This window comes from Coregonus clupeaformis, unplaced genomic scaffold (genome assembly GCF_020615455.1).
Source record: "Coregonus clupeaformis isolate EN_2021a unplaced genomic scaffold, ASM2061545v1 scaf0180, whole genome shotgun sequence".
Taxonomy (NCBI): domain Eukaryota; kingdom Metazoa; phylum Chordata; class Actinopteri; order Salmoniformes; family Salmonidae; genus Coregonus; species Coregonus clupeaformis.
In genome coordinates, this window is record NW_025533635.1 from 532,437 (window position 1) to 592,636 (window position 60,200).

The 60,200-nt window shown below is 42.2% G+C and overlaps 1 protein-coding gene across 1 annotated transcript; it reads right to left on the minus strand.

The window, feature by feature from the left end:
• Nucleotides 1–9,347: 9,347 nt before the first annotated feature.
• On the minus strand, nucleotides 9,348–51,421 carry LOC121559957 (diacylglycerol kinase zeta). The gene is made up of 36 exons (XM_045213966.1): nucleotides 50,240–51,421; nucleotides 49,441–49,549; nucleotides 49,147–49,242; nucleotides 47,181–47,258; nucleotides 46,646–46,708; nucleotides 45,983–46,039; nucleotides 45,710–45,793; nucleotides 45,048–45,116; nucleotides 44,845–44,916; nucleotides 43,868–43,984; nucleotides 43,299–43,370; nucleotides 42,384–42,479; nucleotides 42,029–42,111; nucleotides 41,565–41,625; nucleotides 41,095–41,208; nucleotides 40,261–40,401; nucleotides 39,606–39,684; nucleotides 39,367–39,422; nucleotides 39,127–39,189; nucleotides 38,681–38,754; nucleotides 38,424–38,535; nucleotides 38,078–38,277; nucleotides 35,054–35,154; nucleotides 30,831–30,910; nucleotides 29,707–29,751; nucleotides 27,578–27,647; nucleotides 24,882–24,922; nucleotides 23,955–24,151; nucleotides 19,540–19,653; nucleotides 17,885–17,941; nucleotides 13,328–13,362; nucleotides 12,122–12,171; nucleotides 11,790–11,910; nucleotides 11,312–11,348; nucleotides 11,065–11,164; nucleotides 9,348–9,509 (listed from the first exon to the last, which is right to left on the minus strand). Exons 1-36 carry the CDS (start codon nucleotides 51,379–51,381, stop codon nucleotides 9,348–9,350), a joined length of 4,248 nt encoding a protein of 1,415 aa, XP_045069901.1. The 5' UTR covers nucleotides 51,382–51,421.
• Nucleotides 51,422–60,200: the final 8,779 nt, after the last annotated feature.

Sequence of the window (60,200 nt, forward strand, 5' to 3'; positions counted from 1 at the left end):
CACCAGACATTACCACAGAGAAAGGAAAGCAGAATGACATGCTCAGACTACTCTATGGTGCCTACAGAATGCCTAGGGATGTATGCATCATAAATGTATTAACAACAACAACACAGTAAATGGTTTACAGGAGGACAGGAGGGATTGACCAGTCATTAGCCCTATAATTCCTGGCCATTCCTGTCCACCTCTGATTATGTACCCAGAGAGCTTGTTGTCACACAACAGCTTCCATTAGACAGGGACCCTGGGTAAGAGCCATTTATAAACACCGCTGTAAGCCAGAGGAGGCTGGTGGGAGGAGCTATAGGAGGACGGCTCATTGTAAAGACTGTAATGGAGTTTATGGAATGGTGTCAAACACATCAAACATATGGAAACAACGTTTTGACCATTTATTCAATTTCAGCCATATGCAATGAGTCCGTCCTCCTATAGCTCCTCCCACCAGTCTCCTCTGGTGTAAACATATGCTCGACCACAGGGCAGAGTAACAGTGTGGTGCCTAGATAGGCTGACAGTGTTTTACAGTAGAATCACGACATTTTCAAGAACTAGATGACTGTACTGATAAAATACAACTTATACAGTATGTGTCTACATGTTATCTAGTATCAATGTACAGTATATCCAATATGACTCTGTGACCTCGGCCATGTGATTGGGTAATCCCAGGAGGGCAGGGGAGGTGAGTCAAGGCCACAATAGCGATCAGACCAGAATCTGAACCATAGACAAGGACATTTCCAATTGCCAGTTGGATTGCATGCCAACAATGAGTCAGAGCTAGGAGAAGAAAACAGCTGTTCAGTTTCACAAATGGACCAGACTGATAAACACACACCCAATACAACATCCAGCAATAACTAGACAGTATCCAATTACAGTATTTAATCATTCCAGATGATTGAATCAGCTCTGACTAACATGACTCATCTTTTTCAAACACATAGCATGTTGCAACACAGAGGCATTAACCATCATTATTACTTTCCTTCAGACATTCTACATACACAAAATTACAGTTTGTCTTACTGGGTTGGACCATCAAGCTTTCTTTTTGTACCACTCTGTATATGCTGCTCTATGCTCTGTCTGAGCACTAGGTTTAGGCCTCAGGGGATCTTTTAGGTCTTTATCTCAGTTGTTTATTTCTGTTGAGCTGGTCTTGCAGCCAGGGATTAGGGAGCCGCGAATGGCCTACGAGGACATCTTGTTTTTACCAGATCCTTGTAAATTCAACATGTTTTTTTTGTTTTTTTTTTAACAGGAGTGGGTATCTTTATGGTTTGCAACAAACGAGGGGAAAATGTGTAGTCTCAAAAGGCTTTCAATGTTTGCACTGCATTGGCTTTATGTGGTTGGGCATTCAGGATTGGTCGACTTGTAACCAGTGTCTCATATGAGCCAATGCTGTCTTCCAGACAAAGTATGTAACATTGCAAGGCCAAATAAAGGCTCAAGAATAAAATGAAGATGCAACATAGTCTATTTTATTACTGTTATGAGGAATAAACAATTGTATTACTTCACAAGTCCTTGGATTTCATCGGCACAGTAATTCTTGAGGCTGTCTTCCTCAAATACAAAAGGGTACAGTCCCACTGTGACACCATGCACGTTTTGGACTTCTAACCACTTTTAACCATTGTGTGTTTCAGTTACAGACTACTAACCCTTATGTCAACACTTATACCACCTCCAAAATCCCAACTTAACCACTCATTGTGTACAAAGAAACTTTGAAAAGAACCAGGCTAACAGGCTGTTGAGGTGAACTCCATTATTTTCTGGTTGGTGCAGGACAAGACATTACAGCCAGCAGAACACCTCTTATCAGTAACAATCATCACCTGCATTCACCTGAGGTATATTCATATTAATATGACCTTATATAAATGCAGAGTTATTAAGGAGTGCACTTTAATGAAATAATTAATAAAATCAACACTCACAAGAAAGTCATTACAATAAATACAGTCGTTTAAGTACTATCCTTTATTGTTATTTTCCCAAGCAGACAATAACAAAAAATCAGCCAATAGAAAGAAATATACAGATTGATATCGTCAACATTGCACACCAGTCTGTCCATCACATTTTGGTCACTATTTATATAAAGTAAAAAAAATAGTACAGATTTTTGAATAAAGAAAAATGCATATTGCACAGTATTTTTTAATGATCCATTTTTTTTTTTTTTAAATGAATTGTGATAGATACTCTTGCCCTGAATTGCACAGCAACTCAAAATAAAGCACAGATAATATACATAAACTACCATTCCTTGTTATACTGTAGCTCCTTTAAACATTTCATAAAAGAGGCAGTTAAGTTGTCTGACCCCATTCAGTCACTGTAAGCCCCATGCCTGCCTGCATTGCACTCATGCAACTGAACACGGCAACAAATGTAGTAAAGTTTTGATTAATGCAGTTATAGCATTGGTAGTTCCACGCTCCTGCCATTCCAAAGAGCACTTTCCACTTGTATGTAATTGAAAGACTGTGGATTTCTACTGAATATAGTACTTTTTAAAATCAGTGGACATACGGAAATGATGATGGGAGAGGGTGCTCTTTGCAGTAATCGACAACATGGAAAGTGGGGCCATACCGCATTTTAAGATTAGCATTTGAAATATCATGTTGGGGAATTTGTGTCATTTCAAACAGAAAATCAATTTCTGTTGAAGGCTAAGTTATTTGGCAATAACACCTATGAGAAGTGTTTTCTTGCACACACCATAACAGGACAGTGCTTATGGCACATGAAATAGTGTCTGATAATAATAGCTTGTATTTTCTATTCAACGTGAGCTATGGGTAAAGGCACTACACAAAGCTGAGGTGACAATGTGAGATGTTGATATGGTTGCGTTATTGTACAGAAAACTACATGACAACAGCAAAACTCATTATGTAGTGAAGGATGTACCAAAAAAATTGCTTTGCAAGTGCCAGCAAGTCTCTGGGCCAGATTCAAATATGTACACTGCACAAGCGCACAAAACCTACTACTGTAAGGCTGAGGCCATTTAACTCAATTTTAAGAGGTCACTTTGTGCTACATTCTCCGTTTTGCCTTTCCTCTGCTGTTGTTAAAATATTTTCTGATGAAACTTGGACAACACCAATAAATACTGGTACAAGATGGTAAGATGGTAAATCATAGACGATAGATAAGATGCTGTGGAGAGATGCAGTCTTTAGTTTCCAAGGCAATTTTCACCAGGATATCAAATGAGGCATGATTATTAATAAATGCGTCACCCCTTAGCAATGTCAAGATTAATCATGAGCAATCTTACTTATTCAAGTGTTTCTGACTGTTAGACTATAAAATGTTTGAGCAATGTTTTCCTCAGTACATTTTGGCATGTTTAATTCCAGTGGTAGGTTTGGACATACACAGTTGAAGTCGGAAGTTTACATACACTTCGGTTGGAGTCATTAAATCTTGTTTTTCAACCACTGAACAAATGTCTTGTTAACAAACTATAGTTTTGGCAAGTCGATTAGGACATCTACTTTGTGCATGACACAAGTAATTTTTCCAACAATTGTTTACAGACAGATTATTTCACTTATAATTCACTGTATCACAATTCCAGTGGGTCAGAAGTTTACATACACTAAGTTGACTGTGCCTTTAAACAGCTTGGAAAATTCCAGAAAATGATGTCATGGCTTTAGAAGCTTCTGATAGGCTAATTGACATCATTTGAGTCAATTGGAGGTGTACCTGTGGATGTATTTCAAGGCCTACCTTCAAACTCAGTGCCTCTTTGCTTGACATCATGGGAAAATCAAAAGAAATCAGCAAAGGCCTCAGAAAAAATTGTAGACCTCCACAAGTCTGGTTAATCCTTGGGAGCAAAATCCAAACGCCTGAAGGTACCATGTTCATCTGTACAAACAATATTACGCAAGTATAAACACCATGGGACCACGCAGCCATCATACCGCTCAGGAAGGAGACGCGTTCTGTTTCCTAGAGATGAACGTACTTTGGTGTGAAAAGTGCAAATCAATCCCAGAACAACAGCAAAGGACCTTGTGAAGATGCTGGAGGAAACAGGTACAAAAGTATCTATATCCACAGTAAAACAAGTTCTATATCGACATAATCTGAAAGGCCGCTCAGCAAGGAAGAAGCCACTGCTCCAAAACCGCCATAAAAAAGACAGACTATGTTTTGCAACTGCACATGGGGACAAAGATCTTACTTTTTGGAGAAATGTCCTCTGGTCTGATGAAACAAAAATAGAAATGTTTTGCCATAATGACCATTGTTATGTTTGGAGGAAAAAGGGGGCAGCTTGCAAGTCGAAGAACACCATCCCAACCGTGATGCACGGGGTGGCAGCATCATGCTGTGGGGGTGCTTTGCTGCAGGAGGGACTGGTGCACTTCACAAAATAGATGGGAAGCAACATAATAATATAATATGCCATTAGCAGACGTATCCAAAGCGACTTACGCAGAACATGTGTAGGGTGGTCGGGATCGAACATACCTTGAAGCACGAGCACAGAGAAAGGTCTCAAGACATCAGTCAGGAAGTTAAAGCTTGGTCACAAATAGGTCTTCCAAATTTGACATTGACCCCAAGCATACTTCCAAAGTTGTGGCAAAATGGCTTAAGGACAACAAAGTCAAGGTATTGGAGTGGCTTTCACAAAGCACTGACCTCAATCCTATAGAACATTTGTGGGAAGAACTGAAAAAGCGTGTGCAAGCAAGGAGGCCTACAAACCTGACTAAGGTACACCAGCTCTGTCAGGAGGAATAGGCCAAAATTCACCCAACTTATTGTGGGAAGCTTGTGGAAGGCTACCGGAAACGTTTGACCCAAGTTACACAATTTAAAGGCAATGCTACCAAATACTAATTGAGTGTAATTACGTCTGACCAACTAGGAATGTGATGAAAGAAATAAAAGCTGAAAGAAATAATTCTCTCTACTATTATTCTGACATTTCACATTCTTAAAATAAAGTGGTGATCCTAACTGACCTTAGACAGGGAATTTTTACTAGGATTAAATGTCAGGAATTGTGAAAAACTGAGTTTAAATGTATTTGGCTTAGGTGTATGTACATTTCCGACTTCAACTGTATGTTCATTAGAAATCTGACGTGACCATTTCATAATTGATTCAATAGTGTTGACAAGTCGTCATTGTAAATACGATTTTTTCTTAATTGACTTACCTGTATAAGTAAAAAAAAAGAATAGACAAATAAAATAAAAAGACGACAATTACAATAATGTGTTTTTTTTAGTGTTTTGTGGTACAATTCATTTCTTCAAGGAAAGATCTTGCAAGGCCTCCATAAATGTCACTCAATCAACAATAACATGCAAAAGGGTTTGACTGTGCATACTACATAATCAGTTTCCCCAATGGTATGAAAAAAAAACAGATTTAGAAAACCCAATTTTCAGAGGTTTTCATCTACATTTCCATTGGAAATGGACAACGATATACTGTAAGTTGGAAAAACACTGTTGTAATGATTCCACAGTGCACTTTCCAAGATCACAGTGAACTACAGTAGTTATACTTGGACCAGATCCTCAAATACATAAAACATACAAAATAGAGCAGGTAGATAGGCTTCAATAAAATCCTGATGTTAATATACAGTACAAGTCAAAAGTTTGGACACACCTACTCATTCATGGGTTTTTCTTTATTTGTACTATTTTCTACATTGTAGAATAATAGTGAAGACATCACAACTATGAAATAACACATATGGAATCATGTAGTAACCATAAAAGTGTTAAACAAATCAAAATATATTTTACATTTGAGATTCTTCAAAGTAGCCACCCTTTGCCTTGATGACAGCTTTGCACACTCTGGAATTCTCTCAACCAGCTTCACCTGGAATGCTTTTCCAACAGTCTCGAAGGAGTTCCCACATATGCTGAGCACTTGTTGGCTGCTTTTCCTTCACTCTGAGGTCCAACTCATCCTAAACCATCTCAATTGGTTAGAGGTTGGGTGATTGTGGAGGCCAGGTCATCTGATGCAGCACTCCATCACCTCTCCTTCTTGGTAAAATAGCCCGTACACAGCCTGGAGGTGTGTTGGGTCATTGTCCTGTTGAAAAACAAATGATAGTCCCACTAAGCCCAAACCAGATGGGATGGTGTATTGCTGCAGAATGGTTGGAACCAAGAATACCCAATTAGGACTCCAGACCAAAGGACAGATTTCCACCGGTCTAATGTCCATTGTTTGTGTTTCTTGGCCCAAGCAGGTCTCTTCTTCTTATTGGTGTCCTTTAGTAGTGGTTTATTTGCAGCAATTTGACCATGAAGGCCTGATTCAGCCAGTCTCCTTTGAACAGTTGATGTTGAGATGTGTCTGTTACTTGAACTCTGTGAAGCATTTATTTGGGCTGCAATTTCTGAGGATGGTAACTCTAATGAACTTATCCTCTGCAGCAGAGATAACTCTGGGTCTTCCTTTCCTGTGCCGGTCCTCATGAAAGCCAGTTTCATCATTGCACTTGATGGTTTTTGCGATTGCACTTGAAGAAACTTTCAAAGTTCTTGAAATTGTCCGGATTGACTGACCTTCATGTCTTAAAGTAATGATGGACTGTCGTTTCTCTTTGCTTATTTGAGCTGTTCTTGCCATAATATGGACTTGGTCTTTTACCAAATAGGGCTATCTTCTGTATACCACCACTACCTTGTCACAACACAACTGATTGGCTCAAACGCATTAAGAAGGAAATAAATTCTACAAATGAACTTTTAACAAGGCACAACTGTTAATTGAAATGCATTCCATGTGACTACCTCATGAAGCTGGTTGAGAGAATGCCAAGAGTGTGCAAAGCTGTCATCAAGGCAAAGGGTGGCTACTTTGAAGAATCTAAAATATATTTTGATTTGTAACACTTTTTTGGTTACTACATGATTCCATATGTGTTATTTCATAGTGTTTATGTCTTTACTACTATTCTACAATGTAGAAAATAGTAAAAATAAAGAAAAACTCTTGAATGAGTAGGTGTGTCCAAACCTTTGATTGGTACTGTACATCCAAATTATATAAATTCAAAGGCATTTCCTACATCTCCATGTCAGTCTCTGAACAGCAGGATATATGTTACATAATCTGATCAAATATGCACCTCTTTCAGTATGCAGTATAATCATGAATGCCTCAAATGATGATATTCAATCTTCTCAGCCACAAGGCTAACATATTTCAATTATAGTGAAGTCAACTAAAAGGGGGCCTACTGTCTTCATTATTGAAGAAGAGTCAAATGAAAATGCTGACAATCAGTGTGACAATGAAACAAAATGGTGCAGTTTGAGGCTGTGGCGGAGAGTGATGTGGGCGCTGGAGATGGGGGTGTGAGCAGGGGGGATGTTGTGGATGTTTGTGTGTGCCTGTACGTTGTCGTTTGTATGTGGATGTTTTCTATTGTTAAAAATTAAATTAAAAAAATGAATACCCCCTCAAAATTATGTGAGAACATATGATTATGTATGAAGCATAATAACTGATGTAGAACTACACAATTAATTTACTTTTCATAATCAAATAAAACATATATGAACATTTAAGAGAAATGTTGATATTTTCAGTCTGGCATTAGAAACACTAGAGGCCTTTCATTGACAACATATTTCCTATCACAGAAACTGATTCAGTGCTACATTTCTTCATATATCTGGCCATAATAGAGAGCAGCAATGATTTACAATGAAATGCATCTTAGTTGGCATTATGGGTTGTTTAACGGTAAAAACTATAAACTTTTGACAACAAACAGAATTCAGCAACAATGTGTATATGAAATAGTGTACCTTGTTAATGTGTTTACAAGTACGTTTTACAAGTATGTTTAGCGATTAAATAATTATAAGAAATCCAGAGAAACAACTAATATCAGTCTAACAAAATACAGTAGATCCACAGTTACTGTGGTGCTACATTAAACTAGTTAGCTAGTTATACTGTAGGATAGCTTTTGGAATGAGACCAATTCCTTCCCCTCACTCTCAACACAATATAACATGAACACCGTTTAAATGAATCACATGTCTTTTTAACTTAAGTTTAATTATATTTCTGGTTTAAATGGCCAGTCATATTTTAACAGAGATTATAACTATGGAAAATAAATAGCAACCACAAATTGTTGGTTTGTATGAAGACAAATTATTATTATTTTTATGTAAAAAACAACAACAACAACTCTGTAAATTTACAACCCAAACCGTCACAACATTTTTGAGTTTGCTGAACATAATTTAACCACTTTATGTGCATGTTAAGGATCGGTAAAAAATGTTGATGTGAATAAATACGCCTTTGACTTCTGTGACAATATGAGAGAAGAAACGCTCTGTAGTTCTGAAACAAATACATATCAAATGCACATTTTTATAGTAAATAATGACCAAACACAAAAATGTAAATTTATAGTATGTACAAATTATATAAACATCAATCTGCTTAAAAATGCTATAAAAATACGCCATGACTTAAGTACATTAAGTACAAACTAATCAGCCAACAAAATAAGAAAATCAAGGCAATTGGAGCTGCAGTGCATAAACTGCTTTAACACAGAGCTACTACGATAAGTGTACAGTACCAAATATCCTTATTAACACTAAGAAATAAAAGAAAAATTAGCCAAGTGGTCATAAAGTAGAACAATATTGATTTACTCAATTCAAATTGTTTGGTGAAAATGTGTAAAATTCCCCACTTTCGTGGATAGTTTGATACCATCACACTGCATTATGGGTGGCCAAATCAGTCAAAAAAAACAAAAAAACATTAACAGTACTATAAACAAATAAAACCGTAATCAAAATAATGTCATTTTTGGTAGCATTAAAGACAGCTGGCCTACATATCAGAGTGTTAATACCCTTTTGAAATCCACTGAGTCATTGTGATCCATACTGTTGAAACTCTCATGCTGCTTTTATTGACATAATACAATTACATTGACATTCAATTACCCAAGTTCCTGTCCTAAAACCTTGTAGCAAAATTCTCTATGTAATCATTCAACATTCAGTCTAGGTGGATTGCAAGCGCAACACAACCTGGGGAAAAAAATGAAACAGAAGAGCCATCTCTTCCAAGCGCCCGACACAAAACATAGCTTTTTTTTTTGGCAGTGCAATAATCAAGTCCACTGGTCACAAGCATCTCACATGGTGGACCTTAAGAGTCTCTCAACTGGTAGCACTCCAACCAACTCCCTAGCAGGAGGATACAACACCGGCTACCTTTTTAACCATCTTCTCTGGTGAGTTTCCTCTTTTAGCTAAAGTAGGTTTGGCACGGGGTTAGGTGACAGGGAAGTGGTGCTGGAGGTCAGGGGAGCAGAGGGCAGTCACACGGCTGTCTCCTGGTCCTCTCTGGATCATCTGGTAGTGCTGCCGGTTCTCCAAGTAGGCTGCCAGCTCTGCATCCTTGGCCTTCTCTGCACGATGCTTTGGTGTGTCACCCTGCAGCACAAGAGAGGCAACTTGCTCAACATAAAAGACCGCAATGAAGAACCTAACTTCAATTAAGGCAGCATCTATTTCTCCTGATGTCTAAACATTAAGCTGCAGAGTCAAAGATCAGTCTGCAAAGAACAGTCTGCAAGTATTTTTGAGATGTAGGAATAATTTGCATTCAGATTTCATCATGGTTTAGATTTAATATTTCCAGTTATCAACAGTGAATATGCACCAAATGTTTGTTTGTCTGTGTGCAAAAGCAAATCTATAATGTTTTTAGACTCATCCAAGAGCTACTGTCCCATTTAAGAAATAGCTTCACAAAACCCAATTATTTCTAATTGTTTGTTTTTTAAAGTGCAGAGACCAAAAAAACTCAAAAGAGATAAAGAAAAGAGAAGAGAACATGGCGAGAGGGTGAGACAAAAAGACAGGAAAAGTCATTGCTAAGATATGCTGATGCCTCAAGGCCAAGAGTGAATGTATTGTGAGTGAGAAAGACAGACAGGCAGAAAGGGTGGGAGGATGAAGAGATGGCTGAGAGGAAAGAAAGCCAGGCTGAACTGCACCCCAAGGCCACAGGGTATGAATCAGACTGCTAGCTCACTGAGGCAGAGGGAGAGGGGGGGGTAGAGGGAGGTTGCTGAGTGTCATGGAATGTTTCATTTAGAGTAAAGGAAAGCTACAGTACCAGAGTACTGCAGGTATGAAAGCATGATAGAACAACTGACTGGCGAGGACTACACTCCTCCCTAGTGACACCTCAAGCATTAGGTCAGTAGCTTATGAGAGAGACTACATTGCAGACACACGATGTGGCAGTGAGATTTTGTATAGGAAAATTCTTCAAGCCTTGACATGAAAATCAAGACATCTTAAATGTGGTAAAGTCTGAGCTTTCCAGGACAGAAAGCTAAGATAAAAACCAGCTGTGGGGTCTTCAGAAGGAGGATCTTGTGAAGTACTGTAGTAAAAATTTTTAACCTTATGTTCCAACTGCCTTCTACCCACTGTGTCAGTGGAAGCTTAAACAAATGAATCCAATTGGCTATCTCTGCAGGAGAGGGTAAGCACATAAGACATTTTATGGTGGAGCCACTTGGAGGTAAGTACTTTAATTGACTCTGCAGGCATCTGGCTAGTTTGGTTCAGAGGGGACGTGTAGGGCACCGCTGTAGTGCTCCCCCACCCGATGTATAATTAGCTTGTCATAAGAAAGACAAGCTAATTTTCCTTCTGGATGATGATTAGGCCATACTATACCCACCACTTATCCATTTTACATTTTAGTCATTTAGCAGACGCTCTTATCCAGAGCGACTTACAATAGCAATTAGGGTTAAGTGCCTTGTTCAAGGGCACAACGGCAAATGTTTCACCTGATTGGGTTGGGGATTCGAACCAGCAACCTTTCGGACCCAACGCTCTTAACCGCTAGGCTACCTGCCGCCCTATCCACTGTATAAAACACTTCTCAAGGGTAGCCTATGCATCAACTTGGTTTCTTTTGGCCAAATAAAGAGTAAAGCGATGAGTGAAGAGGGAGCGTTGCTCTCACCTGTAAGTCTGTCTTCATAAGGGATGCCCCTGCCTCTACCAGGTAGTGACAGATAGTCCTCTGACACAGTGACGCTGCTTTGTGCAACACTGTCTCCCCACTGAGACAGAGAAAGACAGAGAGAGAGAGAGAGAGAGAGAGAGAGAGAGTAGCTCCAATGAGTAACTTTCTATTTAAAACTTGAACTAGATACATCACACCGAATATGTGTAACATGAGCATTTCAAAATCCATGTCTTGAACTTACTTTTCTTTTTCTGTTACATCCAGGATGTCTGTGGGTGCTGTTTTTGGGGAGGGGGAAGGGAAAAAATAGAAATGTCAAAGCATGTCCCTAAACCAATTACAATGCTCCAAGGTACTACTTTTATAAAGCTGGTGTAGGAGGACTTTCTGACAGAAAACATATCCCTTTCAAATATTGGAATGTATCATTCGTTGTTGAGCAAGAAAGACTCCATAAACGACAACAAGCGTACACAGAGTGAGATGTACCTGCGTTGTGGCTTGTCTTAAACAATGTACATGACCCTCAAATATATGGCGCTCCACACCTGGGACATAATTCTACTATTATAAAACATAGAGCCTACTGTGCTGGGTTAACTTCTGATACATAGTTGATATTTGAGAGGATCCAACAGGATGGTTCAGTATTGTGAGGGGGGGGGGGATGTCCTACAGACTTATATGGAACACATAAATATGTATCGCCTTGTCACTACCATTGTCCAGGATGTATTTGACAGTCTCCTTGCTACCAGTGTCCACAGCATAGTGGAGCAGGGTGCATCCTGAGTGGTCCTGCACTGACAGGTCAGCTCCCAGTTTGTGCAGCTCCTTCAGCTGGGAGAAGAGGGCACATGGTTATGACTGGAGGCGTGGGGGAATAGACTGCATTTTTATTAAAATTGCCGACCTGAGAAATGCTTACCCTGAGGTAAAGTCATCATCATTCCCTTGTTGAATGTATCAATTAGTGAGCCTACATTCACTCTACAGTATGTAGACCTATATGCAGTGTGCATATCCATTGGCCACTGTGGCTCCCACTCACCTTCAGATGGTCCTTGCTCTTCACACATTCAATCAACACTTCTGGTGATACTGTAAGTAATGAGAAATATGTGTAAGTAGAGTAAGAAGGCAGAAATATGAGAGGAGGCTGTAGATTCAGTAGTCATAACAATAGCAGACCATAATAAATGTATGACATGACAGTGTCCTTTGGGGAAAGATCTGAGTGGGGCCAGTGTTCATTAATAGCTCTTTATGGGGCACTTGTTTGTTTGGTTTTAGTGTTTGAATGTACTATATATCTTATGTAAGAGTCTTGGGAAAGGAACCTCAAACTGAATTGATGAGCAAAAACAATCTATTTACTCAGCTAACATGGACAGTAACGAGAGCAAGATGCAGGTTGCTGCCTTCAGTAGAAACCAAGTGTTTAAACACTGGATCATGAAACGTTTTAAATTAACACAGATAATCACATTAACGCCTGTTGAGTTCTTGGGTTCAGTCTCAATATGGCAAATCCTTGTTCAAAGCACCAAAATACCCTTTGTAGATTATTTACCCTAATCCACCCATCTGCATGTTTTCCATCGAGGAAGGAAAACAGTCAACTCGAAATTCCCCACAGCATTCTCACAAATCTCAGTTAGCCAGCACTGCAAGTCAAACAGTTGCTACCACAACGTCTGCGTCTGAAGATATGCTCTAGAATCCTGCTGTCAGAGCGGAACAACCAGAATTAGAAAGGGGCTGCTACTGGAAATATAGTTTTTTTTCTTTAGAAAACAACTAGAGAGATGCCAAGTCAGCTCTTGAGAATATATTCCGACTGGGCTCATGCCAGAATCTTTGTGAGGGATGGACTTGAATGCTAATGTTTTTCATGTGAATTTTAATAACCCTTCCCCGCAGCACAGTAGTTCAAATGCCGTGAAATGCATACCTTAAGTGCCAATATATTTTTTTCGGGTAAAACCCTTTGCATGATGTCAGGTGAACTTGCAGGGGCTTGTTTAAGCAGGGCCACAAAGGCTAAGACGTTTTTTTAAGAAGTCTGTTATCGTTTGACATTATTCATAGTGAAACTTCATTCTGACAGGAATTAGCTGATTGATGATTTTTCAAAACATCAAGCACTAGAGCAAAACAGTTGTGGGCACCGATTTACCCCCATCCACTTGCTGCCAAGTGAACTGCGTCAATTTATAATCACCTAGTGTAACAATTCAAAGTGCGTTTGTTTTACCTTTGTCTGTATTGCACAGTGTATTCTTCTCCACCCTGGGGGAGATAGAGAACAGGACACGATTCAAGGATCATAAAACAAACAGTTCACATCTGTGTCTACAAAACAAATGCACCTAAAGCCCACCTCTCTCTGCACCAATTGGGTTTTCATAGCAAACATCCATGATAGGAAAAAACAAAAACAAACCAAATCCCAAAAACTAAATTAAAATGTCCCAAAAAAAGACTTGCTTCGGTTGCATGGATTTGGTGTTGGTTCAGAGGAGAGGTGGTGTGGTTAATTAGACAGTCCCTTGATGTGCTCTGTTTTTCCAGGCGTCCCTTGCCTGCCAACTAGCCCAAGGTAAAAGATTATAATACGTGTGCTTGCAGCCAAAAGAGCTCCCCCTCTCTCCCTCTCTTCCATTCTGTTTCAGCCAAACACACACACACAGAGCTGTGGCAGTAGGGCAGTGTGAGTGGACAGAGAGGCAGCTCTTGGGCCTCCCTGCTGTCACTCCAGGTTATGTTACTGTCTGAGCCTGGCTGGGCTGTCTGTTTGCCGGAAGCCAAATCCACCACACACTAATCCACTGAGAACTGACACAAGACTGTAACATCAAACGCACACAGGCAGGAACAGTGAAGCTGAGACTGACTGTCTGAGGAGCAGACCTTGTACTGACCAGACAGATTATCCTACTTACTTCCTGGTCAATCCCACCTCTCTCAGGCTGGGCTAAAGACTGGTTCTTCATCTTTGTTATTAGCACAGAGCAGAAGGGGTAAACAATCATGGGTATGAAAGGTATGAATATATAAAGCACATTAGCGGGTCAGAGATCATTGTATTCATTGAGAATAAAAAACCCTGCCTGAATAGATACTATAATGGTCATGAAGATGTTGTACCACTTGCTCTGAGTGGTCATCTACCAGGATGGCTAAGCAAGCATTTAATAAAGCCATATTAAAAGATTATGAGATTTGGGTGAATAAATAAAGCATTATTACAATGTTACTAGAATCTCACAAAACAAGTAGAATACTGCTGTAATTGAACTAGTTTGGTTTGGGAAAATGGTAGTGAATTAGAAAGAAAATCTTCATCAGACAGAGTATACTCTTTTAGAAACTGTCTGAAAACTTGAGAAAGGGTCAATCCAGGGCTCTCTAATCCTGTTCCTGGAGAGCTACCCTCGTGTAGGTTTTCGCCCCAACCCCAGTTGTAACTAACCTGATTCAGCTGATCAACCAGCTAATTATTAGAATAAGGTGCGTTAGATTATGGTTGGAGCTAAAACCTACAGGACAGTAGCTCTCCATGAACAGAGTTAGAGAGCCCTGGTCTAATCTGTTGGAAACCTTGATCAGTACAATCACCCGGACTTGAAAAATAATACAATTAGACGCAACAGAGCAGATGCTTGCTGTGCAAAGCAAAACATTGTGATCATGGTAAATCTGAGGAGAAAATAATCCCTGTAACAAGTCTTTCCCCAAGGTCTGGGAGTCCTATATGTCTGTGGGTTACTAATGGGCCTGCTTTCCTCTGTTAGAGGTAATTAACCACACAGAGCCCACAGTCTCTCTCATCAGCCCAGGAGTCTCCCACAATTACCCAGTCTGTCTCCATCCACTCCTCACTACAGTCTCACTCCCTAGGTAAATCTTTGATCAAAAGACGTTGAGCATCTTGTCAGAGTTCCATATTTAAAACTCTTGACAAAAGGCAGCTGGCTTCCTGTCAGCTGTTACCAGCACGCGTCATTGGTAGGGCTGGGAATTCTCCCCCATCACTAGTCATTCGGCTGTTTGACTGTGGAGGAGGCAGACGCCAGCAAGCAAAAGTGGTAGCTATAGGTCCAGTGTTCATAAGCTCAGGGGATCATAAGCTCATCATGAAGGGAATAGCTACTGTTCCACATTTGATGAAAGAGAGAGTGCCAGCCATGTGGTCTTTATATGTAGGCCATGCATTGTGTGTGATACAGTTGCTGAAACAGAAACATGCATGAAAGATATATCTTAAGAGGAAAGTGTGCTTTGATTTACTAAAGCCATCCAGTTTCACCCACACTTCATACAAATGTAATGAGTATTCCAGTCTTACATTACATCAAACTGCATTATCAGTTCCTTTACAGTGCCTGTGACAAACAGAACACTGGGAGGTTTGAAAAAAATAATATGTGGATCTGGAAACAAGTGAAGCAGACTAAAGTTTTAAGAAAAAGTTATCACAATCAATAGCTGGCAAAGCATATGTTCAAGCCCTGGGATCCTGGCAGCAATTTCCTTTGAGAGTGGGAACAAAATATGCAGCTAAGATGTGTTGGGCAACATCAAGCGAGATCCAGGGCAGATTACACACAGTTTACTGGAATATCTGGCTCACCTCATAATTACAGACGAGCCCAGCCTCTACAGTCCAGACACATAAATCTCCACCAACCTGACAGTTATTCTCCAATCACAGGGAGGAATTCAGAAGCTTTTATGTGTCCTTCTACAGTAAAACTAATGCCTAGGCATTAGCCCTGGGAATAAACATGAGTCTTCATTTCTCAGGCAAGGTTACTCATTATGTGATCTCGTATTCATATTCCTCCTCCTCCTCCTCCTCAGCAGTTGATAGACATCAACTGATCTGCTTCATAGAATCAAGGTTGCCTGCATGACTTAATACAATGTTAATCAATTGAGCTAAAGCCAAAGCAACAGGATTGACCTTAAAAGACACAAGCCGCAAGATTTACTGCTGTTGAATGGTCATTTCAATTAATTATATTCTGTTCCAAGTCAAGTGGCAGAGCTGCAGCTGGGCAGAAAAACAGACTCCAAATTGTGGCTTTAAATGGGGATAATTATTTTCTTATTAGGAAGTGAAAAGCAAGCCTGCTGGATGCTTAGAAGCCAAAGCTGGTAACAATTTGTCACCTCGGAGATCGTTAATGCAAACAGTCTGTACATTCCTGTGTAAGTGAGAAAAGACGGTCTGTCTCAGAATAAGGCTTAATAGGCAATTAGAGGAGCTGACGGTTTGGTTCAGCACATAGATCTTTCGAAACGCAAACATTGAGTAAACAATGGTATGGTGTGCCGTCTTTTCTTACCATCGTTCATTTAGCAAAGATTCAGGATGTTTGATGCATGCTGGACTGTGTGCTCTGGTATATCAGAGCTCCCTACAGTATTTATTGAATGGTAAATACTAGGTTTCCATCATACTGTATACATGTATTGATTGTGATGCCCTGAGAAGCTTACATTTTAGAGTATGAACCCATCTACATGGGAGCTGCTGTCCAAATCAACACGATTACATCTTCTGTTACCTCATTACCTTCTACTGTCCGTGCAGCCAAAACACACTCTACAAATAACAATCTCCTTTTCTAGGAGGAACACGCATTACACTCAGTTGCGCACTATCATTACAAAATACAGTGAATAAAGAATATAAATGTGACACATCTTATAAAGCCACCTCAGTGAATGCTACATGGTCATTTAAGTGGATTTGTTGAACAAAACATCAGAGGAAAAGCTGACAGTGTTTGCTTTGTATCAAGGCTCAAATATCCTCTCTTTTAAGACTAGCTGATTACGGACTAATTACCCATTCAATATAAAAACAAAGCCCTTGCTAGCATCCTAAGCATTTTACCCAGACATCAAGAAAAAAAAAAGCTGTAAATCTCAAATGAATTACGACATTGGAAATAATTATAATTGCACGACAGGGAAGCATAACACAGGGAAAAATCTGGCAAGGAAAAGCTACAAAATACATTAATCAGTCTGTTTGGCAGATCACTGAAGTGACAAGCAAAACTTAAATTCTGGGTAATTTCATACGGCTGCTGCTTGGAGTGGCTTTGCAGTGCTGCACACATGACAGCGTTCAGAAGATGTAACTTCTCATTAGTCATCTCAGTGGACATGGAAAGGATCCATCATGCAAATCTGCCTCCAGATGAGACTCAATCAACAGTGAATTAGCGTCGCTGACAAACAAGAGTGGGAAAATTACACATAAAATGACACATAATTCATGGTAAAATCAAATGTGAGGTTGTGCCTGTCTGTGAGTACTCTAAGGCAGTCTCTCTCTCTCTCTCAGCTGTCCAAATGGAGCTATTGTATGTAAAGGAGGGGATGGGGCACAGTGACCGTGAGAGGCAGCACATAGGCCTGTTTGTGCCATATGGTTCCATCAGCAGCTGAATGTCATCCCCACATTCTCACTAGCATCCTGCCAAGCTGGGACGTGAAGATGATACTATTGTAAGGACAATGTCACCATGACACAACATCAAAATATCCCTTAGAAATTCAGTTTCAAAGATCTGATTCTCTCTCTTCACTGGATGCTACTGTACCACATGACATGTCTGGCACATTGCGTTGAGGTCTGTGATATTGTGTAGACTCCAGACCAAGGAACTAGTAAGCAGAAACTTTGCAATGTAAATGCATTATTGTGTGACAGAGAGAGCAAAGGGCACAATTGAGAAAGTGACTTGGTGAAAAGAAAGAAAGTGAAAGAGGTGAAAGGGGGCTTTGATCTCACCTCAAGTTTGGGTTGAAATCAGCTGCAGTAGTGTTAGACCGATGGATACATCCAGCCCTTTAAGACAACAGCAAAAAAATGGATGGACCAACAACAACAAAAACGATGAGCACAGAAATTATAAATCATAAATGTGTAAACATGCAAGATAAACAATGAAAACAGAAACAACTGGAAAGCCTCATTTTGAGAATGTGTTATTGGCATTGAGATGGTATGATAGAGTTTTAAGTTCATCAGCTGCAACAAAAAAAAGATATACAATATTACGACTTGCAGTAAGCAAAACTTACAGTAAGTGCACTTACACTCAAAAGGAATGGTAGTGCTTCACCCCTTCTAACTGTATTCAATTTTCACAGGCCACTCCGGCCCAGGCACAAAGACCATTACAGAGCTATAGGTACGGCAATGGGGCACTGCTAGCCAACCCTCTGGGTAGTCCTAACAGTGTTCTGCTGGCTTCTCTGGATTTATGGGCAAGAAGTATGGCCGCTGACCAGAGGGGCAACAGTATCTTTTACGTCCACTCTGCCATCAAAGGTACCGGCTACACACTCAAAAAAGAGTGTGTTTTTTCAACAACAAAAAACTGCACCAGAGTTCTATTTTGTGGCACAGAGCTCTGTGTGTTATTGTTTTTGTTTTATTTTTTCAATTTTACCTTCATTGTGCCATGGCAAAATGGGCTCAAGTGACTGTATTGTATGTTGTGGTGAGTGACCATGGACCCTCACGGTCCCCGTCATTGGTGTGGCCACAATATCAAAGAGCAGCCTAACGTCATTATATTTCATGGCAGATTCAATTTGGAAGGGCGAGTCTGTGGCAGATGCTGTTATACACTGTCATTTTCCCTCCTCCTCTCTGGCTCCAATATAGGGAGGTAATATAAACAAAGCACAATCAGCACTAAAAACAAGTCCTACAAACCATTCTCAGTTCATAAACACTTAATAAGAATGAATTACATTATGAAAGCAAAAACAAAAATATGTTGTTTTGATGTGTTTGCTCATGAAAAAAAACAGCATTTCACTGCTTGTCATTTCAGTTTCATGAGACTCAAGGAGGTGAACCATAACACTTTTCTGAAATTATGGACCATGACAAATACGTACAACTCCACTGTGAAGAATGCATTTCCTTGCAAAAACTGGAATGGTACGGTGCTTTATTGACCTAGTGACACTGCAGACTATTTCATGGAACAATTCCTGGCCTAAGTAGATTTGTACGCCTACATGGAACCATACTCTAACAGTGTCACAGGCAAGACCCTTTTCTAATGTCCGACCCCTTCCTATTCAGTCCAGGCGAGCGTGACAGTGGCTACGGGAGGCTACACTGGTTCTGTCCGATAATGAGGGTTGGCTAAATCTTCCCCAGCCTCATTTTACTCCTGAGCATATCACACCCTGCCAGGGATATGGCCATGGCTTAAAACTGTCTGGCACCGCCGGGCCTAAACACTGTGTTTAAATCCCTCTTACAATGGTGTAATGGCTAGCTGCATTGTTTGCATCTCTACGTGAAGTAGTGTCAAGGAAAGCAGTGTGTTACAAGAACAAAATCAAAGCTGTAATATGTGATTTGGGAGATTGGCGGCTGCCTCTGTCGGGGCACCACCCCTGTGTTTTAGTCTCTCTTCTCACCTGGTGAGGGCTGGCTTACTGGACCTGAGGGAGTCGCTGTGTGCCAGTGCCTCCACCACCGAACTGTCACTGGATATTCGCTTCCTTTGAGTGGTCTTCTGGAGGTCCATGATCCTGTGAGAGAGAAATAGAGAGAGAGAGATAGACAGAAAAGAGGGAGAGAGAGAGAAAGAGAGAGATACAGTATGTATAAGAAATGATGAGGTTCGAGATGGCCTAGAAGGGGTGACACATTGTATACATTATGGAAAGACAGAGTAGTGAGAGTACTGTATCTATTCCCACTGGGTCCTGAAGCGCGGTAAACATTTAAGCCTTTTCTTGTTATAAAATAAAGCAAGTGTACATCAGAGGTGGCCACTGATATATAACAATAAAGTATGTTTATATTGCTGGGGGATCTAGTGCAAATACAAAAAGGTACACACTGTACAGATGAACCCATTTGGAAGATGGAAACCAGAACATTTCCACCATTGGGAGCAGAGTGCATAAGCAAAAGAGAGAACTTGTGTATATGAGACAGAATTATAGAATGATGGGGTCTAAAGAACGAATAAGGTTGGATATAGAAGCAAGAGAAATGTTAATGGTAAAACGTTGCAGTTAATGAAGACACTAATATGCAATAGAAATGTTCCTGTCATCCAGCACCTACAGTACTTGCTTTTAAGCTTATTTTCCCCAATTAGGTCAAAAGAGGGTGTTAAAATGATAAAATGGTGTTCAATTGTTAATACAACCAATAATAGCTAATTATAACATTCTAGTTTGATTGAATATCTTTTTATATTCCATTCTAACTGAAGAGCTGCAACAAAAGAGCAGAAGTGCTGTGCGGATCATTATTTAATCACTTGGGGTCTTGTTGTGGAGTGTAATGATCCGAAACATGTTGTGGTGCTGGGTCTGTCAGTCTACCACCAACCTGCTCCATCTCTCCCACATTCATCACATTAGTCTCTCTGATTTCCAACCAGGACCAGAGGCAAGGGAAACAAAGAGCATACACTCAGCATACAGGAAATGTGTCTGTAATGGTAAAAGACTGTGCAAAAGCTGTTAAAAATTGTTGATGGGTAAAATATTTTGGAATATAGATGTAGGGATGCTGTTCAGATCAATTGGGGAAAGTCAGCAACTCACTAAAATAGTGATGCTTTTGCAGGGGGAAAAGTTGAAGGGCAGGACTTGAACCAGGGAAGTGCAGAGCCTAGAAAATGTAGAGTTTCTCAGGAGTGAACAGTCTGCACTTCTAATTGAGATGTGCATAGCTGCATACACATTGTCTGTTCAATCGGATTGGTGATTTATGAAATATTGATAATATGAGAAACAAAGATGATCAAAGCCTGACATCTAAATTAGGAAGACTGTTTCCCAAAGATCTAAAGCTGACATTTTTAACTAATAAAGATCCACAGCAGGACTAGTGTGTATTTCCAGGACTATGGAAGCACTAAAACAAAGCATACAAAATCCCAGCTATTCATTGTGACAGAGGAAGCAACAATATTATTTGAGAGCGTCATGACTCATGAATGTGTGTTTAGTGATCTAATTGCTCTTACTATAGATCCGACCCAGACATAAAACTCATCGATCCCCCAAACCCTAAACCTAACCTAGGCTAACCCCATGCTCAGCCGGCCACTTCCCCATGTCTCGTTCCGAGCCCAACCCACTCTCTGGCTGCCTGCTCATAGAGATAAAAACATTATTGAAAAGAGTTAGACAGCTATGGCCCAAAAAACAACAACAAACAAACATCTTTATGGAGACAAATCCTGCTTTGACAAGACTATAGCGTCAAATGTAAAATGGATCATCAGATTGGGAGTGAGCACCTCTCACCCCCAATCTCAGTTGTGATGTTCTATTGTGGGCATGTCTGATTTTCTCCATTTCATAAGTGAAATAGAATCTTGATTCTAAGGAAGGTGGGAGTGAAACATAAGCAGTGAGGCAGATTGTACTGTATTCATTCCCATTCCGGGGGGAATGCTGGGTTTTTGCTCATCACCTCCCACATTCATCCTCCTCCACCTATTCCAACCCACACAATCAACTTTGCATTTTAAATAAAACCAATTGCCCTGGCAACACACACATGGGTGCAGAAGCATCTATTTTCAAATGATCCAAATGTTATATTTTGAGGAAAATAAAGCAACACAGTACACACTTTGCTGTTAAAATGCACTCTGCTGGTGTAAACCTTATTTTCCATGAGCTTGAATGTGTTCCACCCACAAAGATCTTGGACTTGTGCTTATCACTAGAGGCTTCAGTCAAGAACACAAAACCCCCTGCTACATCCAAGTAAAACTCAAAGGAATCTTATATGGCTATAGGGGGAGACACGTCCATGGGCAGAGTAAGACAATCTTGGGAGGACAAGATAAGTTAAGAACTTTGCAGGAGAGTGAGAGAAAAGGAGGGGTGAACAGGAAGGAAGGTCAGATCGATACCTCTTCCCTGACAGGAAAGGGAAGCTGGAGTGAGAGGAGAAGAAGTGGGATGTCTTGTGTCTGACGTCCATGGCCTCGCTGTCTGAGTGTGGGCTGGTGGGACTGACGGTAAGAGGACAGGGTAGAGGAGTGGATGGAGGAAAAGAGGGCAGAAGGAAGGGCAGACGGGAGGAAGGAGAGAGAACAGGAACAATTCAGGGGTGTTTTACTTCAATAACATGCCCAAATAATGTTGCACTTTTCTTTTTATATACATTTAAACTGATCTGTGATTAGGGAAAGGAGGACAAAGAAGCCGGGGATCTTCAGAGCCAGTAGCAGGAATAGTTAATAAATGGTACAAGATCAGTTAAGCCAATGAATTGGTTCTGAAAAAAATTATGTTTATGCTAGTATGCAAATAATGTAACAGTTAGGATGCGCATCGTCTTAAATTTCCTTTGATGATTTGATACATTGCCAAGAGTCTAAGGTGGCATTCATCTATGACAAATTGCCTCCAACACAGTGCTGCTATCCCCCCCTCAGCCTGTCTTTCTAGACTACAGGGATCCAAAATGGCCTTTTATTAGGAATTCTATTTCAAGCCCTGGCCAGCAGCATGAGAGAACATGGCAAAAATAATGTGGCCTCTACTTTGAAAGCATCAAAAGATAGACATGCCAATAGACCACAGAGCGAGAAGAGAGGGAGAGGCTACACTCCCCACACGCCCTCAGAGATAGTCCCACCATGTTTACTTTGGAGGGGGAATGTGTGGGTCGGGTTAGGATCTGCCTCTGCCATGTTTGAACTCCATGAACCTGTTGCCACACCTCGTCTTCATTAAACTCTCCTTAAATCCCTAAATGGATGGGGGACAGGGTCCTGAGCTAAAGTGTAGAGAAGAGAGACTTCCACTAAGGTGAAGTTACTGTAGAACAGTAATAATTACTGTAAATTGACGTGAGCAATACGTTAGTAACAAAAGGTACAATAATGTGGAGGAGATTCTACTGTGGAAAATTATTCGAGAAATATCATGGCACACAGACACTTCTAAAAAATATTAACATGCAGTTATTGAGGCACAGCTGATCTAAGGAGATGGCCTGCTAACTGTTACTGTATAAACTTTCAAATTATGTAGCAGGAAATATTAGCGCTCCAGGGATGTAGTCAGTTGATAGAGCATGAGTTGAAAGGGTTGTGGAGATCCGTGGAAATGTATTCACAACTGTAAGCGCTTGATAAGACTCTTCAAAAAATTAACATACAGTATGGAGTAGTGGAGCTGCATGCATTTTCCAAACTGTTAGCAATGTAGGGAACACTTTGTATTGTTCAGCCATGAACAGACAATGGCTGGGCTTCTCTTTTTGTTAAGTTGATTACAGTAACAGTATTTCAACCTGGATCTTCTCCCCTGTTGACACAGTTATGTGCTATGAGGTGGAGGGTTTCTAAAGTCACTCTGTGAATTCAGGTGAGTATGGCCCTTCTCCTTCCTAGGGTGATTATGAAGACAGCCCAGTGGTTAGAACTTAAATGATTCATAGATTTAAATGGGTGGGGGTTAATGGGCGAGCATGGCCTCTGCATTCCTCAGTAATAATTCAGCAGGGCAAAATCAGCACGGTCCCGTGAGGAGTGTACAGTTTTATTGTGTTATAGCGTGCATGTCCAAACACAGATTCAACCCACGGTTTACTCAGCCTTTATTTTAGTGTCCTGGACCTGGGGCATGCCAGTCGGATTATTACTACACTATTTCAGCCTGTCAAAACAGCACCGCTGGAAACCACTTTCAAACAGACTGGTTCACAGAAAATGACCTGGAATGTATTCACTGTTATAACCCCCATAAAGCTCCAATGGAGCTGCCCCATCCTTTATCTAGTGCACTAAACTGATCTCCAACAGAAATTCCCATTAGAAGCTGTGAGCAGCAGCTGCTTCTCTTACCTGGGACCCGGTGAGGGGGGAGGAGAAGAGGAGGAGGATGGGAAGGCAAACTTGCGAGATGCCTCCGCGAATTCACCAGAAGAATCAACCAGATCAGGCATCCCTGGTGAGGTGCTCACCGTCTCCGTGACGACCAGCTCCGGGTCCAGGATGAAGAGCTCGTCTTGGGATATCTCAGTCACATAGTTTAGGTGTTCCCGTTATGGAGAGAGAAACCATAATCACTTATGTACAGATCATAACGGCCATTGAACATGTTACTTGTTTATTTTGCTTTTGTTATAGGTGTTCCATTACTCTGCATAATCAATGTATTCAGTGGTGTAAACTACATAAGTAAAAAATACTTTAAAGTACTACTTAAATAGTTTTTTTGGGTATCTGTACTTTACTATTTATATTTTGTCAACTTTTACTTTTACTCCACTACATTCCTAAAGAAAATAATGTACTTTTTACTCCATACATTTTTCCTGACACTTAAAAGTACTCATTACATTTTGAATGCTTAGCAGGACAGGAAAATGGTCCAATTCATGCACTTATCAAGAGAAAATCCCTGGTCATCCCTACTGCCTCTGATCTGGCGGACTCACTAAACACAAATGCTTTGTTTTGTAAATTATGTGTGAGTGTTGGAGTGTGCTACTGTCTTTCAGTAAATAAATAAAAAACTATAAAAGTATGCCGTCTGGTTTGCTTAATAAGGAATTTCAAACTATTTATACATTTACTTTTGATACTTAAGTATATTTAAAACGAAATACTTATTTTACTGGGTGACTCACTTTTACTTGAGTCATTTTCTATTAAGGTATGTTTACTTTTACTCAAGTATGACAATTGGGTACTTTTCCATCACTGAATGTATTATATATATATATATATATATATATAAATAAATAAATATAAATGGCACACACTCACCTGAGCACGATCAATTCTGTAAAATCGATCTGCAGTTGTGGCTAGAAGGAAAACATTTATAAATAGTATGAGATTTATAGAGAGTAAATAATATGAACATAGGCTTGTACACAACCTCACAAAACACACACACACACACACACACACACACACACACACACGCACAGTGTTCTAATGAGGCCAGAGAGGGCTGGGAACTGTGCAGGAGCTTAATCAAAGCGTTGACCTGATTAAACCAGCTCCGAAGCACACCATGCCTTTGCCACATGTTGTTAAATGAAGGAAAAGATGGATAACCTGTATAATAAACAGAGCAAGTAGGAGCAAAGGGCCACATAACTGGCCCAGTGACTTGGGGACATTACAAGGAGAGTCAAAGGGTTGTGGTAGTGGGTGTAATTCTAGATGAGACGAAATTAGAAAGATTTACTAAACATGTCATCAGACAATGACCGCTGTACAAACCTACTGCAAATCAAGGAAGTTATGAGAAACCCATTGACTTTTCAAAAGATGCATTCAGTTTGCAGGGTATTGGGGGACTGTACCGAACATCTCACACTGTTGCCAGCCAACTAGTTACAAACAGATTCACAGGAGACAGGATATGATCATATGTAAATATAATTGTATGTGCTCTTCAAAGGAAAATCAAACACACTCTTTTGAGATTTATGAGTATGGACAGTACTACATCTCAGCGTAGAAACTTAGAGGAAGTAGTGAGTGAAAAAAAAAAAACACTTTACATGGTTGTGGTCTAGTGATCAAATACTTTCTACAGATGATCATTTCCAACCAGTCAGCAGAAATTCCACTAAACTAACTCTGTCTCCCCCCTCTCCCCTCCATCCACTCCCCAGCCCTGTTCTGTTGGACTGTACCAGTAATTAAGCTTCACGCTGCCATTCTGTCTGACGAAGTGGGAATGAGCTCTTCCCTAGCCCAGTGGGAGCAGAATCAAAGGAGGTGTGCGCTGGAATTAAGTAGATGTGCAACGCTTCTTCCCCTACTTCCTCTACATCTAAGATGCCAAGAAAAAGACCCCTCTGTCTTCCACAGATGCTGCACATTGAATTTCTGCCAGCTTCACTGAGCAGAATAATCCAACTCTTATTTTTTAATAAACTGTATGCTTAAGAATATCTCACAGACAAGCATGAAGTTTGCCCAGAAGATTCCTTTAGTTTCTTAAGGTCTTTAAGGGCAGGTCTGTGTACTGCATGTTTCTCAGCTTCTCCTACATATCTGGGAAGGTGTTTTTTCTTCCACCTTATCATAATGTATCAAAAAGTATGATGTGGTTCTCCCGTACTAATTAAATAATCAGTCAAATCAGAACGCAGCTGGAATTCACTTGCTATGCTTCTAATCAAGAATTAGCCATGCTGTTTTGTGGAGAGAGAAAAATGTATAATTTCTCCACACGAGACCTTTACAACAGTCTTTTTTTGGACTGAGCCTTTAAGATCTGGGCTGCTTTATTACCAGTGAATAGAAGCTAATCTGTGCTGATTTCAATGGAGCAGCTATGGGATTTAATTAAGCTTTGAAAAGCTACATAAAATTTGGCTGGAGATTCTAACACCCTCCTTTCTCTACCAACTATCACTAGTTAGTAAGTTAATTAATTTAGCATTCAAACAATGATACCCTTCAGAGATCAGCTATCATATCAGTCTAGTGTGAGGAGATGGAAGATTGTGAGTTTCACTGCTGGTGGAGTGACTGATGAGCAGCAAGAGTACATAATATATGTAAACTGTGTTATGCATAGCAATGTATAGCTATTCCTAGCAATGCACATAACATAACATGTAATTCATAATACTGTCAGTGGAATAAACAATGCCTTGATAAAACTGGATATATGTAAAGGGCCATAGATTCATAAGAGACATGCAGAATCACTGACATTCTTACAGTACTACAGATTATTTACAGAAATATTATAAACTGTATGCTTAAGAAGATCTCACAGACAAGCATGAAGTCTGCCTAGAATATTCATTTTCTGCTATGCAACAATGAGCAGAAACATTCAAAGCAAATCAGTGACATTATTATCGAATTGATTTCTGTATCTTTGCACCAGAGCTGTTGATCTAAATTAATGTTAATGTGAGCTCGGTTTAATTGAATTTAATTGATCCTATTTCACACAGAAACGCAGCACAGCTGCGTTAAATTATGTTCTGTAGGTTGCTCTACCCATCTTAAATTCTTCTAAACAATAATCTAAAACAAATGTTTAAATTATCCTCAAAACCTGTGTTTTGAACATTTAGAACTCAATTTATGCTGTGTATATTTGCTTGTAATGTAAATGTGAATCCTTATCCTGCAGAAGAAATGCACTGATGCACTAATCGTAAGGTCCTAAAATGGCACTGATGCGCTAATTGTAAGGTCCTAAAATGGCACTGATGCGCTAATCGTAAGGTCCTAAAATGGCACTGTTCTATCATATTATGTCTACCTTGACAAAACATGAAATTCTATGGTGAATGAACCAAGAAAACAGTGACCTGTAAGAGTCAGAAGCTCCCACTTGCAAATGATCAGATTATGTGAAGCGCTCTCTCTTCAGCGTTGAAGATAGACAGGGGACTAAAAGAGGAGGCACAAGAGGAATACTACACTATAGAAAGTGTAAGGAATAAATAGCAGCGCTCCTTATAAGAAGTGGTACTTACAGTCCAAGAAGCACCACTTTGGCGAAAGCTTCTGCGAGGAAAGGGTCTTTGATTTAGCTCCATCATCCTCCTGAGAAAGAAATGGGACCAATGAGATTAGTTCCACAACAGCCTGCTCTATACACTAAACATAAATGAGACTCGAAGGCCTTGACTCACGGAGGACTCAAATACTAAAAACCTTTTCTGCTGGATGTAGGGCAAGATTTAAAGGCCCTGAGTCTTGTGTTCAGACATAGGCTTTTTGAAATGAAAAGTACTTTTCTATTAACCCCTCCCCTACTCTTTCATATACAGTTCCATGAGTTTAGGAGGGCAGGTGTTTTCCCCTATGTGAGCCTCAGTCACAGAATCCTTGGTCCAAAGACCTTACAATCCCTTCTTTGGTCACTGTTCTGTGCATTGGCTGAACTGTACTTAATCCAAGCTTTTCCAAAGGTACTATAGTCCAGTGACCTTATGCAATGAGATACATTGACATAATCCTCTTCAGAACTTGATCTTGAAGGTAAGTCGATGTTTAGAGGAAAATAGGCTGAGGCAAGTCACAAAAGGAATTGTGTCTATTCAATGTTCAGACTGAAACAGACCTGTTGGAATGTGACGACAACAACAGAAGTCATTTCTAGGGCCATGAGTTTCTCCTGACCACATGCCTTGGCCAGGAAAACTCCAGGCCCTAGTTATAGGCTAAAACTAGGGCTGAGAGTTTTTCCTGATCAGTTTAACTGTGGTCAGGAAAACCTACTACTGATTTCCCATCTAAAGGTAAACTTGACCAGTCCATCTAACTTCCAAGGGGATCAGGAGGATAGCAGTGTACAGAATGTTATGATGCATGCACTAAGGAACTACGCTGAAAGATCATGCTTAGCTTAGGGCACAAATACTGGATACCACCTACAAGAAAAACACACACCCACACAAACAAAGAAAATCATGTACACAAGGTAGCCAATCTAATCAACACCAGACTTTTCTGGGTCTCGAACAGGAAACCCAAAACATGCAACCACCAAACGAGACAGTATCAACTAGTCCACTAACTAGTCTATGTCGTAGTGCTCGCTTATATTCAGCAAAAGTATTACTAACTGTAATAACATTGCCAAAGCAACCTTAACTGCAGCAGTTTCTTAAACATTGGATGCTTGCTGCATACAAAAATCACAGGCAAACATATTCCTGATTACACTCACAATCACAAACACACAACACTAAAGTACACATACAAACACATCTTAACCATGCTTAGGGGCACCGAGGAACAAGGAGAAAAACTCTTCCCAGAGGAACAAATTTGGGTTGGTTTGCATAGGGGAACAGGGCCACTACAGAAAGACAAGAGGAAAAAGAGTCTCCTGAGTACAGCCGCTATTATTCAGCCACTCACATTATGCAGCTGGTTTGGCTAAGCTGTGGATGGGGATATAAAGGAGGGCCAGGGTAACTGGGAGGAGTGTGTGGTTATCACTGGAGACAGACAGTCTCAGCATCTACCCGCACCTCTCGCTCTCTGGGTATGCAACTTAGAGCTTGTGGTGAAATCACTTTGTAAAAGCACTAGGGCACGATATTTGAATATTGATGCAACACACCCTTGACTGACTGCACAGTTTATTTGTTTTTAAGCCAACAAGGAACTACTGGATGTGAGAAGTATATTTGTGCTCTAGATTATTTTCTTGGAGACAAAAAAAAGAAATGGAAGAGTTGATCAAACACACAATTCCAAGTAAACACCTAATGAAACTATGAGAATTGTGGCTGCAGCGCTGTCTTTGTACTGTATGTGTTTTACGGTTATGCACAGGGAGGGACAGGTTTGACAAGTGTTTTCTTCAGACTTTAAGCATCACATACTCAAACAGTGTGTTCTCATAAAAATAACATGGTTATAAAAGGCCTCATCCTTGTTTTTGAATTAGATTATATTTTATGGTTATTAGTTTGTTCCGTCTGTGTTTGCTCCGTTTGTGAAAGTCGCTCCGGATAAGAGCGTCTGCTAAATGACTAAATTGTAAATGTAATCTGTGATCTAAAAGTCGTTTTTGATAAGGGGAATGTTTCCTTTTCAGACTTGTTCCTTTCCATGCCACAGACTCCATGTCCTGTCTCGTTTTACCAACCTGGAGCACCAGTCGTTTGAAGGAGGGATGAATGGAGATGAAGTCCTGTGGAATAGCCCCAAAAACACTGTAATCCCACAAATGGAGACTCTCCTTCCTGTCTAATGCCCCTACCCAAAGTAAATCACCACATGCGGATAGGAAAATAAACATCTCGTCTTGAAGTTACTATAATGACTGGTTTTGGATTGCAGAAAATGGGTTGAATGTAGTGGGAGAAACATTTCCCCCCCTCAATTTATGCCATCTTGTTGTATGCTATGAGTCCTACTTACCAATAATACATGTTTTTGGGACATATACATATAATGAAAGTGGATGATTACACATATTACAGAAGCAATTACCATTCTGCAACAGTATTTTAGTTATCATGCCTCCATTAGTGGCAGACAAAATCAAAATATCATTTAAGCCTTTTCTTATGACATGAGCTGATGAAAACAGCAACAAAACAACATATTGTATGAGAATCCCAAATGAGGGACAGCCATTGAGGGATTGTGGTTAAAAATAAGGAGATATATAATAATAAAATGATTGCAAAGCGGTGATGCCGCTAATCTGCAACAAATTTCATGCACTATTTATTTCAATGGGTTTTGAACCAAAAGGGACAGCGATGGGGCTAGAGGGGCAAGGATGTCATGTTTTGGCAAAATCTCAGTCTACCCCATTCACAAACAACCACACATGCAATCCTTTCCCATCCTAAAGACAGGTTTGGGCTTGTCTGTCGAGATGAGCCATCATATACCAGCCTGCGAGTAATTGCTCTTGACATCAGCAAGTTCCTCCCTCCTCTTCTAACCTCCTCTCTTCCTTCATCTCTTGCACTCTCACAAATTCATCACAATGATTTCCCAATCCTCCCATGGTATTAGCTCAGTCCTACCCCTCTCTGTCTTCTTCTACTCTCTGTCTGTATTGTCCTCCATCACAGACATTTCTGAGTCCTCCCTTGGTATTAGTTACCTCACAGCCACTGTCTTCATATGCTCTCTGCCTCTCATGTCCTCCTTCCCTTCTGTCCTTCTTTTACCCAGAGTTCCATCCCCTCATCAACCCACACTCTCTCCTCTGTCCCCTTCTCGCTGTCCCCCCCTTCTTCCTTCATTTCTCACCTCTTGGAGCCTCTCGATGTGGGAGCGGCATGTTTCCAGGTCACTGTCTCCCGGGACAACGATGAGGCCCAGTGGGATAGCTGTGGGGAAAGATGAGAGACAACAACATGCTGTTAAACACTGCTGCAAGCGCCCAGGGATCGAAGCATGAAAAACCATTCTACAGCTAGGTCCACAGGTAGCTCATAGACACAAGCTACAAGACACAGACCAACTGATTGTGTCCATTTATCAACTCGAAACCAGAAAGGTTTGGGGGAAGTTCATTTTGTTGGCAATAGATCAAGGATATATTTAGACTTGGGCTTCCTGGATGCCTTGTATTTCATAGAGTGCCACGCAAAGTCCAATGCACTTAGTGAACTCAAACCCCTTTGAAACGGCTGTCAAAGTAGGTGAAGTGTGTAAACAAAATAGCAATACAAAACAATAACAGAGGAAGAATTCTCTAAATGTGATGTCTGCAAGAGGAAAAACTGTCTGGGGACATGTTTGTCATTAGTTCCCATGCCCATTGATTTGTGCTAGACAAAAGACAGGCAATTAGGCCTAAAGTACAACTGGGCAGCAGGTGAGAGAGCAGATACACTGTATCAGTGAGTGCATCAAAACCACATTATGTGATCATGAAAGTCCGGGCCATTCACAGGGCCTTCTTTTGCGGTCAGAATAGAACAGAAGTGAATGACTCGTGGACTATCAGGCTGAGATTTGTGAATTGAAAAAGTGGCTCTCTGAGGAGCAGCAAGTTTCACAGGCGGAGAGAGAGAATAGCAGGCAGATTTCTCCACTGAGGAATGTGCTGTTGCCTAGCAACCTTGGAACAGTCTGTCTCTAATTCAATTCAGCTTCTTTCTCTTTTTTTTTCTTTCTCTTTTGCTGTCCTCACTCTGCAACAGCGGAGTTGTCTAAGCTCTTTATAGGTGTCAGGCAACTGAGACAACTGCCTAACTAGTAGCAGCCGCATGCTATATTTTTGGATCAGAGACGAGAGAATAGAGTATTAACCTCAGCTATGACAGCTAACATCACTTGTACCTCAAGATCCATGTGAAACATCAGGGACCTAACTTGATTCAGTGTTAGCCAGAGGGAGTCTGAGTGTGATATCTAGAATGAAGCTAAACAATGTGCAAATCACAGAATGATTGTTCACTTTCATGTGTTCGCTTCCATTTACATCTATGAGTAGCCTATCAAAAACAGCCTTGGAATTATCTTGTATGTCAGCAAGCATGAGGGTGCATTAGGTACAAAGTATGTTATTGGACCACTGTATGACAGTTTAATATGGACATTGAGTTTATTTATAAAATCAGTTAAAATTTACTTCAGGTTTAAAAGCATATCTTCTTTTCTTTTAGTTGCATGTTCTGACATCTAGTGGTGAAAAAAAAAAAAGAATAAACTACTTTCAGCATTCCGTGAACCGAATGGTAGGTACTGTTAGAAAACTGTTGGACCTCCACCAATTATGCCTGAGTATCAAAACCTACAGGGAGATTTTATGTCTAGTATTATAATTGCTAGCCTCGTACGAACATCCGGAAATCTTGCGAGCTTACATTCTATTTCACTACACGAATTCCACAGCGGTCATCAGGATGGTAATACGAGGCTATATAATTGCAAAAGTTCAGTAAGAACCTAATACATTCATCATACTTTCTTTCATACTTCTTTGGAGATATCCAACAACAAGGTCGGTCCATAGCAGCTGGGTTTTGTTTCATCGGAGACAAAAACAGCATCACTTGCATATCTCAGTTACATAACTTGGGCCCAGTAATTGTTGCAGTTTTGTTTGGAGAGGACAATCCTATACAACTTCAAGGACAACAGCCTTCACAAGTCCAGCCCAAACAAATGCTGCCCACAGTTTTTTGAGACAAAAACAAACAAACATTGTTTTTGGGAGGAGAGCATTAACTAATAGTCTGGGACACTGTCTGGAACAGTAGGTTTGTGCATGAGGATACGAATGTGATAACAATTAAGAGTGGGGGGGTGGCTCTAGCTGTGTTATGGGAGGTTATTACCGTGTTTTCCTAGCACACAGGTGCTGCAGGAGGCTGTAGAACACAGAACCACTGACAGAGCCCCTCTGGGGCCCCAGGGCATCCATTAGAGACAGTAATGGACAGCTACCTCATTATCGCCTCACAGTCACACACTTGATATCTAGCCAAAGTCACATGCAGGGAGGCCCACACTGCATGATAAACTCATAGCAATCGAGTGGCCTGACGGGGATTGGAGAAGGGTATCAGGGTGGACAGATAGCAAAACCTGGAGCCAATGTCCGCCCCCTCCTCCCTCTCAAGGAGGAGCCAGGAAGAGAGAAAATGAAAGAGTTCCATCTCTGTGGGGTTTCTACTAAGTACCATATAAATCAAAAGGGACTTCCTTTCCCTTTGTAATTAGTGAGGCTAGTTAGGGCGATCAAGAGCCTGGTGTGTTCTTCCACATTACATTTATTTGTGCTAACCTATGTTTGACAGTGACAGAGTCTATGTAGTCGCTGTGTAGATTTAAAGTCCATGTTAGCATTTCACCCACGAGAAGTAATAAACACTCTTGCTGACAGTTCACCAAGGGGCCGATTCAGACTTAGGAAATGTATGCCTTTCCTGTGCATGCCTTTCCTACGCACTTCTCAGTAGTTGGTATTCAGACTTACCTTATGCAGGTGCATAACTGGCTTTGTAGGAATGGTTCCCTTCGCGCACTGAATACATTTAATTCAACTGCTGAAAACCATCCCACTTGCTAGCCAACAGTTTTTCTCGTGGAATTTTCATTCAGTACATCTATCTTAAGCCATCCCTTTAAATATGGTGTACCTTTTAGTTTGAATTTTATCAACAGACTTACTAGAATATAAATATATGCATACTCATCTGTTTCAGCACCGAATTATAGATTTTAAAATAATCTGATTTTGTAGATTACTTAGATTTAGGAAAGTATTTATGAATCCTAAAAAAACAGGTTTGGAGAACCTTTACACACAAAATAAAGAAAACGGTAATTTGATTCATTCTGGAAATTGCCACATTCAGTTCTTCAACCCACAGTAACGTTGGAAGATTAGTGTACATAGAATTATAATAGGGAGAATAGTGTACACTAGTAGGATATACCCTCGTCTATTGCCTGCACTAACCATGGAACTGTGTGACGACATGGCCAAGTATTGCGCCATACGTCAGGTTCAAATTGTTACGGCTTGTCTGCGCTCCGCTCCATAATGATTTAATTTGCCTTTTGTTACTAATGATCCTCACCAACAACCACACGGCCTTGACGGCGTTTACAGAGGAAGCAAATGAAAGTAATCAAAACAATGTAATTAAATAGAATGATAATGTAGACTATACTAACTGAAGGGAACTAACAGTAAATTGGCAGTTGAATATGTGTGGTTATTAGGCCTACTGATGGTCGATACTGATAGTGGCTAATATTTAACATGATGGAAATAATTAAGACATTAGAGCGTGCCCATCCCTGCAAGTTAAAAGGCAGTATAATTTAAATTCTGTAAAATGCCACAGCATTTCATCAACTTTACTGTGGGAAAGTTGACTGGTTCCACGTTTGTCTCCAGCGATTATAAGGTAAAATAGTTCTAAAACAAGTGTCATTTAAATTCCCTTATCCAAACAGATTAATAATTTACCTAGCTCTTATCAAGTTGTCAATTACAGTGCATGGAGAATGGTATTATTTCTATTGGAAAAAATTAAGTAGATGCTTTTTCCACTTGGAACCGGTAGAACCGTATTCATGGTTTCCTCCCGTGTAGGTGTTGGAATTATTAGGGAATTAAGTCAAGGTCAGAATATGCCGTATCTGTAGACACACCTCCGCCTCACCTTAATTTATTCAATCTCCACCCCAAACAAATAGCAGGTGAATAGCATGCTATTCTCATGCTTAAATTCAAGGTCAGAATACACGTAGAGAGAAAAGTGCATAAAAAGGGAATTTCGTTCCATTTACACTATTAACTCAGGTTGGAATCGTCCCCTAAAATGGCACAAGGACATATGTAGTATATCTACTACAGAGTTCTACATCACTGAAAACACCTCTGGCTCTCAGTAACATTCCTGCATGAAGCAGTACTCAAGGGCCTGCTGCATTCCTCCTTGAACAGGCTGGCTGACACCTGATGGATGATGGAGTTACAGTGCATTAGACAGAGATGGAATACTCACAGGCTTCTTTGAGTTTCTCCTTGTCGTAATGCAGGGCCTCATAGTCGTGCATGCTAATACGGTTCACCCGGATCCTTAACCTCTCCGGGAAGGGCTGCTGGCTGAGGAAGACAACAGAAGAAGTATAGTCAGTTGGGTATCATCTCTCAAAAATTGGAATTACACTGAACAAAAATATAAAACGCAACATGCAACAATTTCAAAGATTTTACTGAGTTACAGTTCATATAAGGAAATCAGTCAATTGAAATAAATGTATTAGGCCTGAATCTATGGATTTCACATGACTGGGAATACAGATATGCATCTGTTGTTCACAGATACCTTTATAAAAAAAAGTACGGGCGTGGGTCAGAAAACCATTCAGTATCTGGTGTGACCACCACTTGCCTCATGCAGTGCGACACATCTCCTTCGCATAGAATTGATCAGGCTGTTGATTGTGGCCTGTGGAATGTTGTCCGACTCCTCTTCAATAGCTGCGCCCAGTCGCTGGATATTGGTGGGAACTGGAACACACTGTTGTACACGTCGATCCAGAGCATGCTCAATGGGTGACATGTCTGTTGAGTAAGCAGGCCATGGAAGAACTGGGACATTTTCAGCTTCCAGGAATTGTGTACAGATCCGTGCGACATGGGACCGTGCATTATCAGGCTGAAACATGAGGTGATGGCGGTGGATGAATTGCACACTTCTCTACCATTCCAGTGGCCATTGAAGGTGAGCATTTGCCCACTGAAGTCGGTTACAATGCCGAACTGCAGTCAGGTCAAGACCCTGGTCAGGACGACGAGCACGTAGATGAGCTTCCCTGAGACGGTTTCTGAAAGTTTGTGCAGAAATTATTTGGTTGTGGAAACCCACAATTTCATCAGCTGTCCGGGTGGCTGGTCTCAGACGATCCCGCAGATGAAGAAGCCGGATGTGTTACACGTGGTCTGCGGTTGTGAGGCCAGTTGGACCTACTGCCAAATTCTCAAAAATCACGTTGGAGGTGGCTTATGGTAGAGAAATGAACATTAAATTATCTGGCAACAGCTCTGATGGACATTCCTGCCATCAGCTTGCCAATTGCATGTTCCCTCAAAACTTGAGATACCTGTGGCATTGTGTTGTGAGACAAAACATATTAGAGTGGCCTTTTATTGTCCCCAGCACAAGGTGCACCTGTGTAATGATCATGCTGTTTAATCAGCTTCTTGATCTGCCACACCTGTCAGGTGGATAGATTATTACGGCAAAGGAAAAATGCTCACTAACAGGGACGTAAACAAATGTGTGCACAAAATTTGAGAAATAAGCTTTTTGTGCATATGGCACATTTCTGGGATCTTTTATTTCAGCTCATGAAACATGGGACCAACAATTTACATGTTGTGTTTATATTTATTTTCAGTGTACATATTTGTAGGAACTCTGAGGTACAAACAATCAAATCATGTCAAACTGACACATAACAAATATTATTCATAACCTATGCTTGATTTCAGTACACCATTATACTGTATAGTATCAGTTACTTTCCTTATTAATTTCTAACTAGTTGGGAGTTGGAAACATCTCGGCTGAGAGGTAAAAAAAAAAAACTGTAAATAAATGAAGGTAGATGTTTAACAAAAGACTGTCACCCGGGAAGAGCATTAATGCAAGCTGATGACAGGGGATCAACCTCTAACCACAACACTCTGACAACCTGGGCTCACATGCACAGCAGCCTGAGAGAAGCCCAAGGTGTTCAACGCAGCTTTCCCCCTTCTGTTTGTCATTGTGATGGCTTCTAGGATGATTATATATATTCATGAAGAAAGTTGTGATCTGTGACAAATGTGACCTGTTCGCAGTGTGTGGGAGACCCAAAAACAATGTTGTGACTATAGCTTACCATTCTATTCAAGGACAATAGACACCTGACAACAACACAAGTTGTATTTGTTCCTTACTGGAGTATGTTGGAAAACAGTTGGGAGAACAGTTTGATCTCAAACGATGTAAGAAGTGTAGAAGTGAATACAGCTGGGTTGTTTGTTTGAATTCCAGGCTCATTTGCATCTTATCATTCTTACTTTCTGTCCAAATGCCTGGTGTTTTGCTTCACAGAAGGTTGGGCCATTCTAACCAACTTTGCAAAAAGGAAGAATGGTATTATTTAAAAAAAAATTTTTTTTCTTTAGTGAGAAGCTCTTATCCAGAGCGTCTAATAAAGGAGGATTAGTGTTGTGTGCCTCGCGGCAGGCACCAGATAATTTTTAATCCGAGCGTCATGAATAAGGTTTGGATGACCACGACTTAATCTCAGCTAAAACAGGCTTCTGTAAACACAATCATTGAATTAGTCCCCCCCCCCCTGGACAGTTCAATCCTTTAAATGGAGGATTCATAATTCCCCTCTGCCAGCAAGTCAATACATTGTCGCGAGACTCACAGCAGAATCAACTAAGTATGAAATTAGCAAAAACCTTACAACAGGATTTAAAAAGATAATGCAATTACCATGAAAGTAAATAGGGCTGTTCATTCTGATAACACATCTTCGATTTTCAGCCTGTAGACAGACAGACTGATATGACTAAGATGACTGATAGAGAGAAAAGGAAGATGGTTGCAAAGCCATGATGACTTTGATGAATGTTGTTGTATGTCTTTTTTGTTTGTTTTCCCTCATTGGCTTGGATTATTTTACATGCACAAGCCTTTGTCAGCACTTCAGCCTCCCCTGCAAATGAATCCCACCTTGTCTGGCCTGTCAGTCTCCCACACCTGCGTGTCACTTAAATCACACAGCAAGAAATTGAAGAACGACCTTCGGCTCGGTCGAGGACACTCGAATACATTACAATAACTTCCAACTTCCAAGCACCGCATGACAAGAGGCAACCTGCCGACAGCACAAAGATTAAACAAAGTACTGTATAGAAAGTCACCATAGTGGATTGAAGTTCGGATTCTGACTGGACCCATTCTGGTCTCTTTTTATAAACTCAGTTGTAAATAGGCGTTCCCATGCTGGACTGTATTACTCACTCGTTGAGCAGCGGTATAGAGGTCCTCCTCTTGGCCTTTTGCACCATGTTGGCTTGGTTCCTCAGGGAGATACGGATGGTGGAGGGGGCTAGCTTGCATGGCTCCCCATCTACCTGCATGGGGATGGACTTGTAGGTGGTGAGGGTCACCTCTCTGCACTGGTTCAGCCGCTCACCATGACCTCCGACCTGCAGTGTTGCCTACAGCACCAGGGAGGACGAGACGGTCATCCATCAGAGCAAGGCTATGACTAGGAGAAATGTAAAGAAACTGACTCATCCATTTCATTAATCGACTAACTGTTATGTTCTAACACATAGACAAATTCAAGTTGGTAGGTGAATACCAGAGAGGTCATGGTGAAGCCGATAACTTCAATGCAGCCGTCGTCGTGCCGTTGTGGCTCAAAGTCATGGTGCTCGCTTGGGTTGCCCCATGGCATGGTACCAGCACAGTATCTAGTACACACACACACACACACACACGCACGCATGATTATGTGCCTAACTTGGCCTACATTACAACAGTGACAAAATGGTAACATGTTATATATAACCCATTTTCCCATTGAGGAACATAGTCAGAGTAGCTGTGGCTGCTAACCTGGGAATGTTGAGGAACACCAGACACTGCAGCTTCAGATCCTGAACCTTTGAGGTGAGGTCAGTGCCGTCGCACTAATGAGAGGAGACAGACAGGTGACTCCATTACTGTACACATACGGACTCAGATCATTCCCGGAAGAGTTCTCACATGTTCCCTTTAAAAATGTAACCTTTGAAAGGTGCCACATTCTGACTGACTGACAGTGAAGAAGAACACATCTTTCAGTCTAATGAGATGTACAGGGTAGGTTGTAAGGATCACAAGCTCAGAATGGAGCCTAGGCTCTCAAACTGGGGTCAATTTCTATTTCTGAGGAACTATCTTTACTATGAAGTGGGGAAATTCCTGTTAATGTATTTAGAGTTGAACTTGAACCCTTTGCGGAATGACGTCACACAATCTGAGCTGCAGCCAAGGTCAATGTAATGGTCAGTTGAACTCACCACGACCTTGATGTGTTTGGCTAGGTCTTTGGAGCTGCCCATGAGGAAGTCTGAGAAGGCCGTCTGGTTAGAAGGAACACCAATCAAACTTGTAGATTATCAATACAAAATAATGACACAACTAAAGCTATGGCCAAATACCACAATTACTATCACTACTAATGGTAAAAGTGATGATAATGGTGAGAAAATATGAATGTATTAGTTATTTTCTCGTTTAGAAAACACAACTGTACCCACCCCTGCATAGAACATCTTGTTCCTAAAGCGGCTGTTGAATTTCTCAGGGTTGGCCTCTGCGGAGCGTTGGTTATAGAAAGCATGATAGGGAGTGAGTAATGTGACACAATGACATACAGTAGATACACACAGCATAATTTGTTACTATCGATGTGAGCTGTCTATGGAAAGCACAGATTTATCCCCAACAATGACATTACATGGGTAGTCAACGTTAATAGATCAATCTGAAATACAACCTCGAGACTCGTGGAATTCTAGTGTCACGTGTGCATCGAAGCCGAGGCTGAAGTAGTTGTTGAAGACATCGAGGGGGAGCTGTGGAAAAGAACACCCGTACAAAAATGTGTTAATCCCAGACGCAATATCACCAAAACATCAGAAATCACAATGAAAAATGTTGACATTTCAACACAAAACCGGAGTATGCTGCTGAGCCCAACTCCATCCTCAGTCCTATGGTCTTTATTGCCCCAGACTACCATCACTGCCATAAAATAAATCAAATAATAATACATCATGTTTGAGGTCGCAGAGCAGGATTGTGCTTCTAGTTGATCATCTCTCTCAACTTTTAGAACTAACTAACCATTAAATAATGTAAAGGTCACTGAGGTATTTTGGTGTGTGATCAGCCATGACCCTGTTTACAACAAAGAAATTATATTGTGACATTGTAGAGAGGTTAATTCGCTGGGGCTCAATGAAAACTCATCACAGTCAAAAACCTGATTTACGAACACACCATCTGATAGGTAAAGTGCTAGCACTAAGTTAACATTTGATCAATCCTCATTCTCTGCATCACCCATACACACACACCACACCATCATTTGTTGACAGTCCAGGTCTACAGTACAGGATCTGGGAGGAGGGGTGAGAGGGTTTGTTCACCTTGTCTGTCTGCTGCTCATCCCTCTCCTCTGCCCCAGCATCCTGGTTGGGCTCCACTATTAGATTCCACCGGTCGAGCTGGACGATGTTCCCATCCTCTACATGAGACAGGATCTTAGACACCGGCTCATCTGTGTAACCCTGGAGAGGGATAGAGAAGGACAACACCAAGAGATTTAACACAGTGCATTGTAGAAAGTAGCTAGTTCCTCCTGAGATATATCAATTCTTCAAGACATTTTTCAAGAAATAATAAGTGGTTATTGTCATGATTCTGGTGCACCTGCATTGTCCAACGACTATGGAAAAGCATATCTTTGAGGGTATACACTAAGTGTACAAAACACTAGGAACACCTGCTCTTTCCATGGCATAGACTGACCAGGTGAATCCAGGTGAAAGCTATGATCCCTTATTGATGTCACTTGTTCAATCCACTTCAAATCAGTGTAGATGAAGGGGAGGAGACAGTTTAAAGAAGGATTTTTAAGCCTTGAGACAATTGAGACATGGATTGTGTATGTGTGCCATTCAGAGGGCACACATAGACCGGTTTGAGTGTGTCAATAACTGCAACACTGCTGTTTTTTTTACGCTCAACAGTTTTCCGGTGTGTATCAAGAATGGTCCACCACCCAAAGGACATCCAGCCAACTTGACACAACTGTGGGAAGCATTGGTGTCAACATGGGCCAGCATCCCTGTGGAACGCTTTCGACACCTTGTAGAGTCCATGCCCCGACGTATTGAGGCTGTTCTGAGGGCAAAATGGGGGGGGGGGGGGTTGTTCCTAATGTTTTGTACACTCTGTGTAAATATTGTCCAGATACTCACACCACCCCAGTTGAGGGTCCTGGCCAGGTCGTTGCCTGTCCCCAGAGGCAGGATGGATACTGCAGGCTGGGGGTTCAGCTGGAGCTGGTCCAGAGCAGACAGGATCCAGCCCACCTACACACAGACCATACAACAGTCATGTTATCAATACATCATGTGATGTGGCCTTCAACACCATGCCCAACTTTGTTATTGTCTTTACTTGAGGAATAAATGTTTGAACAGCTTAACAAACTGTACCTGCAGCATACTGTGTGTTGCTGTTCAATCATTTAGATAACCATCAAAGTTCAGGGCTTAGATCACTAAGATGGGCTCAAATGCCTTTAAGGGCAAACACCAGACACTGTGTGCTGTTATTTTAATGATCACAAAGTAAAGTTTGCTGCTAAAATAGTTCAGGAATGTCTGTGTGTTGCTTAAAAATACCTTTGGCATTGCTGTTGTACAACAAGCCTGTTTCTACTCACCGTGCCATCACCTCCGCATGCCAGTATCCTAAGGTTATGCACCTTACGGTACATTTCTAACCTTGGAGAGACAGAGCAAGAGACAAAATCAACATCTAGTTTTCTGTCACAGTCAGTCCACAGTATCAAGCCTGTTAATGAAGGTCTCCCACACTCAGTTAATCAGCAGGATCACAGTGAAGGGAGCCCTACACCCCAAAAGGCTCCTGGGCAGATTGAATAATAGCACAGGGTATCCATAGCAAGAACAAACATAAAATCAAAATAATACATTGAATTAGAACGACTTCTTTTGGTTCAGATATATTAGATCTAATGAGAAGAAGCTCTGTGTCAGTGAGCACAGAGTAATGGAAGAGCTCCAAGACTTATACATATTATGATGATTTTGATTTTTAAGGGCCAGAGTCAGTAAAAAGTCTGAATTAGTACAAAGTTTGCACCTGCTATTTTGGAAAACTTACCCATCCTTGGGCCCTCCCAGACTCAGGTCAAATACTTGGCGGGGGTTGAGGTACCACATGAACGACTGGATAATCTTGGCTCCCTGAAAATGAGTAGGAGTACAATTACTACCAATTCATCATCATCATAATAAATAAGTATTTGATTAACTGACTAGTATATGATTGAGTGATCCAGCCAAATGTGTGAGGTATGAGATGCCCTGACTGGACTGCTGAAATACTCTTTTAAGATGCAGACAGTGTTTCATCTCACAGAAGGCTTATAGACCAGTCAGGATTACACCTATGACTGGTGTTGGCCTCGGTCCACTGGGCCTGCACTGACAGCTCCAGCACAGACAGCACGGCTCACCTGATTTCCCCCACTCTTTGGGTTGACAAACACCAACAGCGGCTTCATGAGCTGGGAGGGAATGGGTCTAACTATGAAGGGCTTCCAGCGCGCCTCCTGCACAAAGAGGAAGGGAGAGAGCAGAGGAAATAAAGGGATGCATTTAGAGAGGTGAAAGATGAGACTGATGTACAGTGTTGGTTTCCTAAGGGAAGAGCATTAAGCGCTTACTGCTTTTACTGATGGTTTGTTATAAACTATCGTGTCAGACTCATATAACATTATGCCAAAGTAACTAACTAAAATTAAATGGCATAGAGCTGATGTTGCGTTGATACTTCCTACTCTCTATGAGATATAGTAAGCCAAAGAGTATATAGTTGTCTAACACTGTGCACAGTTGAATTGATCAATACGGTCTCCATAACCGTGGCTGTGGGGTGGGGTGATCTGGAGAGTTGGGGTGGGATGGTACCTTGGACTGGCTCCGCCTGAGGCGCTTTAAAGCGCCTTGTCTTTGGAGGGCTGGCTAACCAACACAAGGCCAGACAAGAGAGATAATTATTTCTGTACATGCACTTGTCATGTAAATGCATTAAAGCCATGGTATTGGACACTAGATGTCGCCAGGAAGTATGTATTGACAAGCACATCCTATGTCCCTGGCTGGGTTGTGTCAGCAGTGATTTGATAAGGGCGAAGACTGTCTACATCGATAATACCTTGTCATCAGTTTGACATTGCCCTTTTAGCTACTATTTCATGTATTTTTATTTAAATGTTAAACCAATTGAACAGTGCACAACAGATGCAGTATAATGGAAATGATGCCCCTCAGGCTAATCAACAAAGGATGTTTTAGTTATGTACGTCTCTTCACAATACAAACGGTAGGAAAGGACATTTGTGATGGATGATGTAACAATTCAAACTCACCTCTAATCCCTTTTTGCTGGATTTGCGCTTAAACGAGGTCCGTTTTTTCTTTTTACTCGACTTTAGTGAGGTCTGAAAGAATAAAACGAGGATTAAATGGCACATTGGTATTCCATTTATATAAGGAACAGCATTTGATCAACTATAAATAATACACTGTAATTTATCATAACTGCTGAATGCATGGCTTACAGCTCAAACTAATGGATGACTGCTACCCTCTGTTGGCTTCTCAGTGCAATGGCACCACAAAGTATTTGGGGAAGCATGCCATTGTACATTGTAAACTCACATGGTGGCAGTGAATATTTGAATACTTGGAAGTGTATGTGATTGTGGGGGCGGCAGGTAGCGTAGCGGTTAGAGCGTTGGGCCAGTAACCAAAAGGTCGCTGGTTCAAATACCAGAGCCGACAAGGTAAAAAATCTCTGTGCCCTTGAGCAAGGCACTTAACGTTAATTTGCTCCAGGGTCACTGTACTACTATGGCTGACTCTGTAAAACAACACATTTTACTGCACCTATCCGGTCTATGTGACAATAAAACATCACATTTTTTAAATTTTTTACCTGAGGTCTGCGGAGCCGGATGATCCAGGTAGGGGGTACGATGACAGAGGCATGAGCACCCAGGGAGCAGGGCTCCTCGATCTGCTGCAGCATGAAGCATGACACCTTGTTGTGATACTACAGTAGGGGGAGAGGAAAGGATGGCAGCAGTGACGTCACACACCAACACATCACACACATCATTCATTTAAAACACAACGCAGACCCTCACACAACTGTCTCACATAAACATACATACACCATTACAGAGGGTGAAGACAGCTACTGTACACACTTACACAATATATCAGTGATCACATTCATCCATACTCATTGGAAGTGTTTTCATTCAACACAGACACAAATGTCTCAAATAAGCATAAAGCATACATACACACATCATTATCATCCATAGTTTATGAGGCACAACAGCACTAAGACCATACAGAGGTAGACATCAGAATTGTATCACTCTTTTGTTGCTGAGAAATTCCAAATGCAGATGAGCTTCATGATTTACATAAATTCTCTGAAAACAGGCAATAGCACACAGTTATATTCACAGTATTGCACTTTTCATGTAGCCTAATTTTGGCCAGCTAATATTATTATTATTATTAGTAGTAGTAGTAGCAGATTTTATTGGTTTCTCAGTCAGACTGAATTTACAATTTACCAATTTACAATCATAACATCAACCATATATAATTATCAAATAGAGCCCCACAGTGGAGGTGTCATAATACCCATAAAACCTAGCGGTCAAACAGGGAAACGGTTCCAATCGTTTTTCCACCATTCATTTTTCCCCATAGGGGATTTTAGAAACACTTAAAATAAGGGCTGTGTTTCGTGTAGGCTTACCCTGGCATGAAGTTTGGATAAACATGCAAATCTCTCTCAGACAAGGTGACGTTGCTGCAGGATTATGTTGCTGCGACAGTACTGGTCAAATTAAGATCCTACACCTGTACAGTACAATCAACCTTCCAACTTACTGCCTGTTTACACCACGAACAGCTGATGGCCACAATCTCTTTGCTATGAAAGGCAAACTTCTGCTGGAAACCCTGTAGAGAAATGAATCAGATCTAAGAGGTAATGTACCCTCAAGAAGAACATGTTTCATCAGATCATTAATCCTGCAATACAGGGCAATATAGGGAAGAAATGAATTAATTGATATTATAACCATGCTCACCTTCCCGCACTGCCGACACTTCCCATCCTGGCGCCTCCTGTGGACCCAATGGTGCCGCACTACCGTTGGCTGGAAAACCGACGTTCATAAACACATTAATCAACTCACAATTGCCCGATTTAAAATACTGTGGTTTTCCTATTTTTATTACATGTAAATGGTGAGTGAGATCAAGGAAAGCTTGTGTTGAGTTTATTAGTTTCTCATTAGCAATATCAGAGGTTTGGACAGACACATCTCCCATCTAGACTACTGCAACTCTCTGTTGGTTGGGCTCCCCGCTTTGCCATCAAACCCCTGCAACTTATCCAGAATGCTGCAGCCCGCCTGGTGTTCAACCTTCCTAAGTTCTCCCATGTCACCCTGCTCCTCCGCACACTCTACTTTCACGGCGCCTCCGACACCCCCCAAAAAAAACACATAGCCCACCAGCACTGACTTTGCTGATAAATACTTTGTGATGTAAATGTAAAAATGTAAAAATGCAAATGTATGATGAGGGAATTTAAACTAGGACATCCAAAGCTAGCTCTGGAGGACTATAGGCCTTGGGGGTTACCCAGTCTTTATAATCATTAAACTAGTCAGGCATTACTCTCCTACTGTCCCCATAACTGTGGCTTTGGGTTGGGGTGATCTGGGGAGTTAGGGTGGGATGGTACCTGGGACTGGCTCAGGACAGGGGTGGCCATGCAGTTAGCCATCCGCCTGAGGCACTTTAGAGCACCTTGTCTTTGGAGGACTGGCTAAGGTCAAAGGTCAAGAGAGAAGGTCAAAGGGCAAAAGGGAAGCAGGGACAGGAGGAGAGGGAGGGGTTACAGAGAAGACAGACACATAGAATGACAAGACAAAGGAGGATGAAAAAGTTGTGAAAATAAAGTATGAGTATCATGATCATCCTGATCAAATGGAAATGAACGTTTATTGGCACTTACCTCTCGTATATTCCTAGACCCCGATTCCCTGAATGACGGTTTACACCTAAAGTTTATCTACGGGGTAGAGAAAAGAAATTGTTTCAAACATTGATTTATTTTGTTTTTCCTTGTCGTTGTTTCCAATATGTTGTTAGAGAAACCCCTGCACCAAAATAGAATGCTGAATCAGTAATGCAAAAGGGCCAATAGGAGAGGTTTAAGGTTAAACTGAACATGCTGAAGTTCTTGTTCACCTAGTATAAGTACTTACTGAAAAGGGAAACCTGTGGTGCAATATGTGTTACTATGTGACACAACCAGCTCTTCACCTTTACCTCCACCATAACAGCATCAGATAAAGTATAAACAATAGATATAAACAAACCCTCAGATTAGCAGAGTTAATGGGAACAAGTTAAAGACATTTTGGAAAAGGGAGATTCAAATAAATTCAGCAACTAAAAATCTCTAGGAAAGAGCGACCGACTCTATTCGACTACTAATCAAAGCAGCCCAATTTGGAAAGCCACTTTGATTATCCAGAGAATTACCCAATCAGAGTGCAGCATTGGAGGGTCAGGTCAATGGGTCAGGTAGCGTAGTGAGATAGGGTTAGAGAAGGAGTATGATCTAGCACTAGTTATATCCCATAGCAGCCTGAGAGAGGTCTGAGTGTCTCACTCTAAAGGTGGGGTCTTCGATAAGCAGGCTGTCTTCATGGGGCATAGCCTCGGTGTCGAATAACTGGAGAGGAGCAGGATGGGTTAGGTTGGCATGGCTACCATTTAAATCTCATCTTACCTGATGTGATGGAAACATTTTGTCTCCATGAGAGACAACATCTGAAAAGGCTAATATTACGGTATTTTCGGGATTCAACATTTGCAACTCATTTTACATTTACATTTTAGTGGACGGCTCTTCTCAGGAGCTTCGTGAGCGAAAAGAGTTAAGGTACCTGCTTTGGTGCGCCTCGAATCACATTTTTTCCGCCTAGTCGGCGGGAGAATAAAACCCCCGCCCTTTCGGTTACTGCCACAACGCTCTTACCCACTAAGCTACCTGCCATCCCAGTCTTGGTATACATGCTCTCAACTAATTTCCACAGCTTTGGTGATAATACATAATTTAACATCTATCTGCTTCCAGGTGAAAGCATAGTTCACTGGAAGAAAAGTTTGTGAAGCATTTGTTGGGAAAATGGCTTGAAACATACCTTTTCTAGCTGCTCTATGCAGATTGTGTGAACCACTATCTTGCAGGCTGCACACTTTTTCCGGGCTACAGATTTCTGCTGTGGTGACAAGAGATGAATGAGAGAATATTATTTAATGACCCTTATCGTAGTAATATATGAAAACTTCCTGAATTAAATGACTTTCTTTTAACTTGATAATTCATAGTACAACCATAAACTTAAATAGACCGCTCTAGTGCCCCAAAGCCTGTTTTAGCATGGGCAGTGCCATTGAAGACTTTCACCATTTTGAAGAAGTCAACTTGGTGGGACTTCCTATGGGTTACGGAATAATTAATTCCATCAAGGTCCTCAGGAGGGATCAGCCAATGAATTATACACCTGAGCAAACATTCCTTAACTGCAGGTGGCAGTAAATTACCTACCTTGGTTTTATACCTGTGCAGACAACACACTCCAGGTGGCAGTATCCACCCTTAACTACTTTAAAATGAAGAAAGCCCTCAATGGAGCTGTCCATGTTGTCACAGAAGCCATATGGCACAGATGCAAAGAAGGGCCCTCCATCTACCTCTATGGGTGCAACACCCTCAAGATGGCAGCACTTCTTCTGAGGTGAAGTGTGTTATGGTTCTGTGGACACCAGAGGGAGCCTCTACACAAGGGCTGCCAAACTCATTCCATGGAGGGCTGAGTGTTTTTGGTTTTTCATTTCTTTTAAGACCTAGACAACCAGGTGAGGGGAGTTCCTTACTAATTAGTGACCTTAATTCATCAATCAAGTACAAGGGTGGAGCGAAAACACGCAGACACTCGACCCTTCGTGGAATGAGTTTGACACGTGCTCTACACCAGGGTTTCCCAAACACCCAGGGTGTAGGTTTTGGTTTTTGCCCTAGCACTACACAGCTGATTCAAATAACCAACTCATCATCAAGCTTTGATTATTTGAATCAGCTGTGTAGTGCTAGGGAAAATCCCAAAACGTGCACCAAGGGGGGGCACCAGGACCGACTTTGGGAAACCCTACTCTACACAAACATTGGTTGGACACGGCTCTCCAACTCTGTTCCTGAGAGCTACCCTCCTGTAGGTTTTCGCTCCAACCCCAGATGTAACTTCTGATTAATCTAATCAACCTGCTAATTATTAAAATCAGATGTGAAAGAGTAGGGTTGGAGTGAAAACCTACAGGACGGTATCTCTCCAGGAACAGGGTTGGAGAGCCCTGCTCTAAGCGCTTGTATCTAGCATGTACAGTATATAGCACAGGTGTCAAACTCGTTCCACGGTTGGTCGAGTGTCTGCAGGTGTTCGATCCTCTCTTGTACTTGATTGATGAATTAAGGTCACTAATTAGTAAGGAACTCCCCTCAGCTGGTTGTCTAGGTCTTAATTGATCGGAAAAACCAGAAACTAGCAGACACTATGGAATGAGTTTGACACCCCCTGGTATAGAGCGTTACATAAAAAATACAAAAATGTCACACTGTGGATATCAGAACGAAATCTCATACAAATAATGCAATCAAAAAAATACATCTGCATTATCTGGAGGAAAAAATACAAAAGATTGGGCTCGTTTTACAGGTTCTCTTCCTAGTTGCCCACTTTTTATAATCCCATCAGTTTTCCAAAACAATGAAGAGACAGTGTTTATGTCCATAAGATGGCACCATTTCTCATACTGTTATGTTTACAGTTGCAGAGCGCTATTGAGCTATACAATATGCATTCTCTAGAACTGTACTGAATGGTACCGGGTGGTATAAATCTGGACAGTATCATCCATTTACGGATGAAAAACAATGTGACAAGGAGTTAATACTCCCCCTCTTTTTTTTTAGGGATTCACTACAAATACATCTCCTCTAATGAGTTCATTCCTCCCTTCCTCCCTTCCTCTGGGCTCATTCCTGTCACAGCATCTGTGGCTTTGTAATGTCAGGCAGGGCCAGGGGTAGCTGCACACAAACACACTCACCAGTGTCTTGGCGAAGCAGTGCTGCTCTCCGACGTAACAGAAGTCCCCAGAGACATTGGTCTCAAACCAGATGTGCTCCCCATACAGGGCGTTCTCCTGGAGGAAGAGGCGGAGTCTATTAAATACACCCTTTTTTTTACCCTGACAAATAGGAATCTCAGCTCGCTCATAGAATCCACTACCAAACAGTATAGTACCTCTGGGTAAACAAAGTACACTACTCTGAAACTCATTAGGGGCATGTAGTCCATTACGGGGTAAAAATCAATAAGCTGGGCCAGAGGCTGCACTTACGGTCCAGTCACAGCTGCTCCGGATCTCCCTGTCTGGGTCAAACTTGGCCAGGGCTGAGGCACTGGGCTGGGCAGACAGGTGCTGTAGACCCGATTTAGCGATGGCCTTCCTGAAATGACACAGACACAACACCTTTGAATGATTGCAATAACATCATTGAGATGACACTCCCAGTGGGATACTGCAACACCTGTAAACTGAAGTGCCTAATGGTAAACCCACTCTCCACTGATGAAAAAAGGTTGGCCATGATCAAAGAGAGAGGTTTAGCACACATGATGAATAATGAATGGTACATCTGATGTCATACAACACACAGCATTTTAAGTGGTTGCTAGTCCTTCCCTTCCGGTAGGACCCTGTTGTGCTGATGTGCAGCCAGGTACAGAAGAGGTCTAGGTGGGTATTTGACAGGTTTGTGTGACTGAGACCCTGCATGAAAGGTGCTGTAGGAGTCACTCAACAAAAATCCTAGCTTACATGTCAGCAACACAAAAGGTCAGCAGAGTTTGGTGTAGACACAAACACTTGCTTAACTGACATCAACACTTCAGACCAGGAAGTGCTGGTATGGTTGGACGGGCAGGAATGGCCAGTGACTTTGGCATGCATATCCCCCTTCTATTGTCCGGATAAAACAAATAGTGTGGTCTAAAACATGCGCTGTGTATACAGACATTTTCTGTGTGTATTCTGCCATAGAAGCCCCCCCCCCCCCCCCACACCTCCCTAATACACACACTAACAAGCTCACAAAAGCATTGCCTGTGCCCCAGGCAAAGGTAGGGGATCTACATACGAGAGGAACCCACTCCAAGTCTCCAGGCGGGGGTCGTAGTAGGTGCCCTGCAGGGGGCTGAGGGACTCCCTGCGGCCCCTGGGTTTCCAGCAGGCGGAACAGTTCCTATACAGGGAAGGGGAGAAGTGGCGGGCCACTATAGAGCTCTTGCGTCTGGGTGGGGGGACTAGCCTGCCTGGCAAGGCACTGTTGGAGATGGTGGAGGGCCTCCGTAACAGGCTGGAGCGCCGGTAGCGCCCGTGCACACCGTAGGCCGCCCTGCTACGGTGCACCGCCTCCGCTGGCAGCAGGTGGGAGGAGTTACGGCGCAGGCAGCGAGGGGCACGGATCAGGGGCCGGGGCTGGATGCTCTCCATCGTCAAGGCTGCCATACTATGAACCGGATTCCAGTCCTGCCATGGAGACGTCCTCTCTCCCTCTGGATATGATGATGATGATGATGACGATGTCTCAGTCCCCTCTCGTTCACTCCCGCTGCCCTCCGACCTGGTGCTACAGTCTCTCGGACTGCAGCTGTCCCCCTCTGACTCGGAGCAGCTCTCAGTGCTGCAGCTGTCCCCCTCTCCGCCCTGCGCCCCCCTCTGCTGCTCCTCACTCATCTGGACCAGGCTGGCCAGCAGCATGGAGGGCCCCAGCAGGTGGGTGTCGATGGTGCGGAGCTTGGCGGCTTGGCGGCGGCGGACAGAGAAGCGAGGGTTGACACAGGCCACGGTGGTGCTGGAGCGACGCCTGTTGTAGTATCTGGTCCTCACTAGCTGCCCGCCTCCATGACAACAGTGCCCACCGGTAACCTGGGGTAACCCCTGCACCTCGCTGGAGCGCCTGCGTTGCTTGTGAGCAGCGCAGGCCAAGCCCTCACTGGAGCGTCTACGTCCCACATAACCAGACGGCAGGCCAACACTGGAGCGTCTTCGTTGGGCTTGAGCCGTCGGCGACAGGCCTACACTGGACCTTCTGCGTCCGACAGGACCTGTGAATGGCAGTCCCACACTAGAGCGTCTACGTTGGACCAGGCCAGCAGAGGGCAGTCCTACACTGGAGCGCCGGCGAGCCTTGCTTGTGGGCACTGCCACGCCAGGCCGTCTGTGTTGGCATTGCTCTGCCCCTTTCAGTCTAAAGTGCCGGCGGAAAAAGGTGTCCATGACAACCCACAGCTTGTGGGTCCCCTTTTCACTGTCCCTCTGCAGTGGCTGTTGGTACAAAAATCAGTCTGTCAGCAAAACCTTCAATACTGTACACAAGCCACTATCAAACTCTCATCAATAGGGATGCAGTACTGTTCTTTTTACCCCCGTGTGGAAAAGTTGAAAGTGAAATGTCTGAACTCATACACTGCTGCCAGAGAAGGGAACGTACACGAGACTAATCTGGGCCTCGATGCTCAAAGAGAAACCTCAATTGGCTGACTAGTGATACTGTCAGTAACTGAATCTGCTTACAAAGGGACATTAGTCAACGCATCTAGAGCGATAACAGTTCCATTCTACAGTACAAGCAACGTGCCCAGCTGCCCCGATTCAATAACTCACCACCTGTAACACTATACCTCGGTAGTGTTCTGTCTGGTGAAAGTAGAGCCGAGTCCAGGTCACCTATCACACGATAGCCATTGTGACGCCACTACAGCACAAAGCCAGAGGATATATTTAGCAACTGCCTTTAATATTCTGTTCAATCACCTCATCAGATACGCCACATGACAGAACCAAAGAATGCGTCATTATTTAGTGACCCCAACAAGGCATTTCCCTCTGCCAACAATGAAAGGGAAAGGTGGATATCAACTTCATAAAGGAAATCATTGTTCTGATCATCTTTCCACTGATATCACAATCTGAACCATTGTCTACACAGTTGAGATGTAGAGAAGTAGGCCAAGGCTCAGGCAACCTCCAGAGGATCCAAAGCTGCTGTTTTACTGATCTCAGACCATCATAATCACCCAGAGCCTCCTTCTCTGATTACATACAGACTAATACAGATACTCTTCACAGGAAGTGACATGTGTAGGTAGCAGAGGGGCTCAGCAGCATTAGCCTGTCAATGCATTGATTCAAGCTGAAGACAAGCACCAACATCAAAGACCAACGTCTTCTCACATCCTGTGCCAAGCAGCTAATGCGAACAACAAATTAAGAAGATAGGTGAAGTATTTATGACAGATAGATCCTAGGCCCCTGTCAATGAAGTGTTGAGGATGAACCATTCAGTGAGTCACATGTATAGTGCATGGAAATGCTTATTTTCCTTTGAACTACTATACATGTCACAGATATTCTTCTCTCTACCTCTCTTGTGATTAAGGCTGGTTGTGGAGGAGAGATGTTGAAAAAAATAAACACTCTCTTAATTTCAATCTGAATGGATTCCTAGAACCTGCCAAAGGAGCCTTTGATCCTTCTCATCTCTTATTCTATTCATTAGACATAGTAAAATGGATAAGAGAGTGGGTGGGGTGAGGAGGGATGTGGAGGGGAGAGCAGCACAGCCAAGGCTGGGGATAAATGGACCAAGCGGAGTGGATATTGTTTCCGCCACACAAGCATCATTAGTCCATCTGTAACGCAGCTTGAAGAGAGACATGAGAGAAGACCTAGTGAGAAAATGATCACCTTCAGTCTCAGGTGATTCAAACATTTGCTTTAACCGCAGGGATTCATCCACAGGTCTTACAGCTACAGTATGTAAAGCGGACATACAAAATGTTTTATACAGTAAATGATTGGTAACTCATAGTAGGGTTTTTACACATACATCTATATGCAGAGAGACATTGTATTTGTTAATTATGAAATGGACTAAATCTCTCTATTGTATGGAGAGATTTAGTTCACCATGAGTGAACAGGATCGAGGCCTATTAACTTGATGTCCCCTGACGGTGTACTGTGGCTGTCAGATTCATATATTTATAAGGTCCAATGCAGCCGTTTTTATCTCAATATCAAATCATTTCTGGGTAACAATTAAGCACCTTAATGTGATTGTTTTCAATTAAAATGTCAAAAAATAAACATTAATAGCTTCTTAGCACAGAGCAATTTCTCAAGCAAGAATTCTGCTAGGACTGTCTGGGAGTGTTCGGAGTGGGTATGGGAAAATTGAAAACGAGCTATTGGCAGAGAGATTTGGAACTCACTTTCTTATTGGTCTATTAACTAATTTAATGCCTGGTGCTGTCAAAACTCCATCCCACCAAAACATCTCAGGCTGTCTTTTCAAACAGCTCCTACACTAAAAGGGCATTATCATAATTTTCACAGTATTATTCCAACCTCATAGTGTGGAAATACTGTACATATAAAACACAGGCAAACGACGTTTTTGACTGCACTGGGTCTTTAAACAAATATGATGGAAGTACATACTGAAAAATATTTTGGCCATCAGGCACACGAGGACAAGAGGGGCGCTCAGGGTTTCTGGCTCTAATATGAACCATCTCTTCAATGTGTATTCCCAGCCTGGGTTTCCCACCCCCACCCCTTGAGCATTCTGGGAGAAAGGGTCAAAGGTCATCTGGCTGAGGCCTCAAGCGTATGTGGCTGCATTCATATACAGTAGCGTTTAAATCATAGATCAGGGAAAATGCGACAGTCTTTCAAAACAGAACCACAGACACTGTCTTTGCCACGTTTTGACTTCCCAGCTATCTATGATAAATAGATCACACTCCTGTACAGTTCTTGAATGGTTTCATCTGGAAACAGTGACATATTTATTATTATGCCTAGGTAGTCACAATATATACCAATACCATAATGCTGTATGGTAACCAACAGATACATTTAGCAAACCCCTGAGGTGACTATGATTAAACTTCTAGCTCAGTGTCACTGCATCAACTCTATGGCTAAGATATCTAAATACAACACAAGGTCTCAAGTCCTTTAGATTGATCATTTCCTTTCCCACCCTGCTCTGCATACTAACTCTATGAAGAGTTAAATACTGACTGTTTGATTGACAGATAGATAACAAGGTTACGGAAATAGATCGGTTACCATAGAAATAAGCTCAACGCATTCATGTTAGCCTTTCTATTCCTACATCCTCTCAAATATGTACGTGCGTCACAGTGAGTGCATGCTGTGCGATAACTCAAAAGATGTATCGTTGAGAACTGCTTAAAAGCATTGGGTTTTCTATGGCACAACACTGTCACGATGGCGAGTCCAAATCAATTTGAAATACAATGCATCCGAAAATAAACATACACAATACCATACATACACGTAACATAAATACACATAGGCCTACACACTCCCCCACACACACATTCCCATCTGTATTATGCACTCCATCCCTGGTAGATGAATTAGTCACAGGCTCTTCCCATGGCCTGATATGGATCGGGCTTAACAGAGCGTAGACTGATCCAGCATCAGCTGTTACAAAACCCCTACAGTACCACCACTCTAATACCTAGCAAGTAAAATGGAGGAATGCAGCAAGAGATTCGAGTTACTGTGAATAACACAGAACTGTATGTGACTGGGACAGGTTGTATAACAACTGAGGTCTGGTGGGCTTTGTATCATTGAAGTATACATACTGTACTGTACTGGAGTCAATGTTTGAAGCTGTTATAATGCAAACACCATACTGTATTGTGCAGGCAAAAGCTGGATAGGTTCATTGTCATCACGGTTGACAACTCCGTTGTGTCCTCCTCCCAGAGTGCAAAGAACCTTGGCGTGACCCTGGACAACACCCTGTCGTTCTCCGCTAACATCAAAGCGGTGACCCGATCCTGTAGATTCATGCTCTACAACGTTCGCAGAGTACGACCCTACCTTACACAGGAAGCGGCACAGGTCCTAATCCAGGCACTTGTCATCTCCCGTCTGGATTACTGCAACTCGCTGTTGGCTGGGCTCCCTGCCTGTGCCATTAAACCCCTACAACTCATCCAGAACGCTGCAGCCTGTCTGGTGTTCAACCTTCCCAAGTTCTCTCACGTCACCCCGCTCCTCCTTACACTCCACTGGCTTCCAGTTGAAGCTCGCATCTGCTACAAGACCATGGTGCTTGCCTACGGAGCTGTGAGGGGAACGGCACCTCCTTACCTTCAGGCTCTGATCAGTCCCTACACCCAAACGAGGGCATTGCATTCTTCCACCTCTGGCCTGCTGGTCCCCCTACCTCTGCGGAAGCACAGTTCCTGCTCAGCCCAGTCAAAACTGTTCGCTGCTCTGGCACCCCAATGGTGGAACAAGCTCCCCCACGACGCCAGGACAGCGGAGTCACTGACCACCTTCCAGAGACACTTGAAACCCTACCTCTTTAAGGAATACCTGGGATAGTATAAAAGTAATCCTTCCACCCCCACAAAAAATGTTTTGTGAAAAAAATACAAAATAAAAACAACTAATAAAAAAATATATATATAAAAACCAAATGATAATTAAAAATATACTCAAAAAATAAAAAATAATCAAATTTGACCAAAAGAAAAATAATAATTGTAAAGTGGTTGTCCCACTGGCTATCATAAGGTGAATGCACCAATTTGTAAGTCGCTCTGGATAAGAGCGTCTGCTAAATGACGTAAATGTAAATGTAATTGTAAATACAAACCAACATTAAACCACAGAGCATTACCACACAAACGTGCATCCATGTTGATATGCGTACTTGTGCTGTGCCTCTTACAATATGGTATTGTTGGCTTTTTGTATGGCGCTTTGAATAGACTGCAAATGTGACAGGTATATTTACATATATATTTATAATATATATTTAGACTTTCGGTTTAGTTTTTTCATTGGCCCTTCCGTGGAATTCGTCATCAATGCAGCAGTGTTAATATTTCAACTAAACATTCAATGAGACAAAGCGATAAGAGGGGTGGAAAACCCCATCCAAAGTGCTGATTTACATTTAACCAAATACCACAGACTGCTACAGTGGTGTTAACACTGGACACTTCAATGAATGTTCATGTATAGATGTTCACACCTGGATAGTGTGCATAACATCTGACTACCTTAACAGCAACACTGCTGGGACAACATGGGGAACCAGAATCAGGTGAGGAGGGTGGAACTGGGGATCTACTCTACTCTGTGGGAGATTAGTGGGTAGCTAGCTACACTATATACACAAAAGTATGTGGACACGCCTTCAAATTAGCAGATTTGGCTATTTCAGCCATACCCGTTGCTGACAGGTGTATACAATCGAGCAAACAGCCTGCAATCTCCATAGACAAATATTGGCAGTAAAATGGCCTTACTGAAGAGCTCAGTGACTTTCAATGTGGCACCGTCATAGGATGCCACCTTTCCAACAAGTCAGTTCATCAAATTTCTGCCCTGCCAGAGCTGCCCCGGTCAACTGTAAGTGCTGTTATTGTTACGTGGAAACGTCTAGGAGCAACAACGGATCAGTCGCGAAGTGGTAGGCCACACAAGTTCACAGAACGGGACCGCCGAGTGCTGAAGCGCGTAAAAATCGTCTGTCCTTGGTTGCAACACTCACTACAGAGTTCCAAACTGCCTCTGGAAGCAACGTCAGCACAAGAACTGTTCGTCTGGAGCTTCATGAAATGGGTTTCCATGGCCGAGCAGCTGCACACAAGCCTAAGATCACCATGCGCAATGCCAAGCGTCGACTGGAGTGGTGTAAAACTCGCCGCCATTAGACTCTGGAGCAGTGGAAACGCGTTCTCTGGAATGATGAATCACGCTACACCATCTGGCAGTCTGACGGACAAATCTGGGTTTGGCGGATGCCAGGAGAACGCTACCTGCCCGAATGCATAGTGCCAACTGTAAAGTTTGGTGGAGGAGGAATAATGGTCTGGGGCTGTTTTTCATGGTTCGGGCTAGGCCCCTTAGTTCCAGTGAAGGGAAATCTTAATGCTATAGCATACAATGACATTCTAGACGATTCTGTGCTTCCAACTTTGTGGCAACAGTTTGGGGAAGGCCCTTTCCTGTTTCAGCATGGCAATGCCGCCGTGCACAAAGCGAGGTCCAGAAATGGCTTGTCGAGATCGGTGTGGAAGAACTTGACTGGCCTGCACAGAGCCCTGACCTCAACCCCATCGAACACCTTTGGGATGAATTGGAATGCCGACTGCGAGCCAGGCCTAATTGCCCAACATCAGTGCCCGACGTCACTAATGCTCTTGCGGCTGAATGGAAGCAAGTCCCCGCAGCAATGTTCCAACGTCTAGTGGAAAGCCTTCCCAGAAGAGTGGAGGCTGTTAAAGCAGCAAAGGAGGGACCAACTCCATATTAATGCCCATGATTTTGGAATGAGATGTTCGACGAACAGGTGTCCACATACTTTTGGTCATGTAGTGTATATGACGCGGGACAGGAAGAGTACTGGGCTATTTATAGCACCCCCTCTGTTTATATCCCCCTGGCTGTTCTCTCACTGCTGCTGCCTCCCGCCCGCTGCATCCCGCCATTCTCCACATCACAGATAAGAGTCAAAGAGACTACCTCCTGCTATGCCTCACAGATAGAGAGGGAGAGAATGTGTGTACATCAGTGACAGAGAAGGGGTGGGGAGAGAAAGAGAGAGACAGAAAGACCTCTCCCTCCTAGACAATAGACCAGGGCTCTCCAACCCTGTGCTGGAGAGCTACCGTCCTGTAGGTTTTCGCTCCAACCCTAATATAGCGCACCTGATTCTAATAATTAGCTGGTTGATGAGCTGAATCAAGTTAGTTACAACCGGGGTTGGTGTGAAAACCTACAGGAGGGAAGCTCTCCATGCCTGCTGTGTTGAGGCATAAGCCCATCAGCTCATCAACCCAGTCTGAGCTGGGTAACCACAGCAACCTGTTCCTCTAGATTACTGAGGCGTGCTCCAATGAGGCCGGTATCATGGAGCCATCATCCAGGTCAATGTGCCTGGGTTAGGGATGGGCATCAGGCCAAGTGTGTGCCCCCACTGCCCCGGCTCCTGATCGATCTGGACATCCTGGTCTGGTAAATGCATTAATACCACAGGGGCGAATGTAAATGAGATCGACAGTACCAGATTATAATAAGCATCATGCCTCAAGCTGCATCAAGACTAGCTGCATCTAGGCGGACTACCTGTGTGGCCAGGGATGAGTGTAATCACATCTACTGTTGTACTGTAAATGTTATGGCTTTGTTATGACCCTCGGTATAGTGATGTGATTTTAACTGCGGGAGATTTGAAAGGGTCTTGATAAGCCTGCGGCTGTGATATATTGCACATGCCTTAGGATTTATCCTATCACGCAAAGCAGCTGAAAGTGATTACTTGTCCCATTAAGGTTCCACAAATGCAGGAGTTAAATCACCAAATTGTTTACAAACAAATGTACAATAATCAATTCAAGGTACCCTCAGGTAGAAGTAGGCTAAACGTGAACCGTATCCTAAGTGCATATACGAACAGAAATGTTTATGAAATAATTGTTTTCTTTTGTTTCCATGAAGAGGCTCCTTTCAATATGTCACAAAACGGATTAACCAACGTTTTTAAAAAAGTCACTCTCACATGGTAGCTTTCAAACGTCCCGGCAAAGCAGCAGCACAGTGCAGTATGCGAGCTGTGCTCAGTGTGAGCCTGAGCCATGTTGACAGTATGGTGTGAGAGAATGGAGTCGAGAGGGAGTGTCAGTAAAAATAAATTAGGTTACAGTGCTTTTACCAGTGGACCTGAGAAACAGAGGAGGACGGTTTTTGTTTCCATTCTGAGTTATGGACCTTAGGCCTTGTGCCCAGCCTGCAAATGAAGTCACTCCGCTGTGAGCCCAATGTTGAGTCAGAATGTCTTACTCTTAGTAATTAGTAGATTATTGACTTTCCTTTCTGCGGAGGAGAAGTTGATGCGACAGCAGAGAAAAACAGTTTTAGCTGTTATTTGGTTTAATCCTCCATGGGAAAAGAGAAGTGAGGGAGGGTTACAGCCAGCAAATACCACCACTGAAAAATATCCCCATAACTAGCCTATTCAATTCAATATTTACATGTAAAACGTACAAAGGTCAGTTGGAATAAATAGCCATGGAGCGCTTGTCCTCCAGCATCGCATAGTGCGTGATAATGGGGGCTGTCAAGAATGAAGCCTTAATGCTGCTGCCCTCGGTTTGTTAAACACTCCAATGTTATATGAGGATAATGGAGCTTACAGCATGACCATAAATGTATACTTTTCCTTTCACTGTAATCAAAAGTAAATGTCACCATCTTGGCACGTCTGTGGATACATCTCCCTTAGATCCTCTGAAGGCACTTGTCTTGATGATAAATCCCCCTGTGGAGAGGGGGAGACTTGGACGTGTCTGAAAGCCTCTGGGAAAATGCCTAATCTAGACTGAGCGTTAACTCTCCCAGGGTAGGTCGTAGTCCAACTCTCCCAGGGTAGGTCGTCCTCTAGGACAGTGTCAAATAACTAAGCTACCCTACCATAATGGATGTGTAGTGAACTGAAATATTGCCTGAAGGTCTGTTGACAGATATGGCAAGGAATAATTCCCAGATTGCAGAAATGATGCACCGGGGGCTGATTTCACAAACATAGTGCTCTGTGCTCTACATGTCTCCTTTCTCCATCCCTATATAGGTCTGACTCCTCTCTCCATCCCTTGACATAAACATCCATTCATCCAGCTTCAGCACAACACTACAGGGAGGGAGGCACTGGAGCAGTCTGGCTAGCTGGCACAGCCTGATGGGAGCTCAGAGAGCACACTATTTCCAAAGCCATGTCAGCATAGCTAGCATGGCGAATAGTACCGGCTACTGTAATTTATGGAGGGAAAATTCAACTGCTCATCTGTAGTAGATGGCAACTGAGGTTTCTCACAGACTGGACAGAATGGGAAGACAGACTGGACCAGTGACCCTTTGGTCCAGGATCAGATCAGAAGCCTGGCCTGGTCCATATTCCTTTCCCCTATACTGTGGGGTCACTCAGCACAGCACAGGCAGGACAGCACAGGACAGGGGGATAACACAGTGAAC

What these genes read in the sequence shown, in the direction of transcription:
- LOC121559957 (XM_045213966.1), bottom strand. Translation starts at nt 51,381, where the DNA reads ATGGACACCTTTTTCCGCCGGCACTTTAGACTGAAAGGGGCAGAGCAA. An exon ending in CAAATACATCCTGGACAATG is followed by an intron (nt 11,349 to 11,789) that starts GTAGTGACAAGG and finishes CCCCAAAAACAG; the next exon opens with CACCCACAGACATCCTGGAT. An exon ending in GATGTAACAGAAAAAGAAAA is followed by an intron (nt 11,165 to 11,311) that starts GTAAGTTCAAGA and finishes TCTCTGTCTCAG; the next exon opens with TGGGGAGACAGTGTTGCACA.